Source organism: Dermacentor silvarum, chromosome 6 (genome assembly GCF_013339745.2).
Source record: "Dermacentor silvarum isolate Dsil-2018 chromosome 6, BIME_Dsil_1.4, whole genome shotgun sequence".
NCBI classification, from domain to species: Eukaryota; Metazoa; Arthropoda; class Arachnida; order Ixodida; family Ixodidae; genus Dermacentor; species Dermacentor silvarum.
In genome coordinates, this window is record NC_051159.1 from 167,198,928 (window position 1) to 167,271,016 (window position 72,089).

The 72,089-nt window shown below is 45.1% G+C and overlaps 2 protein-coding genes across 2 annotated transcripts; one reads left to right on the forward strand and one right to left on the reverse strand.

Moving 5' to 3' along the window:
• The first annotated feature begins 13,443 nt into the window (after positions 1 to 13,443).
• LOC119457029 (uncharacterized) lies at positions 13,444 to 15,432 on the forward strand. The gene is made up of 2 exons (XM_037718853.2): positions 13,444 to 13,724; positions 15,280 to 15,432. Exons 1-2 carry the CDS (start codon positions 13,479 to 13,481, stop codon positions 15,418 to 15,420), a joined length of 387 nt encoding a protein of 128 aa, XP_037574781.1. The 5' UTR covers positions 13,444 to 13,478; the 3' UTR covers positions 15,421 to 15,432.
• An 8,002-nt stretch (positions 15,433 to 23,434) lies between these two features.
• LOC119457030 (zinc finger protein 90) lies at positions 23,435 to 49,687 on the reverse strand. The gene is made up of 5 exons (XM_049669184.1): positions 49,547 to 49,687; positions 27,207 to 27,378; positions 25,773 to 25,841; positions 24,163 to 24,334; positions 23,435 to 23,750 (listed from the first exon to the last, which is right to left on the reverse strand). Exons 1-5 carry the CDS (start codon positions 49,685 to 49,687, stop codon positions 23,435 to 23,437), a joined length of 870 nt encoding a protein of 289 aa, XP_049525141.1.
• Between the last annotated feature and the right edge of the window lie 22,402 nt (positions 49,688 to 72,089).

Here is a 72,089-nt window from a genome sequence, read left to right on the forward strand (position 1 = left end):
CAAGTGACCACGTTCACTTCATGTGTCTGACACATTAAAAATCTCTTGCACTGATCATTCTGAGCTGTAAATGTGAAATGCCTGCTGTTTTCAGCTACAAATAGTGCATATATATATGCACCACTAAGAGCTGATGTGACAAAAAATTGTGTACACCTGAGTGTTATATTGCTTTTCGTGCAGTGCTATGGTGCATTTCATGGTGTCTCAGTTAATACAGTTACGACTTTACAGATTTCTTCACATGTTTGCAGCTAAAAACCACAGAGAAATCCTCAGGAAACTACTTGTATTATGACTGAGTGGTCACAACACGAGTATTTGTGTGGTGTCCTTCCTGTTCAATTATGTGGTTTTGTACTATATATGTCAAATGTCACACCAGCAAAGCTGAGCATTCACCCTTACATTTCGAACGCTTTTTTGAATGCTAGGCAGTTATGCTGATAAGCATATTCTACCAGCAAATCTGCACCACCTTAATTTAAGCGCGATGGAGAGGGTTGTTTGTGCATAGCCAAACTGTTCTGGCGTGCCTGCAGGAATACAGCAGTGGTGGCACCGTATAGTTCAGGCGTAACAGTGAACAACTAGTAAAGAAATCGACTGATGCTAAGCTGACCCATATTAGGAGCATTATATTACATAAACCACATGCAAAGTTGCTTTCAGTGTACTGAAAAACCACAGCTTTGATTTGTCAAGTTATTTTACTGCAAACACACAGCGCTGTAATAAATTCTGTATAATGGTGAGCAATGCAGCAAGGAATGAAAGATTACTTGTGATGTGCGGATTTGAATAGTACATGTGAATGCATACCCAATTCACCAGTATTGTTTTCTTCTGGAACAATTTTATGTTTGATACAGAGGCTGAGTCACTATGGCCTCCTGACTGCAAATTTCAGTGATCTCTTTCACGGTGCTCATGGGGGTACCATTCATTTTGCTACTTGAATAGTGAATAGATAGATAATGGAGCACACCAATCTTGCAGGTTTACGCCGAACACCTCGCGCATTATTCACAAAGATGAGCCAAATGAACTATTCGTTGGTTTTTCAAGAAAATAAAAAAATGGCAATAAATGTTTCTTCACTTTTGTGCGGGCCTGTATTCCGCTATATGAGCCTTCATTTCATTGTCATGTGCATGTTGAAGCAGCTACTAATTAAAAAAGACAAAAACAAAACCACTTACTACATCAACCTTTTCACACCACGAGCGATCACTGAGCTCACTGTGAAGCTAAGTCACTTAATAATCTTGGTTTGCTGTCAAACAAAATACAGGTAGTGGCCAGCTGTTTGTTATGGTATCTATTTTTTCCTTTTCCTAAAATCTGGCTGTGCATCAGCTAGCTAGGTTGTTGCTACATAAACGCATAGACAACGTGTAGCCCATGGCCAACTCAGTAAAATAACCTGAGTAGAGCTTACAATAGTTCACACATCATGTGCATCCTGTGTGAACTTACTTTTCATATATAGAATGACTGAAATAGAACACGCATGTATGATGCTGACAGTATCAAATGGTCTCAAGTCTATCATCTTTGTTTGCTGCCATGGCTGAGAGAGGGAGTATGCCTATTATTGTAGTGCTTAATTTTTGTTGAGTTTGGTAATGTGTTTTACATTGTGTAAATGCTGAATTAGGTATAATTGCAGTATAATAGGTAATGAAAATGCGGATGAGCTAGCCCGCAAAGAACATGATCACATAAAATTTATAACGTATTTTTCACTAAAAGTGAGGCTTCAGCTATGGCGAAGCGATATGTACTCAATGAACGGCGAGACGATGGTCTTCAACTTCAGGCAATTGCAAGATTTTGTTCAACATAACACAGAACTCCAATCAAGGCTACCATAATGTCTACCACGGTATCTGGAGACGCTGTTTCACCGGCGTCGACTGAATGTTGCATACATGAACACTCTTCTTTTTCGCAATGGCCAGAGCACAAATCCATATTGTGACAACTGTGGCACTGTGCAATCTCTAGAGCACATCTCTAGAGCACAGCTTATAGAGAAGAGTGACATCGTTATAAAATGAACATGGAAAAGGTCGACCAAGGCCCCTTCACATTGACATGGATGTTGCGTTCCTGGCCTTGCCCATTAAAACAGCACTGAGCCCTGGACTTAGCTTTAATGTATTGAAGTTTGCTGTCTAAACTAAGACTCGCGCACATCGTCTCATCGAGACTGTGATATTACTTTCTTTTGCATTCGCCGTCTACCTTCATCACCTCGAACACTTACTCTACTTCTGATAACATGACACGAGCTGCATTTTTTAAAACTTTTCTTCTGCTTACCCTTTTCTAGGGCCTTACTTCCCCTTCGTCCATTTCGTTGCAGAGTAGCATGCAGGCGAAAATATGCTTGCTGAATACTCTGCATTTTCAATAAAGAGCTTTCTCTCTCTCTAAGTAGTAAAGGGGCAACAAAGAATGTAATTATTTGATTTCACTCGAAATAAGTTGTCTTATCAGCAACATAAATTATTGTTTGCTTTCAAATAAATATTCCGCTTGAAAACATTTCATGAGTATGTGTCTGCAGAAGGTGACCACTATACGTACAGACTGCTTTTATGCCAGTCATAATGAATTGTAGACTTGCTGCTTAACCTTCAATTCCTTGCTGCGTCAAGTTAAGCACTTATGCACAACCTTTTTACACACGGTGAGAACTTCATTCATCAGTGAGCACAACTTCTAAGGTTTTATTTTGTTTGGAAAGTTTACAAGCAGCAAGTATTCAATTTATAAGAGCCACGTTTAATGCCGCACCTCGTCTTTGGTGGTTTTATATATGCAAAAAAAAGGAAAATGCATTTTATGCATCCAAGTGCTTTAAGCACATTCTTAAAATTGGCAGAGTGAAAAAAACAAAAAAATGCCAGGCCTGCGCAGCACACGCAGCACAGTCACAGCGTAAGCTAGACGACCATTTCGGCAGTACTATAGTAATTTGAGTGAATGAGTCGGGAACGCGCTTGGGACGCCGTCGCGCGTGCAAGCCGACGCGTTCCATCGCCGATGGCTCGCGCCGTTCGGCCCAGCCAAGCAAGCGCTTGCGTGGCTCAGTGTAATGACGATTGGCTTGTGGTTTATTTCGCCCCAGGATTCCTTAGCCGAGGTGCTGATGTAACTTAATAAAAATTTAGGCCCTTCTATAAATGGGAGCATGATGCCATGCTGGCGTCAGCTACACCTTTTCACACTGAACTACTACGTACTGAGAGAACAAGCCGGCACTGCATTAAAAAAAAAGCTTGCGTGGCTCAGTGGTAGAGTATCCGCCTCCAACGCAGCGGGCCTGGATTCGATCCCGGCGGAGAGCGGGTACTTTTTTTCGCATGCGATAGCGGCTACGGGGCGGCGGCGGTGGCATCATCGCGGTCCGAAACGGCTATTGGAATGAGCCCATAACAGCTTACGCTGTAAAAGCATGAACAAGCAAATGCAAGCATATCAGCAAGGTGTACTCGGAACCTCACACTCGTGCTGAATATTCAAGTAAGGAGGGAGCTGTCTTGTCGACCTACGCAGCTGTATTCCGCGATAGTTGTGCGTGTGTTCCGTGTTCTTGCAAATTGTCACTAGCACTACAGAAACGGCGCTACCGCACCGAACACGGGGATTTCGGCCGAATCGCTCGGCAATACTAGACAGTTTTAGTTACACGTACGTGGAGACTTCACGTACGCAAACGTGAACAGTCTACGTACCTTACGTGCACGTCATCTGAAACGTTTTTAACTACACGTACGCGACGCACCACGTAGCTACATCTATCGGGAAATATGAACACTGCGGTAGCCAATTCAATTCAAGATGAGTATTTCAGCCAAGCCAGTGATGTGCATTGATGCGTACCGGTCATCGTCTCCGGAATACCCAGAAGTGTGTTGGGCAAGCGTTATCTGCTGTCATCGTTGACATGGAATGAAATAGATGACCAGTCATCCTGTCGCCGTGTTTCCATGCAAGCCATCTGCGCGTGCTCAGCACGCTATCGCTTGTTCGCAATCTCGCGAAACCCCCGCGCGTATCTGTCTACGTGCGCAAGAAACGCACGCAAAAAATCGAATCTCACGTACGTCCGTGAGACCAGCGCGCGGCCGCTACGTTCTGCGCATGCGCACTACTTACACGTAGAAGCTCTACGTACGCAAAGCCTCTACGTGCGTGTAACTAAAACTGTCTACTATCGCGTTACGTACGTAGAACGCGGCACGTTGAATGATTCGAGAGGTTTTGCTCAACCAGGCAACGCGCACTGGGGTGAACGTCTTAGAATACGTCCCATGTTGCGACATGAGGCGATTGCAATACATTTTTAAAAGGTGGCGCAGATAGGATGATTGTGCTGTGTTTCGAACGAGGATGACTGCGCCAATGCAACACACGCGGCTGCAGAACAGAACGTGACAACCTATAGTGTCGCATTTTCACCGTGACGCGGAAACTCGATCAAAGTTGCATCTGCAAAAATTTTTCAGTGTCATTTGCTGTCAAAGGTACTTGCCAACCTTGAACACTTTGCTCCGCCGAATCGTTGCCAGCTGCCAACAGACCGCGTCGTCCAATCGGAGTGCGCATGCAATCCGCTCGTGCGGATGCAGCGTACACCGACTTTTTCGACAGGATCCGCCTTTTGGCCTTCCGCCCCGGTCCGCATGAGGGCGGAGGCGTGCGGAGCGGACGGGTGGATTGAGGGAGTATAGACCCTTAGGCGTTCGCGCCGGACGTCACATTCGTTACAAGAAGTTGATCGTGGAGCCCGGCATAAAACACTTTCGTGTTTAAAAAATGGTGATGATAAGCATTGTTGAGGCTGCAAAAAGTAGGGAAATCGAATACTTCTTCTAGTATGCATCACATGTATTGCCTAAAGGGTGGACGAAGTGCACAGCCTTTGATTATACATCTAATCGGATTGCTTCTAGATCGCGCTCCTACTTTTTAGGTGGCTGTCTCAGTGAATGATACTGTCCCCGCCTTGTCTCTCCCATATTTGCAGGTGATGCATGACGCCATAAGCAATTATTCCAAGAAACTACTCTTTTTTGGAGCCTACATACACACTACGAGTTCAGGGGAGAGACTCGCCCAAGAAGCGCAAAGTATACCGTAAGTGTCTCGGACATAGTCAACATACTTCACTGTTAATTGCAGTGTCTACACTCATAAGTGTCATGACACTTTCACTGATGACATAGATTCTGTAGCGCCTTCGCTGGCAGTGGTATAAGAAAACTTATTGCCGCGTGTTCCTCGACGCCGTGTCCCTTGCCGTGTCCTCCATGAAAGTATGCGTTCGTTTAGTGTACTCAGTTATAGAGGCTGTGGTGTATCCAAGCTCATATGAGCTATAACAATTATTTGAGTTAGGCCGCACAAAGCGAACAGAAATTTAAACCAAGGAACGCACAGGATAATCAACATTTCTTATCTGTATGAATAATGAGGAATTAGGAACTATTTGCGATAAACTAATATTGGCAAGAAAGGCAAGACGAAATAAAAGGCGTAGAAAGGATATCTCTGCCGCTGGTCGAAACCGTGCGCACAACCTTGGTTCTCGCGTGTGACTCTAAATAAGATTCTAATCAAATAAGGTACGGATGGGGTTGTCCCTCCACGAACATTCTTGTCCATTTATTCATCACTTAGCCCAAGAAGTTCAGAGTTACCTATGTACGTGTTTTGTGTAACAAGCTGTAAAGCGCAAATTTTAGAAGAACGGTACAACGTTCTTTATGTATATTGGCCGCCTATTGTCTGTTGGCCTCCTTATTGTTACACTTGTGATAAGTATGGGTCATACATACATACATACATACATACATACATACATACATACATACATACATACATACATACATACATACATACATACATACATACATACATACATACATACATACATACATACATACATACATACATACATACATACATACATACATACATACATACATACATACATACATACATACATACATACATACATACATACATACATACATACATACATACATACATACATACTACATACATACATACATACATACATACATACATACATACATACATACATACATACATACATACATACATACATACATACATACATACATACATACATACATACATACATACATACATATACTTGTGCTACAACATATGGGTCGGTTGTCGCGTGTGCGCCAAGGGTTCTGAACTTGGGTTCGAGGCGGAATAGGAGGCGACGCGGGAGTTGGCACTGCTTGAGGTCGTACTGTCGCAGGAAATGCGAATGTCGGCGGTGCAGGTCGCGCTGCGACTGCGGCATAGGTCAGAAGTGCCACCACGTTAGGACAGGGTTGAGCCAAAGGTAGCGAGTCGGCAAGTTCCTCGCGAATGGCTCTCATAATGGGAGCAGCCAGAGATGTGTCAGGCTGTAGGGGTCGATCGCTGAGAGGCAGCATAGACAGTTGGCGTGCCACCTCCTCACGAATAAAATCCTTAATCTGAATGGAGAACGAGGATTCTGGCGAGGAGTTGGAGGGAAGCGTGAGGCACGAGAGAGAGAGTTGCCAGGTGTAACAGCGCTGCACGCAAGGACCCTTTGTCGACGCAGCTCATCGAAGTTCTGGCAAAGAGTGACGACAGATGCGACAGATGAAGGGTTTCGCGCGAGAAGCATTTGAAATGCGTCGTCCTCGATGCCCTTGAGGATGTGCTTCACCTTGTCCTCTTCACTCTCGGTAGAATCGACGCGGGCGCAAATATCCACGACATCCTCTATTTAGCTGGTGTACGACTCGCCGGGCTGTTGAGCGCGCTGGCGTAGACGCTGTTCAGCACGGAGCTTTCGTAAGGCTGGGTGGCCGAAGACTTCCGTGAATGCTGTCTTGAAAGCGGACCAGGTTTGGAGTTCCCGCTCATGATTGTGGAACCAGAGGCTCGCAACGTCAGCAAGATAGAAGATGACGGAACGTAACTTCGTCGGGTCATCCCACTTGTTGTGATCACTGACGCGCTCATAGGTAGAGAGCCAATCTTCCACGTCAGTCTCACCGGCTCCGCTAAAGACAGGAGGGTCGCGCTGCCGCTGGACGGCGCCGCAAGTGATGGGAGCGGCGGAAGCTGCAGGCGGATTGTCGGTAGGCTCGAGCATGGTAGCGGCTGAAGCAGTCGGCAACGTTCGGCTGCGAAGTTCCAGGGTGAGGTCGGGGATTGCAACACCTTCCACCAAATGTGATATGGCAATTTATTAGACAATGATGTCTCACGCAATCGAGGCAGTCCACGAACGCTGATGGCGCGCACAGCGACAGACGCAAGAGCACTTCTTCCTCTTCTTCACTACACACACTTAAGTGTTTCTGCAGGAGGGTTAAACGAACGTCTTGTGCTATGTTATGGGTTTGTTTGCAACGAGTAAGACTATCTGTGGGCTATTTCTGCGTCATTTTGCTACCGTATGCTCTTGGCGCAGCTGCTGTCACTTAAGGTGCGATTTCCTTAAGCAGCAACCGCTGTCATTGCTACCAAAACAATTTTTTTTTGTTTCGTATAACGTCTCCGCCAGTTCTGTCTGATGTGTTATCTACATCCGTAGCGTTCCTTTCCGGAAACCAGAGGGTACACAAGTTAGAGTATAAAACAAACCTATATGGTTCTACAGTGAAACATTTTGCCGCTTGGGAGCCAGCAGCGCAGAAGAGTAACGCAAGACGCAGATTCTCTGTTGGCGAGTGTGATAGCTCTTGAATTTAATCCGTCGAAGCACCTCCCGCAAAAGAAGCTTTCAGTGTTCGTTGTTCTTAGAGCGTGGCAACTTCGGAAAACGAAGGTCAGGAAGTCAGCTCTCGCTTCCTTTTCTTTTCAGCAACCTTGGCCTCGTCATCTTGCAGACGCACATCACGCCTACCATAGGCATCCATTCGACGAAATGCAAGGTGCATCTGATTGGGTACAAGACAGGTCGGGGTCACCGGGACTTGCCCACCTACGTGAGTCCTCTTAACCTGTGCACTTATGTTAACCGGAATGTTGCTTTAAAACTGAGCAGAGCATTTCAGCGAATTCCTGAGGCATCTTAGTATAATCGCTTGTATGACCGCAGCGATGACCTCGAGCTAGCGCATTCGCTTTGTATATGGTAGTTACTGGGTTTGAATCCTGGTTCCGCCGGAAACCCTCCGGTTTTTCTAATGGGTAGAGATGCCCCCCGACCTCGTGCTCGGCTACTTGTGGCGGTTCTCATCTCGAAAGGGCCACCTATTAAATGTATAGCCCTCCTCCCTAGGCGCACCTTGTCCAATCATGGACGGAATTGCTGTAAGGCACCCATGGTGGCTCTGGGATCAATACTAGAGCTGCAGCCGGGTACCCATACCTGCAAAATGAATGGAAGCGTGCTTCCGGCCAGGTTCTCAGCCATTAGGAGACCTCAACGTTTGGAAAAGGCTTTATGTGCACCAACCCGAGGGGCGTTCCCACCTAATAGGTGCTTTGGAAAGCTACATGGGAAACTTCCGCCATGGGAGCAGAACAGAGGAGTTGATTTGCTCATTCTTGAGGTGTGCACATGTTCGCGCCAGGTGAACCTGCCAGCAAAAAAAAAAAAAAAGTTTACATGTCTGGGCAACGCGATTCCTCCTATGGTAAACGGTAAACGGTCCTGATTCCTCTGTCAGTCTATCCCATCGCACAGCGATGGGACAGACTGAGGCACACACAACGCTATGCTAGCGCCGTTCCGCTCCGTAATTGGTGTTGTAGTGGTCATTGTCCCATTCTTACCGCGTCGTGGGTTGACGTCGCACTCATGCCGCCATCGGCGTTGTGTCGTTGGCCGTCATCGTTTTCGCTGTAGTCCTCTTGACATCTTTGTGTCGGCAACCACAGCGGATTTGTTGGGGCAGTTTTTGAGGTGACATAACTCTGAGGCATTCTGGTTGTAATAGAGAAAGTGAGAGAGAGAGACCAATTTTTCTTTTTCATGTCCGAGCAGTTCTGGAAAGAGACGCACTACAACATGGCGGCAATCTTTTGTAATCGCCATTAAACAATTGTAATCGCCATTAAACAATTAAATTACAAAAGATGCCTACAAATTATATTTTCTAATCTTGCAGTGGGTTGTTTTGCCTCCCTGCAATGAATCTGCACAATTTATCAAAATTACGATGCCTGATATTAGGGAGGGGGCGGGGGGCCGGCAGCATAAACTGCAGGCTGTACCCTGACGTTTCTGTGCGTGAGCACATGTTAGTGCTTTTTTTATCTTCACAAAAAACTTGGTGCCTTTGAACCTGTATATTTATGTGCTGCGGACTAATAAAGGAAACTAAATCATCCTCAAAACAGTACCGTAACCGTCCAGTAGTTAAAATGTGGTGCTCGCTTTACCTAAGCATGACTTTCTTTACGGTTACACGAGATGTAATGGGAACCATTCCAGCTTGCTTTTTACTTGTGTTGTCCCCATAAAATCCCTTCTGAGTTCTTGGTCATTATAATCTTGTTCTTAGTGTTCAGAAACGTTGTCTTCATTTGTAGAATATGTTTTTTTTCTATCATAGTGCATTTTCTCCTACAAATAAACTTCTGTTCCTTTGAGTGGGAATCTGCGTTTTTCTGTTTTTAGAGCGATAGCTCTACTACTCCAGGTACCAACCCAGAAAACACCTGGTTCCGTAAATCTGACCTGCAAGCTCCGTCAAGGTCAAACTGGGACTTAGGCTGCCTAATGAGTTTTGGACTCGCGCGCGCCTCGTAGCAACAGCAAACAATTAATATAATAATAAAAAAAATCATAGTCCTCCCATAGTGTGAAGATGGAAGCCAACGAAGCTGTGACTATGGTGGGTCTGCTATAGTGAATATTGCTATAGTGAATTTATATATTATCATTATTCAGTTTACTGAGCGTCTTCGGCATGTTCGTCAAAGAGCAAGGACTCCGGCTTCTTGTTCTCGTCCGGCGCGATGGCCAAGTAGTGCGTTTGCTGAGCCAAGTGCGCCCCATCGTCATAGACTAGCGTATGAGCCACAGCGTTTATAGCCGCGGCACACTGCAAGACATCGTCAGGATCTTGACGTCAGGATCTTGACGTCAGGATCATGAAAGATGTGCTTAAACGAGCGTCTGTCCCATAGCAAGTATAAAGGACAACTGCTGATAACAGCGCTAGCGCGATCTCTACGTCACGAGACAAATAGGCACAGTGATTAGTGGCACGTGCCGCCGCCGAGTGTCGCGACACTTGTGAAAGAGGCATTGGCGGTGGCGAGGGGTATAACAATGGGCCATCCATCTTCGTTTTGACACTTGTGCTAAGGTACAACGAGCGGGAAACCACCACGCACATGGAGCCTAAATTGTTGTACACGCCGGTCCGTTGACGGACGCGATCTCGTGGAACCTTGCCCTTAACAGCTTCGCTGTAAAAAAGGTCCTAGGTCCTTCATATTTTGATGTAAGAGGGCTTATATTGCCCCTGGAAAATGTCTTTCCAGCAATGCAGTTGTGTTTAAAAGTGAAGCCAACTTTACGGGAATTGGCGTAAGCTCTTGGTCTTTGTAAGCTGGCTTTCCCACATTATGTATTGCAGTGAAGCCTACTCAAAGAAAACTGCGATGCGAACGGGGCCTGATAGCGTTATCGCGTTCCACTCTTAAAGGCGAAGCTTAAAGGGGCCCTGAACCACCCCTCGGGCTTGGTGAAATAACATAATCCGCGGGTAGCATACGCTGCTGTGAACATCTCAGCCAAGTTTTGCTGTCGTACGCGGTGCGTGGAGCTCGCAAGCGGAGCGCGAAGTTACCTTTCTCTCAAACGCGCTCTTTTTAAAAGAGGCCACGATCCTTACTCTCTTCTGTGTGCTTTATTACGTAATAAAGCACATTCCAATACGCGGCTGCTATTGGTCGCTGCGGTCGGTTACACCGCGGCCGCCGCGGGGTGCCGCCACGAGTCCACTGGATAAGCGCACAGCGGCTGGCTGAGGACAACCGCATTTGGCTTACGTTGAGCGTGTCGTAGGCACCGGAAGTCGTGGCGTCTACGTTCACATGCAAAAGGAAATTTTAACTGCGCGCCACATTTCGAAGGCGGAGCCTTATAGCCCTGCCCCATTCCCCCGTAGCCTTCGCAGTGCAAGGCATTGAAGAAGGAAGGGGGAGCACAGCGGAGGCCGTGTTTGATTGCCAATAACTCCGCTTCTGCTGAATGCATTGAAGTACTTTTTGCATCAAAGTATTTCTGAAATAGTCTATTTTCACCTCAAATGTCTTTCTCCACTTCGATAAGAAGTGGTTCAGGACCCCTTTTAGCTTCGTCTTTTTTCCAGTTTCACAGACTCTTCAATTTCGTACCAGCCAACCTGTTAACAAGCAAAATTCATAAAATTCCAGTGGGCGTAACCCTGGAAAGGAGCGGAGGGGAGATCGGCCAGGCGATTCGCAAACGTTGTTTTAACAGCGAAGCTCATTAAGCTGGATGTAATCCAGTGGTGTACGCAGAGAAACTCCTACGCCTGGCGATGACGTCACGGGCGTCACCTAGCAACGGAGCGCCACCTCAGCGCCCCAGCTGCGCCGCCGAGGCCGCCGCCCGCTCCGATTCTACTCAAAGAAAAAAAAAGAAAAAAAAGGCAGCTTTAGGGAGCCTACATACAAGCGCTTGCATGTAGGCTCCCTAGGCAGCTTCACACTATAGTGGTGCGAAGTCTGAGCAAACAGCCAAGCTGGTGGCCTTTCCCAAGCACCGCCACCTAAAGCCTACAAAAGTCAACCTAATAGAAAGGCCAAGTTAAAGCTAGCAGAGAACCAAGTTAAGCTAATGAAAAGCCAAGTTAAAACTAGGGACGGGGCAGCAGCTTCGCTGTTTGCTCAGACTTCGCACCACTAGTTTGAAGCTGCCCCCCTTTTAACGCGACAGCTGCGACAGCGTTAAGGGCCCCGTGTCGCAGAAATTCCGGCGTCGGCAACTGGCATGCGTTGCGGGTGGCGAAGAAAATCATCCCCAACCACCCCGACCGCGCAGGCCCTTCACGTGGTGCAAGGTTTTGGTGAACAAAATTTCTCACAGTGAAATCCGCCAGGAAAATGGTAAAGTACGACTTTACTACTCGGCGTCGGATTCGTCGTCGGACTGTTTACCAATCGGCGTCGGATTGTAATTTGAATGCACGAGAAAACCTAATTCTGCTACGAGGAAACTCAAACACAAACCCGTTTTCCAGCATTTCTACCAGACCTACAGCCGCGCGTTGTGATGCGAACGGGTCCCGATAACGCTATCGCGTTCTACTCTTACAGGCGAAGCTTAAGCGTCCTCCAATTTTTTTTTCCTTGATCACTCACGGTTTGTGGGATACGTACATATTTATTAACGATTATTTACCTTTAGGTCGCGGGATCGAATCCCGGCCACGGCGGCCGCATTTCGATGGGGGCGAAATGGTGCCGCAGCTAAAAGCTAGCGTCCCCTTAAGCGGGAGATGGTGCAATTATAATGTAGGGCGCTGTTATAAAATAGGAATGACGTTATGGCGCGTGTCATTGGTGGAAGTAATTTAGTGCGGCGAGACTGGGCTGATTCACGGTTTACCGATGATTCCCTCCGGAGCTTCGCCCACCATCATTTCGTATAGTTTTTTTCCCTTGATCACTCACGTTTTGTAGGATACGTACATATTTATTAACGATTATTTACCTTTTTAAACGACGTACAAGGAGCAGCAAACTTAATGCAGCAGAGATATTCAAGGGGCACATTGTGGATCTCATTGACCACAGTGACACGGCTCCTGAAAACAGATTTTATTGCATGGCCGTGAGAGTCAGCTTGCTGCCCGATTTCCCAATTTTTCCGGTTTGAACAACTTCTCGAAGCATTACCATTCTGGTGCCCTTTCATGATCACCAATCAGAAGATATGGCCGAAGATAGATGTTTGGAGTACTATATAGAACTGCGGAAGTTCAGCGGGTATTGATATGTATACTGGAGGGTCTTGAGCTGCCACAAAAGGCGCCGTATAGGTACTTTCAACCTTCACACCCTTTCAGCGTGCACTTTTTTTGAAGTATGGCACCGGCCGATTTTTCAACACCTTTGAAGTTTTTTGCGAGCAGAATTTATTTTTCCTAAAAGTTGACGCAGCGTTCGTAAAGCTGTAAAGAAAGTCCGAATTCGTAAACATTACGAAAAATTCTTGGAGAGTTAGCACGTATGCGAGTTTTATAAACACGGTAACCTGTGTTCGTAATTATTTATTCCTGTGAGGAAATTTCCATAGAGTGGTGGTATAATGTTTGTGGGGACAATATGAGCGGGCTGGTCTATTGCCCAAACACAAACCTCCTGAACGCCTCTGCTCACGCGTACTGCTGCTTGCGCAGAACGTGGCCAATTACACGGTCAACAAATTCAGAACTCTGGCCGGCAACTTCAGCATCATGTTCTCCACGTCCATGGGCGTCATGGTGTATGTGGCAAAGGCGAATGCAGTTTATGGTGACAAGAATTCGAGCGGTCAAGCATGCGAGCGGGGCTTCTTGTCCGACCACGACTTCTTGTGCACAGAAATGAACACTGAAGGCACCAACGTCAACACCCAGGAATCAGCACACTACCAGATCTACAACCAGCACAAGAGGTACCACTTCGTTACCTGGGAGGAGATGGATACGATACGGCCCAAGGTGCGTGAACTCGTGTTTATTTAGTTATGAGTCGACAATTACGAAGCCCACTTCAGTGTGCTAACGTTGTCTGTATCCGCGTTATCGAATCTTTTCGGAAAAAACTGTAGCAATGACAGTAGACGCCTAGTGCGGGAGACGAACGCGTTGTTCCACACCAATAGCTACGCCATTGGCGTGGAAATATCGCAGCGCCAGCCCGGTTCTTTGAGTGGGCAAACTTTCAGCGTGACTATGTTAGGAGTTTCCTTTATGTGCTGGCCTTTTCATTATCCGCATTAGCCGATGCTGAGCGCCCGTTTACTGGGTCGTGAAACAGAATGCCATAGAAAAATCTAGAACGATAGCAACGCTTTTTTTTTTGGCTGTGCTTCTTCGTTACCACTCGCAGATCACGAAAATCGTTTTTTGTGCATTCCCACACTTTTCTTTAGGAGTCACAGAGCCAAAATTTTATAATCCCTGATGTTATGATCATAGTTTTATAGCAATAGCAATTATATGGACACTCCAAGCTGATTTCTGCCGTCGGCGTCTGCGTGGCCGTCGCCGTCGCCATGAGGTGTCGTATAAAGTCCGATGGCGATAAAATAGTCGCTGCGCGCCATATGCTGTATGTGCGAGTCGCGCGCTTTCACGGAGAGCAAACGCACGGCGGAGAGCAACCGAGACGTCTTCCGTCGCGCGAAAGCCCACGGGGGATCGGAGGGAGGGAGGGGGGGCGGCGTTGTGCTCCGGCACCAACTGCGTATTTCGCCACTGGGCGCAAGTGAAACTGGCCACTCAATCTCGCGCGCGAAAGGAAAAAAGCGGGAAGGCAGCGCGGGAGGGAGGGGGTGCGGCTTTTACTCTGCCAGCAATTGCGTACTTATGCTCTGCGCGGCCGCGGGTGTCAAAGCACGCCGCATCTTGAAAGCGATCTGGAGAAGGCTCATAGCTTTGTGCGCGGTGTGCTATCGCCGCATAGCTCCCGTTGAAGCGATAGACCACACGAAGGTCAATTCGCTCGCTGCTGTCGCCTCGCTTGCTCACGCCAGCGTTTCGACAGCAAGTGTCCGCGGTCATCGAGTGTGATGTGCTCATGACTGCTTGTGCGCGCGGACACCATGCTTGTTAATTCAGTTAGTAAGCGAATGTTTCCATGTTTATACGGCCAATAAAGCTACTATCCTTACTCCGTATAGCTGTCTCACTAATTTGCTATCGCAATTGATGCTTCGCCTTTCGGGCGAAACTGCGACATTTTAGTGCGTCAGCATTATGAGTGTCAAAGTGTAAAAAAACGTATGTGTAAAGTATGGGAAGCCGGTTGGTGGTATATGCATATATAGTGGAAATGACGGTGGCTTGCCCGGACCACCCTCAGTTGCACTTAGTCCCTCGAAGAGGTAGGACGTACATCGAGTGAGCTCCTGAACACTTTGCAGTGTGGTGAACTTGGTTTAAATCATGGATCTAGGAACTCGAAAAGGTTCGGCGTAATGCAAACGCATTTCTCTCGCATTTATCGCTCAATTGCATCTGATTTTTTTTTTTCGCCTTCTTTCTTCACCAGATCAAGGACTACATCAACAGAACTGATGGGTGGGCCGTATTCCACGCCGACTTAGACGTACGCAGGGTATGCGGTGCCGAAAATAGCATGGATCGTGTGATTGCCTTATACACGGCTGTAAAGACCCGCAGAGTACCATAACCTCGGCACCACAAAGCGTTACAAGTCGTCAGCGACGTCCATGATTGTCCGCCTACCTTTCCGGTAGTGCGCAGCTGCCTTTTGGGATTTGTTATGTGTTTTTTAAACGTTTCATCCTTTACTTTTTTATATGTACGTGTGCTTTCTTCTTACGTCGATGGGGCAGTTTCCAGACAAGACAGCTTTTTAGTATTTAACAAAACTGAAAACTAGAATTTACAATGGTTTTTGCTGAAGTACCGGCGGCGATCTGAATTTCGGCCCCGTAGTGCTCAGTCACCCGAGTATGACTCGCCGGGTCTCTGAGAAGAGACTGGAAGACCGACTTTGTCTTCTTTTTCAGCGTGAGGCGCTACAAATAAATTCTAGAGACTTCTTTCATCAGACGCTGTTACAAAAAGGCAAGAAACAATCCTGGATATTTTGATTATCTAGTCTTATCAAATAAAACAGTTCTTTTGCGGGGAAAATAACCAGTGTAAGTGCGAAAATGGCGCGATCTTGAGAAGGGAGGGGCGCCAATATTTTGCAAATACGTATGTTTAACAACAGCTGCAGTGTATCCTCCTGGAAATGACTTGTCGGTAGTCAGACTCGGAGTATATGATTGTTTGGCTAATTCAATTCTCGGGATTTGCATGCCTAAACCATTACTTCATTATTGAGCACACTGTAAAGGGGACTTCTAGTTCATATTGACCACATGGGGCCGGTTCTTTACTGTGCAAACAGCAGGGGCGTAGCTAGGGGGAGGAGGAGCATGCTGAGAACGTCCCAAACCCTTTCCCCTTTCAAACATTTCTGTGTACCAGGGATACCTGGCATAAAACTTAATTGATTTCATTAATTTATTGATACGGTCATCCCTGTGTTGGGCTGTTACAGGGGTGGATGCATACATTTATTACAATATACACTCAATAATTATGCCGGGGTGAAAATATCGCAAAATAACAAAAAAAAAAGAAAACATAACTATAACTTAACTTGCAGCAAGAGACTTCTGGTAATGGTGGAGTCTCAGAGAACATCAAATTGAAGATATTATCCAGGAATATCTATATATTGGGTGCGCTAACCACAATTTCTGGCAGCAACAGTCATTTCGTACAATCTGAAAAGAATAAACATACTATGGCAGTGGCGGGAACTATGATTAGTCTTAATTACGAAGTAATCCGTTTATTCAATTTTTTTTCTGGTGGTGTTTAAGTTAAAATAAATTCCTTAGTCTTTAATGAGTAGTTCTAGATTATAAAGATAAAAGGTCAGCAAGGTTATACACAACGTTGTGAATAACAGCGGAAGTACTTGTTAAATACAAAGGGGGATGCAAGTCTTTAGTTTTTCATATTAGCTTATTATAAGGGCCCCACACAAGTAGTTCTAGATGAATATAAAGTTCAATAGCCTATTCAAAGGTCAGCAAGAATATGTTATACACACCCTGACATGAGAAAGTTACAGAAGAATAAAATTAGGTTGGAGTGCATACGGCAGGCATTGAATAACAGCGGAAGTACTTGTTAAATATGGGGCAGAAAAGTTAACAAAGGGGATAAGGACCACACAAAGAGCAAGCAAAAATCTTAGGAGTTTAAGAGACAGGAAGAGAATTATCTCTAGTAAGCGGAAGAAATTGGGCGGGCCATTACGTAGGATGGATAATATTAGCAGAATGGATACGAAGAGAAGGCAAGCGCAGTGATTATAAGGGCAAGTTGGAATACCCACACAGGGGTAATTGGAATCGCAGGGAGAGGCCTTTCGCGTATTCTGATGATGATGAATAATAGGCCTAATTAAGTTATATGCTATGCATGTCATCTCTGGTATGGCACATTTCAAGTAACGCCTGAGGGCTTGCTGGCTTGCTCGTTCTGGTACATTCGTTACATGGGAGTTCCAAAAGAAGGTTTCGTGACGAAATTACACCGATGCATACCTAAAATACACCTTCGACAGTATACAGTCGCCAGTAGTATATTGATAACAAAGAAAGTTCTTTTTTTTTTCTAGAGAAGCTCATCAATAATGTTTTGCTAAGGTTGACTTCCATGTGCCAGCCATCCCACCAACTCTTAATTTTTCGCAGATTAGCCTTCAATATGTTCTCGAGATGTAATCTTCTTATACGCTAAACAGTCATCTGCGTATAACGTGACTGGTGTGACGACACCCGCCTTCCACCACCTCTCCCTTCGAAAAAAAAAAAATCGTGAGCCGTTCCACTCCGTGAAGGTGGATGTCCAACGAAGCTGATTAGCGCATGACACAGCTGTGACACAGAATTTTGAACAGAGGTACCAACATATTTATTGTCCTTATTGGTGGTCATCGTGACGATGTTTACGCACACACATTGGCGTATCACCTCTGTAATTAAATATGTCTATCACGTAAGACAATGAATGGCTTATACCCCCTTAAGCAATGGCTCGTACCCCCGTAAACGCGGCCTCCCCATTACGACGACAAAAGAGAACTGAAATGCTACGCTGGAATGATGAGCGGCAACGGAGCCAGCTGAGGAAGAATTCGACGCCGACGAACGCATGAGCAGTGGCACAAGCGCGTTCGCGCGGTTGCGCAGAGGGGCGCCAATCCTTTCCCCTTGGTCGCCTTATCAGGCGCACGATGTCACGCACTACATCATACATATGCCCCTGGTGCGACGACAAACGCCCTGCACTTTTTCACATCGCGTTGGGGTGCGGGGGCAAACCTGAACATTTAAAGACGCCTAACACGTCATTTGAGCGGTGGGAGGTACAGCTGACCGGCGATACCCTGGCGGGACAAGAAGCTCTCGTCCAGCGAGTACGTCGAGCAGCCATGGCCAGTGGAGTCCTGGAACGAGGACACCATCCATTCGTCCTCAAGATCAACGACCTCGATGGTGTAAATAAATGTTTTTAACACGAAAGTGTTTTATGCCGGGGTCCACCAAGACTTCACTGACGTATTTCCGTCACGGAAATACGTCATAGAACATAATACAAAGAAAGAAACCAGAAGAAAAAGTTCCACAAACATGCAAAATCTGGGGATCGAACCCACGACCTCTCGGTCCGCGACCATAGATAGCCGAGCGCTTAACCCATTGCGCCACAAACGCATTTGCAGAGAGCTACACAGACGCGCCTTATATATCTAACACTCCTCCGTGTACCCGCGCTCTTGTTCGGGGCGGTGCCGCCGCCTACGAGCAGAAAAGAGAAGTACTGCATTATAACACTAACGCGCACCGACAGTGAACGCTTCGGTGGTCTCACCACTACGACGCCTCGATGCCAGCATTCGAAGGGACGCTGGCATCAAAAAGCACTACCAACGCCACCTAGGTGGCGTTGGTAGTGGCGTTCACCGTACTCAGCACAGCGGAGCGTGGCCTCCGCAATTAGCTCTGAAAATGTTTCTGAAGTTGATCGCGGAGGCTGCAATTACGACGCGCTGTACGCGCTGATTTGACTCGGTGACGATTCAGTTACGTGCTTTGTCTTGCGCGTTGTATTAGTGTGTCAGTTACGTGCTTCGTCTTTCGCGTTGTGCTAGCGTGTGCAGCGTAGTGCAGCTTCCATATGCACGACGGTTGCTCATGGTCATCGACGTTGGTAGTCGTGATGGAGGAGACGTGCCACCAGGCGTCAGCGTGGGTGCATCAACGCCTAAGGGCGCTTTAGCCACAAAACACCAATAGACATTATATATCAATGTGCAATAAACATTACACTACTTCTGTGAAGACACGTTTCACTTTCGTGTTCTATACCGATTCCTATATAAGAGGGATCAACCACATTTTTTTTTCTCTCTCTCTCTCTCATACAGTCACAGAGACACACTGTTTTAGACACAGGTGGCCGTTGAACCGAGCTCCAACGCGAGAGGCGATATGCGTTTGCTTTTGTTGGTGGCTCTTTCAGTCTTACTTTAAAATGCGGAGAACTTTAAGGGCCCGGGCTCTCGGCGTCTAATGCGTCATGTCGTCACGCTCGGAAAACACAAGCGCAAAACAGGGCCAAAACATGCCAACACCAGCGCAAAACCGGGTAGAAATAAACTAACTAGATTCACAATAACATAAAATGCAGTAATCCTAATTAATTAATCGAATTAACGGAAATTCGTTAAAATCGCTTTTAATACGCCCGGCTGTACCGGCGCAGCGCAAGAGAGGGCGCCACCACCCTACAAGTGGAAGGATTCTGTTTGCCGCGCCGCCGCTCCAGCGCCCAATCAGCGCGCGACATCTGGCAAGAGAGGAGGAGCGCGCCCAGAAAAGCCGTTCCCGCGCTACGGGGTTTTGCTTCGCCCAGCCATGGCGACTCCACCCTATCCTCCTTTCTCCCCCACTTACCCCTTCCCGTTGGCGCTGAGCCGTGCTCCCTCAAGGGCTGCAGAAGATAGCGTCAACATTTCCCCTTTCCACATGAACCACTTACTACTACTACTACTACGGGGCGCTCTCTCGCAGCAAGCACGCTTGGAGTGACAGCGGGCGCTCGCCCGTGAAAGACAGCGCTGACGTAGGGCTGATCAAGCCATGCGCGCCCGAGAAGCTGAAGTTGCTCGCCAGCGCAGGCAAGCTAATCCCAACATCGTGGAGGCCCGAACACAAGCTGCTTGCCAGCTGTCGACACATGTCGACAGCGTCTACACAAGATAAACACAGGATAAAACAAGGGAAACACCGGCGAATCACTGCTGCGCAATTCCCCAGCGTCGACGATGAGTGGAACTGCATTACCTTCGAGTTTACCATTGTATTAGCACCGTTTTTTTTTAGATGCGAAGCAGCTTATGGTCGGGGCTATGTCACTCTCTGCCTCCCTCCATCCATCCATCAGCCTTGCGGCGTCCACACCCCTACTGTGCATGCGCATCCTCCTCACCCTCCTCTCCTCTCCGACGCTCCTCTCCTCTCCGGATTGCGCAACGAATGCCAACAACTGCGGCTCCGCGCGCGATAATGCGAAGCAGCTTAGGTTAGAGGCGCGACGGTAGGCGCCCCGGTAGGGTGCCTCAATGCCCAGCGCCGCCGTCGGCGCTGGCATCGAGGCACCCTACGCCCCGGAGGCACCGGCAACAGTCACCAACCGCGCGCGCGTTCGGTGGGAACGCGGGCAACACGCCGACGGCGTCGACAACAGTTCTGCGCGTAGCTTTATACAGTTTATACAGCTGATAAAACTACCTTGAGTCGACCCCATGACTGCTTCGCATGCTACTCAGGGTTTCCCTACGGGAAGATGGTGTAATTTTTTTTAGCAAAGAGTATTAGGGGAGAGCTTTCCGCGCGGACGCCATAAAATCCCGGATCCTAGCCATACCGAGCTTCGCTGTAATATTCCTGGCTGTGCCACTTGCACCCAGTGTACGGTAGACACGTATGCATTCTGTCCCCATCGGAATGCGGCCGTCGTGGCAGGGATCGAATCCGCAACTTCGTGCTCAGCAACGCATCACCATAGCCATTGCGATGTATTGCTAGGCACCTCACCAAACTTGCTCTTGTCTCTTTACTAGCGCAAATTGGCGTTTCGGTTGTCTCGGAGGGCAGCTGGAACGAACGAAGAGTAACAATGGTCAGAAGTGCGCGCTTTGGCCTTGCTGTGAGGTCCTTACAATTATTTGTTTTGCTTGCTGCTCAGAACTTTACCATTGTATTTCCCCTTCCTGCTATAAATCGATCTGAGATTCAGGACCGCACAAAGAGCGATGGAACAAAAAATCTTCGGCCTAACGCCAAGAGACAGGAAGAGAGTAGTGTGGATCAGAGAACAAACGGGGGTAGACGATATTCTAGTTGACATTAAGCGGAAGAAATGGAGCTGGGCAGGCCATGTAATGCGTAGGATGGATAACCGGTGGACCGTTACAGAATGGATACCAAGAAAAGGGAAGCGCAGTCGAGGACGGCAGAAGACTAGGTGGGATGATGAAGTTAGTAAATTTGCAGGTGCAAGTGGGAATTAGCTAGCGCAAGACAGGGGTAATTGGAGATCACAGGGAGAGGCCTTCGTCCTGCAGTGGAGATTCAGGATATGTGTATATAAATAGGTATATAAATTAAATGACAGCAGTGACTTGGCGAACCTATCGTCGATAAGGCAATGCCTTTCTAATTAATAATGCTTTGATTTGTGGGCGAAACGTTTGATAAGACACTGCTGCAATTGATATATGAAGAGGAATTTAACATTGTTAACGTACTTCACGCACTTTTCGGGGGCTGTCTATGTATGTATGTATCCATATATTTGTATGTTTTTGGCTAACAGGTTTTCCACCTACCTGGTTCACAGGGTAGTTCGCGGTCGAATGGGGAGTGCATTGGGCTGCTGTGCTGAGGTAACAGGGTTCGAAACCAACCGTCCGACTAACTTGGGCTACTGAGTATGTGAAAATATGCGAATCTTTCACGCCGACATGGGTGACTGTAGACGTGAGGCTGGATAGGTAGCGCTGTTCGAACAAACTATTTCACGCCAACTTGCAGCACTGGGTATCTGCCACTCGGCGTGTGCTGGTGTACAATGAGTCTCTTTCATGCAAAACGTGTGCCACTCGGTGTGTGTCGGGAGGTGTGTGTCGTTCTTCAATGAACGGGGGTAGACGATATTCTAGTTGACATTAAGCGGAAGAAATGGAGCTGGGCAGGCCATGTAATGCGTAGGATGGATAACCGGTGGACCATTAGGGTTACAGAATGGATACCAAGAGAAGGGAAGCGCAGTCGAGGACGGCAGAAAGTCAGGTGGGATGATGAGGTTAGGAAATTCGCAGGCGCAAGTTGGAATACGCTAGCGCAAGACAGGGGTAATTGGAGATCGCAGGGAGAGGCCTTCGTCCTGCAGTGGACATAAATATAGGCTGATGATGATGATGATGATGATGATGATGATGATGATGATGATGATGATGATGATGTGTTACAAGGTATATGCCACTCGAAATGTGCCGCTCTACAGTGAAGAAAAAGGTCCCTTATTTCTCTGATGCTGAGCGTTCGCACGCGCCGGTGCGCCATGCATTTCAGAGGCTACGCGCAGGCTTCGCGGTGCCAACGCTAGGAGGCGCCGAGTTTTCTAAGGGAAGCGCGAAAGTACCGCTGCATTGCATGCCTCATATCTCGTTTCGACGGCAGCAATGCGTTGTGTTGACATATTGATTCAATGATAACGCATTATTGCGGAAAGTCGTCGTGAGAAAGGTTATGTCGCAAGTTTTTTAAAGTCCGCATATGCCACGGGGAAAACTGGTGAAACGAAAAACGTAGTATGCAAAAGTCTTCGAATTCGTTCCTCATTCGCCGTCCAATAACCTTAATTCGTGCTTGTGGCCCAATGCATACATAGTGTTATCTCTGCTTGGGATCCAATGCGACCCGCCGCGGTGGCGGCCGCATTTCGTTGGAGGCGAAATGCAAAAACGCTCGTGTGCTTGCGTTGTAGTGCACGTTAAAGAACCCCGGGTGGTCAAAATTAATCCGGAGCCCTCCACAACGGCGTACCTTATAATCAAAACGGGTTTTGGCACGTAAAACCCCAGAAAGAAGAAGAATGCTTTCAATGCGTGCTTTGTCCACTGGCCTCGAAATTTTGTCATATTATTATTGCACCTTTTAATAACGTGCCGTATGGCCTAATGCGTGGGCCAACCGCACGCATTTTGTTACTTTGGTAAGTCTACTATTAAAGCGGAAACGCATGTTCACAAGAATTTTACACGTAGTAGTACCGCAACTGCATTCGTCAAGTTCCAACATGTTCTGACATCTACTAGCAAGCTTTAACAGTAGACTAAACCACGTCTCCGCACATCATTCCACGCATCAGTTAACCTGCAGGAAGCTCCTTTTGGAAACACTGCGGATGCAGTCCTTGGCACGACCAGCCATCCACCGGATCGGATGGTTTCATCACACACGTATTTCGCTCCCCAATCACCTTAATAGCGCTTTGGTTGCACGACGCACAAAAATTTTTCGTGATCCGTGTGATCAGCATGCCTACAGCCGGGAACGCCATTCTCTTGCTGCGTGGCACAGAAGGTGACGCTTGAGGTTGTCTTTCCGGCTGAAGCTCTTGTAGCAGAGCGAGCACGTGTGCGCCTCCATGGCGTTCGAATGCAGTTTTCGGTGGCGTGCGAGGTTGGAGGAAGCGTTGAAGCCGCGGCCGCAGTCTGCGCACACGTAGGGCTTAATTTGGCCGTGAATGTTAATGTGCTGGCCAAGGCTGCTGCTTTGGGAGAAGCCCTTCTGGCAGACATAGCATACGAATGGTTTCTGACCAATGTGGGTCCTCTCGTGGGCAGCAGTGTTGGCACTGGATGAAGAAGATAACAAAAATGTTTAAATGGCGTGGATTGGTTTCACTTGGGCAAAAGTAAAGATGGTAGTCGTCTTACAACTTGTTGCACGTGCACTTATGCTGTGTTTATACGCTAGTTCAAGTTAAATATGTCATGAATGAGTCCAAGTGCACTGACATATAGCCCCGTGCTTAACATAAAATACTGCTCGCATACCTAGAAATAAACATGGCGAGTGTAGCGCTGATACTTTATAAGTGAACCGCTTGAAAGAGACCTACAACTAACAAATATATCTGGTGAAGATACAATACAGATGAAAATGCCGTGCCTTAACGTACATTAAGATATGTTAGCTACGTATTCTCCATCTTGTGGGCACGAGTGTGTGCTCAGACCGAACGTAAAACATGCATGTCATGTTACCCGTACGTGTGATTGGTTGAGTAAGAGCAGTAGCTGCATTTGTGCCTCCCTTGTGGCCTTTGCGCTTTTTGCTGCATTGGGTGTCCCTCCAAGTGCTCCGCAGAGCACGGGTAGGCACCACATGTGTCGCACTTGAATACCGCATGCTTGGATTCCACGAGCTGCTCAGCTCCTTGAACAAAATTGCAAATAGAGCTTCATGTTATTACCGAACTCAAACCGCCTACTTCGCTTTTAACGCGATGACGTTAAGGGCCCCGTGTCGCAGAAAATTCGGCATCGGTGCTGGCGTCCGTGGCCGAGAAAATCATCCCCAACCACGCAGGCCCTCCGAATATATTAGAGAGCTTTGGATTAGGGGGACGCAAGCGTAAGGGCCCCCAGGCGCTAGGGGGCCCCTACGCTTGCGTCCCCCTAATCTAAAGCTCTCTATTAACGCGATGGCGTTAAGAGCCCCGTGTCGCAGAAAATTCAACGTCGGCAACCGGTGTGCGATGCAGGTGGCGGAGAAAATCCCCAACCACCCCGACTGCGCAGGCCCTCCACGTGGTGCAAGATTTTGGTGAACAAAAATTGAATTTCTCACAGTGAAATCCGCCAGGAAAATGGTAAAGTACGACTTACCATTCAACGTCGGATTAGCCGTCGAACTGTTTACCAATCGGCGTCGGATTGTAGTTTGAATGTACGAGAAAACCTAATTCTGCTACGAGGAAACTCAAACACAAACCCCTTTTCCAGCATTTCTACCAGACCTACAGCCGCGCGTTGCGATGCGAACGGGTCCCGATAACGCTATCGCGTTCTGCTCTTAATGACGAAGCTTAAGCGTCCTCCAACCTTTAGGTATATGTATATACCACGCCTTTTTATATGGCGTGCGGTATATGCGGGTTGGGTGAAGACGACGTGGACAACAATGGCTTTTGAGCTGCGAAGAGCAACAACAACAACAGTGAAGGTGCTGTCGCTGCCAATGGACTTCTCTTGCTTTTGCTCTCGCTATATTCCAGTGGTTTAATTTGATCATGTACTGGACACAGTGCCAACTAATGCTAACTCCGAGATTCAATGCCTCCGATCGGTGTGAAAATGTGGCTTTTGAATGGCTTTTTTTAAAAGCTTAGAATCCTATGTAGAAGCAACTCAAAATATTCACCCATGCGTAGTACCCATATTGGAATATGGAAAGAGCTAATATCGACGTTACCTCGCTCCGCCAACGATTTGGAGCATATGTGAGAGATGTATGCTAAACTAAGTTGTTGCAGATTTGACAATAAGGGAAATTAGCTAAAAGACGTGCTACCAAGAGTACCAATTTCCCCTGCTGCCGTTTTATTTTGCGTAATACTAACGCTGATTTATTATCATGATGAGCGTTACTTATTTCTATAGCTAAACTTAACGCTTGCCTTTAACTCCTCCTTGAGATGTATAGTACCTACTACTTCATTATTTAAGTTGCCGCAGTGTTATTATGGGTCACCATCAAATGTGCGGCCCATATCATCTTCCGTATCGGAAGCTGCATATCTTGTAGCGTCTGGTTCACCTTAACAAGAAGAAAGTATTCGTGAATCTGAAGTGAATGCTTACTGTTTACTAACCAGAATGAAGCTGCGACGAATACTGCGCGGATTTTGACTTCAGGAACTGTGGTGTTTGCGGCCTTAAACCTGTAATAAAGTATTATGTACATGCAACTTCACAGTTACTCAATCCTAGTTATTTTTATATCTTTTTTTGTTTATTCGCTACTGTAATTCTGATTATCCATCTCCTTCTTCCCCCTATTTATTATTCTGTTGTTTATATATTTTTATACATTCAACACTGCTTTGTACATTCATTGTAATCTCCAGCATAATATGTAAGTGGTAACAGTCATTGTTGCGAAACACCTTTTCAGAAAATCCGCAAGTACAGTCTTCTTACCCGGCCATGGCGGCCGCATTTCGATGGGGGCGAAATGCGATAACAACCATATACTTAGATTTAGGTGCACGTTAAAGAACCCCAGGTGGTCCAAATTTCCGGAGTCCTCCACTACGCGTGCCTCAAAACCAGATCGTGGTTTTGGCACGTAAAACCCCATAATTTACTTTTAAATTTAATTTTTACGGCGTGCCTCTTAATCAGATCGTGGTCTTGGCATGTAAAACCCCATAATTTTTTAACAGTCATTTTATATCATCGTACAAGCGCGGATTTCAAAATCCGCGCTTGCAAGTCCTTGCAAATCATGCGCCTCATATAGGAGCGTACTGTTTACAATCGAATCCAACTTATACTAAGTGATATGTTTATTTCTGACATACGATTGTCAACAGGCAGAAAACTGATAAAGCAAAAGTGGCGCATCTTTCAAGAACGTTAAAGGGGCCCTGAATCACCCCTGCGCTGCTGTGAGCATCTCAGCCAAGTTTTGCTGTGGTACGCGGTGCATGAAGCTCGCAGGCAAAGCGCAAAGTCACCTTTCTCTCGAACGCTCTCGTTTCAACAGAAGCCGTGATCCTCACTCTTTTCTAGGTGCTTTATTTCGTAATAAAGCACATCCCCATACGCGGCTGCTATTGGTCGCTGCGGTCGGCTACGTAGCATATCGCGGCCGCTGCGGCGTGCCGCCACGAGTCCACTGGCTAAGGGCGCTGCGGCTCGCTGAGGACAACCGCGTTTAAGTTACATCTAGCGCGTCGTAGTCATGAAAATTGGAAGTCATGGCATCTACGTTAACATCCAAAATGAAAGTTGAACTGCGCCCCACGGTGACATTTCGAAGGCGGAGCGTTGTGGTCCCGCCCTACTCCGCCGTAGCCTTAGCAGTGCAAGACAGGAAGGAACGGGAGCACAGCGGAGGCCGTGTTTGATTGCCAATAACTCCGCTTCTGCTGAACGCATTGAAGTACTTTTTGCGGCAAAGTATTTCTGAAATAACGTATTTTCACTTCAAATGTCTTTCTTCACTTCGATAAAAAGTGGTTCAGGGCCCCTCTAATAGCAATGTGCGCACGGTTCATGCCGCGTATTTCAAGCATACTCACCCAGCTTGACCATGATGTCGTAGTTCGCTTTTAGGTTCGCGTAATGAAGCTTCTTGGTAACGGACAGGTCCTGCCACTCTTTGTCGGTGAAGTACTTGCGTATATTTTCTACATTGTTGTCCGTCGACATATCAGGAGCCAGCTGCACCGCAAGCTTCCTTGCCTGCTCCTCCTACACATTCGCAGCGTTGTTGTTGTTGTTGTTGCTGTCCTGAGTGGGTTGTGGCGCATACCCACAGTGGGGGATTGGTCATGAATCGGGTGGTTATGTTCGGTGCATAAAAACAAGGGAATTAACGAATAGAATACTGGAGTTTAGACAGGAAAATTTTGTGAGAGGAAAAGAAAAAAAAACACTAATTAATAATAGGTTAAAAAAGAAATATATGAATAAAAGAAAACTATGGTGGCAAAGGTGACAATAAGTTTATCATGGTAATCGATTTGATTCAATGAGATAATTTTGGATTGCCAAGCAAGCATTTCTGTGGCTGAACCCAATAATGGAGGCTCCAAAAGATAGAATTACTGGTTCCGATAAATCTAGGCCAATATTGCGAAGCGGAATTTCCAGTAGTCTTTTCCTTATTGCAGAAAAACGCCTACAAGACAACAAGAAATGGTGTATTGTCTCCGCTTCGCCACAGAATGAGCATAATGGTGAGGGGACCAGACCAGACCTGTGTAAGTAAAAGTTTAACGTAGGGATACGGCAGCGCAGCCTCGTGATGGCCACTTCAATTTTCCGGCTTTGGCAAAAGTCTCTGTGCCAAGGGTATAGGAGATGTCTGTATTCCAAAGAATTAGTTAGAGCAGAGCCTGACACTGCCTGCATAATGACACTCCTGCGAAATCTAGCAGCAGTGACATGAGCAGTCAAAGGACAATACGGAAAAATTGGTCCGGTTATCGATGCCTTGGCTAGTGAATCTGCTATTTCATTTATAAAAAGTCCTTTATGGCCAGGCACCCAAATTAAACGCAAACTTTTCAAATAAACAGGTATCAATGAATTAAACGTCCTCAATACGCGAGAGTCACAAGAAGCAGTGAGGGATGAGCATAATGACAATGAATCAGTGACTATCATGGCAGACGTAATTGATGGGTCTAATTTGCGTAGAGCCAGCACCACCGCCATAAATTCAGCTAAAAATATGGGTATAAAATCTGGCAACCGAAGAGAAAATGTCCAATCGAGAATAGGGGAAAATATACCAACACCTGATTTTTGCTCACATTGTGAGGCAACTGTCGCAATAACGATGTTTGTTTGCAGGCTCTGCAGATGATCTTGTAATATACCATCTAGAATACTATGTGGAAGTAATTTTGAATTATTAGGAAATATGTCATCGAATTGAATATCAGTGGTAACAGATCTGTCGGGAATTGGAAGTACATCACAGATGCGCACATCCAAAGGGTCAAGTAAATGTTGCGTGAATGTAATTTGGGGAGTATGTGAACGCGGCCAGTTTACACGAAAAAACCAATCAGGGTGGGAAATGAATATTGTTTGAGAGCGTCGCACCGATGATTCGTAAATTCTCAAAAACGTCTGTACTGTCAAAAGATGGAACCTACACGAAAGAGGAGGAACACGGGATTCTAGATAAAGAACAGAATTTGCAACAAATTTAGGAAGCCCTAGGCACAAACGTAATGCTTCCCTTCGTATTCACCTTGCGCAGCGTTGCTTCATCATCATGATCATCATCAGCCTATATTTTATGTCCACTGCAGGACGAAGGCCTCTCCCTGCGATCTCCAATTACCCCTGTCTTGCGTTAGCGTATTCCAACTTGCGTCTGCAAATTTCCTAACTTCATCATCCCATCTGGTTTTCTGCCGACCTCGACTGCGCTTCCCTTCTCTTGGTATCCATTCTGTAACCCTAATGATCCACCGGTTATCCATCCTACGCATTACATGGCCTGCCCAGCTCCATTTCTTCCGCTTAATGTCAACTAGAATATCGGCTATCCCCGTTTGTTCTCTGATCCACACTGCTCTCTTCCTGTCTCTTAACGTTAGTCCTAAGATTTTTCGTTCCATCGCTCTTTGTGCGGTCCTTAACTTGTTCTCGAGCTTCTTTGTAACCTCCAAGTTTCTGCCCCATATGTTAGCACCGGTAGAATGCAATGCTTGTACACTTTTCTTTTCAACGACAGTGGTAAGCTCCCAGTCAGGATTTGGTAATGCCTGCCGTATGCACTCCAACCCAATTTTATTCTTCTATAAATTTCTTTCTCCTGATCAGGGTATCCTGTGAGTAATTGACCTAGATAAACGTACTCCTTTACAGACTCTAGAGGCTGACTGGCGATCCTGAAATCTTGTTCTCTTGCCAGGCTATTGAACATTATCTTTGTCTTCTGCATATTCATCTTCAACCCAATTCTTACACTTTCTCGATTAAGGTCCTCAATCATTTGTTGTAATTCGTCTCCATTGTTGCTGAATAGGACAATGTCATCTGCAAACCGAAGGTTGCTGAGATATTCGCCGTTGATCCTCACTCCTAAGCCTTCCCAGTCTAACAGCTTGAATACTTCTTCTAAGCATGCAGTGAATAGCATTGGAGAGATTGTGTCTCCTTGCCTGACCCCTTTCTTGATAGGTATCTTTCTACTTTTCTTGTGGAGAACCAAGGTAGCTGTGGAATCCTTGTAGATGTTTGCTAAGATATTCACGTATGCCTCCTGTACTCCTTGATTACGCAATGCCTCTATGACTGCTGGTATCTCTACTGAATCAAACGCCTTTTCATAATCTATGAAAGACATGTAGAGAGGTTGATTGTACTCCGCAGATTTCTCGATTACCTGATTTATGACATGGATATGATCCATCGTAGAATATCCCTTCCTGAAGCCAGCCTGTTCTCTTGGTTGGCTGAAGTCAAGTGTTGTCCTGATTCTATTGGAAATTATCTTGGTGAATATTTTATACAATACTGAAAGCAAGCTAATGGGTCTATAATTCTTCAGTTCTTTAACGTCTCCCTTCTTATGGATTAGTATAATGTTGGCGTTCTTCCAGCTCTCTGGTACACATGAAGTTGTGAGGCATTGCGTATAAAGGGCCGCAAGCTTTTCAAGCATGATATCTCCTCCATCTTTGATTAAATCTACTGTTATTCCATCTTCTCCAGCAGCTTTTCCCCTGGTCATGTCTTTCAAGGCCCTTCTAACTTCAGCGCTAGTTATAGAAGGAGCCTCTGTATCCGGTTCATCACTATTTTGAATGAAAGTAGCTTGGCTGTTTTGGGCACTGTACAGGTCAGTATAGAATTCTTCCGCTGCTTTTACTATGTCATCGAAATTACTGATGATATTACCATGCTTATCTTTCAGTGCATACATCTTGCCTTGTCCTATGCCAAGCTTTCTTCTTACTGATTTAATGCTGCGTCCATATTTTACGGCTTCCTCAATCTTTCCCACGTTATAATTTCGAATATCTCTTACTTTTTTCTTGTTGATTAGTTTTGACAGTTCAGCGAATTCTATCTGATCTCTTGAGTTGGACATTTTCATCTTCTGTCGTTTCTTTATTAGGTCCTTTGTTTCTTGGGAGAGCTTACCTACTGGTTGCCTTGGTGCCCTACCTCCCACTTCAATTGCTGCTTCTGAGATCAACCTAGTTGCGGTTTCATTCATTCCTTCTATGTTGTCTTTATCTTCCTTTTCTAAAGCTACATATTTGTTTGCAAGCACCAGCCTAAATTGGTCTGCTTTTACCCTTACTGCCTCTAGGTTGGCCTGTTTCCTCTTGACTAATTTCACTCTCTCTCTCTTCAAATTGAGAGAAATCCGAGACCTCACTAACCTATGGTCACTGCACTTAACCTTACCTAACACTTCTACATCCCGCACTATGCTTGGATCGGCAGAGAGTATGAAATCTATTTGATTCCTTGTTTCTCCATGCTAAGGCAATCGCAACGCTCCACTGACAATAATTACAGATTCTCAGGCCGCATGCAGGAACTATCAGAGGGGAAAGGTCGGTGCGAAGGCACACCGGATACTCACCGAGATCAGCAGAGAATTCAACGTCAGGTAAACCCAAACAATAACCTGGGCCCCGGGACACGATGGTGCTACTGGGAACCGCTATGCAGATGAGGTGGCTTGAGGTTTCACTAATTACCGAGCTGCCTCTTGCAACATCGTAGAGGACCCGACACCCATCGATCCCTGTTATAAATCAATCTTGCAATACTACAGGGAATTGAGAAGACTCTACCCAGCACCGCACAAGAACCTTTCAGCCGTGGACTCTGCGACATTACGTAGGCTACAAACGAATACCTATACAAACCTCCATAGACTGCATATACACTACCCAACAGCCTACAAAGACATATGCCCGTGGTGTGGGAGCACACCGACGCTCTATCACATCACATGGGAATGCACGGCTCACACAGAAGAGCAAGATGAGAATAACACGAGAGAGAGGTGGGAGGCATTGCTGTCCAGCTCTGCCCTCGGGGACCAGCTCAGGCTGGTCAGGAGGGCAGAAAGGATGGCGTGGGCCAGCGGTGCCTTGGAATAGGGGCCCGACCACGCAAACTGCCCCGTTTTAGGGGCAACGAAGTCTTTTGTGCAAATAAAGTTTTGTTCTTCTTCTTCCTTGTTTCTCCATTAGGGCTTTTCCAGGTCCACTTCCTGTTGCTGCGCTTCCTGAAGAAGGTATTCATTATTCGGAGCCTATTCCTTTCCGCAGCGTTGCTTGCTTGCCTTCAAAAGTGGCTCGTACCCACTATGGGGGATTGGCCAAGAATCGGGTGATTGATAGAAAACAATTATTGGAGTCTAATAAGGATCACTTTTGAAAATTCTTGAATGATGAAAAGAATTTATTCATATAAAATTTAAGAATTTAGGAAGGAAATCGTCCTGATTCAATTATGTACCCCACAACAGCTGCACCAACATCCCTATGACAATGTCCGATAGAAGAGGCACCAAAAGATAGAATATTGGGTATCGTAATATTTAATCCAGCACTGTTAAATTTTTCTTCTAAAACATGTTTTCTTAATGAGGAAAAACGGCGGCATGACAGGAAGAAATGTTCTATTGTTTCGTCTTCATCACAGTATGAGCACAAGGAGGAGGGCGCCAGACCAGATCGATGTAGATAAAAGTTTAATGTAGGAATGCGACATCTGAATTTGGTAAAGAGGACTTCAAGTTTTCTATTATGGCAGAATTTTCTGTTCCAAGGAAATAGGAGGTGTCGATAATCAGTTAGATTTGTTAATGGCAGGTTCCAGGAGTCTTGCATGAATGCCCGTCTCCTGAACCTAGCCGCGGTTATGTAAGCTGATACAGGAAGAACCGGAAGGATTGGACCACTAAGGGCAGCTCTTGCTAAGCTGTCAGCTAATTCATTGATAACTAATCCTTTGTGTCCAGGCACCCATACCAATCTAATTAATTTTAAGTTAGAAGGAATAAGACAGCGTTGCTCAAGTCTTCTTCTTCTTCGCATTATTCTATTCGCTCTGATGCCTCGCAATTTTACCCGATATGTCGCGGATGCTCAGTTCTTGCTTGCTGGCTTGCTTGTTCCTTCAACTGTGGCTAAGTAGTTTTTGCATTCTGTTTCTCAGCCCGAGATAGTGGGTGTTATTCCCACTGCAGCTTTGGCATTCCGTTATGATTGAAGAAATGGTGATGTACCGAGGGTTTGGTACACGATAAACGTTTACCTGGTGGGAAAAATCATTGTGCAATGTCTTGTACTTAATAGCGCATAAAAAGGGGACGAGGCACAGATGGACGACGCGGACACAGCGCTATTATGCGCTATTAAGTACAAGACATGGAATACCAACTCGCCCAATCTTACGCTCTTTCATTGTGCAACTTCTTCACAACACCACCTTTCATAAGCAAACTGTGTTTACGGGTTGTAAGACCTCGTCTCTTTTTTTTTAACAGTTATTGCTGTGAAAGGCTCACTGCCGTATCGTTTAGTCGCCCGCAGGTGTCCATCGCAGGAATCTCTAAGTGCTTTGCTAGTTTATAAAGAAATACAGAAAACAATTCGCGGTGCCCCAATGGACTCAAATGCCGGTCTGGCAGAGCATCGGTCCGAGGTTCTACCTCTCAGTGGCTCTGCCGATGCTACTGAAGGGAGGAATACTGCGCATGGACCGTACAATCATGCCGCTAGATGATATATGATTGGCTGTTGCTATGCTCTGCAGCTTACCTATAGGCAACTCCCGAATCCGTTACTTGTGTTGGCAACAATGTCCAAATAAACAAAGATGGCTACGGCATCTAGGTTCAGAGTGGTTCTCTCGGTTGGTGCTGTGCTCAAGTTTTTCGTTTGTGCGTAGAATCGATGTGTTTCGTCGATACCAAGAGGGTTTTTGCTGCCGATAACCATATTTTGATTGGTCTCAACGATTTCAGCAACGGTACCGGTGCAAAGTGCTGAATAAACAGCCAGTATGTTGCGTGCGCTGGTATGGGGAGGCCGCGTGTATAGCGTACTGCTGAAGAACAGCTCCGCTGGTAGCCAACATTCACACAGTGGAATGTCGGCTATACTTTCAGATGTTCAGATTTGATTCAATTCGAAAACCGCACTTTAGAACGCATGTACTTTCTAATTACAATGCCTCCTGATACGCGCATCCGTCTCTTTTTTTTTTCCGGGAATAACAACATGCATAAACACTATAGCCACCGGAGATGTATTGCAAAGACTAATTGTAACCCGTACAACTTAATCTTCTACAGTTTGTTTAAGAACTCGCTGACTAAAGTCACTGCACGAAGCAGTAAGACGGATGTTGACATGGCGAAGCGTTTTGTCCTTTCAACTTGTGTTTCCGCCTTGTCTTTTTTTTTTTTTTTTCGTGTAGTGCTTTTAGTCAGCGCGTACTTAACAGAAGCGAAAATGCGCCAACTAGTCCCATTTGTTGTTCTAAACCTTCGATTTCATGCACCCACTTCTCTACCACCGTCGCCTCCTAGTGCCGACCAGAAAACTGAAATATCGAGCTGCTTTACTGAGTGCTTCAGAGATGGCGCCATTTCCCCGGTGAAAGCTGCATGCGGGGTATTCGAATAATCTTTTGTAATCAAGGACATGGTAGAGGAAGGGGTTCTATAAGTAATAATTATTGGGTAAGTGTGTTTGAATAACCATTCCTGATTGAATCGAATAAACGTTTTCCAGAAAAATTACCTTCGAATTTCAAATCGAATATGGTGTATTTTCTCATTTCTAAAGAAATTGAAATATCAAGTTTGTGTGCTGTCCGTCTAGTTAAAAATGAGTCTTCTCATTACGAATTTGTAATGTGGATTGAGAGAAGCTGTTCGCTTAAAATTGAACTTGTAAATCAGAAATGGTTACTCTCAGGTATCTGGCGCAATGAGGCAAAAGAGTAAGGAAAGAAGATAACGGCATGTCCGCATATGTGGGGAGAGTGTTGTGTTTTTTTGAAAAGGGAAAGGGGGGGAGGGGGGGCGATGATGTAAGCAACGCACATCATTTTAAAGGCATGCAAACACGGTGAGACGAGCGTAGAGCCACATAATACATTGCTCTACCTCAGTAGAGACATTTCGTATATAGGCTGGCTAAGAGTGAGTCATTCGTATTAATTGGCTGGAAATTGCAATGCAGGAGTTATCCTCCGTGAAATAACCACGGTTTTCGTGCAGCAGAATAATTCGTAACAGTGCTCGCTAGCCTCAGCTCTCCCCAGTCTCAAACCGGTGTTGTTACTTTTTTATTCGCACAGAAACGAATAGTCGACAGTTTGGAATCATGATATCTCAGTTGGAATACGAATTCAATAGAAAAGACCATTCAATTTGTATTGGAAATTTCGAATACTCTCACACTGTCCCAAATTTGAACTATATATAAGGCGAGCACACGCGCTCAAGTTCGGACGGAGTTCCGTAAACGGCGCTTAGCACCTACACTAAAGTGTATCTTGCAGGCACTGCATGTGATGCCACCAATCAAAAGTGAGTGAGTGAGCGAAACAACTTTAATCGGTTCACACTTTGTTTCCCTCTCTCCCTCGCTCTCATTTTTCGAAAATCAGTGTGCACAACGCGAACTATAAAGACTGAGAAGGGGTTGGCACAAGCGTTGGTCCTATTTTTGAGCTGTTGATTGCGCTGTGGCTGAATGGTCTCTGGAAACTTAAAAAAAAAGGTAATTTTAATTTGTGAAACTGAGTTTTGGTATATACAGCCGACTTGCTGCAATGAAGTTCTTGCGGTCCATTGAGGTTTGAGCTGTTATGCGCTTGTAATGCGTAATTTATTTGATTTTTTGAGCGCTCGTGATCCACAATTGATTAATGCGCTTTGGAAGACAATGAATGAAGTCATAAGGAATGGCTACTCGTTGGACGCTTCAGCTTCATTCTTTTTATTCGCATACATTGTGCGAAATGCGTGTAAAGTGGGCAGTGGGCAGGAAACTCCCTCAAGATTGGGGTAAACGATCAAGGGAACCAAGGGGCCTAATTTTGGTTACTCACCACCATATAAAGCCAACATTTAATGAGGCCGGGGAAAGCGCCGAGGAAATAATTTTTTTTCTGAAGCGTAGAAATGGTGACTTAAAGTAATTGAAAGTGGACGAAATAACTTGCCGCCGCGGTAGAAGCCAAACCCTCCATCTTTGTTAAAAAAATTGGTCGCAGCTTCGCAATGCTATAAAATATAAATAAAGTAGTTTTGTTCGCGATCCAAACTTCTCACTGAGCTGAGGGCGAAGCAAAGAATGTATGTAGAAGCTGGATGTCCACGGGCTCTAGCTCGAAACTCAAGCTTGCACTTCTGTGTGTTCTTTGTGTTCTTGTTTTTGCTCAAAACCCCGCACAGCATTTTCACACATGCGAAAATAGGTGCCAAAATACATGTACTCTCGTGTACTACCGAATGCGTACGGTGGAGCCTATATGGCTCACATTGCAACCTGCGCCACCTGCTGGGCATGCTCAGTGCAGGTTGTGGGTGCGGAGGTATGAGGGTACGTATCCTACTGAGATAAAGCTGCCCACTTACAGCTGTCTTGCAGGGACGCTGTAGGAGTTCGTTCCGCACTGAATCGCCGAAGGCCACCTTTGCGGGCAAGCCGTACTTATCTTCTTGTGTTTCTTGTGTTTCTTGTACGTCAACACCTGCAACAATCGTCCTCGCCAAAGATCATCCGATCCAAACATACGTTGCAGTGGATTGGCTCAGGGCGCATATCCGTCATCTTTCCCGCGTCCCCGATCATCACTTGGCGTTTTTGCCTTCGCAGAGACCTCGTTCCACGTTTTCTGAAGTTATCGTCACCAATCCAGATTGCTTTCCATCAGGACACACCCCAGCAGCAAGGCCTTCATTCCCCTTGTGGTGCCTGCAACACCTTAGGTGCGCCTAAGTATTCCTGGCGTAAAGAGAAGGCCAATCACCCAAGAATAGATCTGCAACAGATGACGCTGCTATTAATGAATGAGACCTACTGGGACCGAATACACATCTGTACCGATGGTTAGGTCTCATCTACCAGTTCTTCAGGTGCCGTTGTCATTCCGGCCACGAAAACCACGCTCAAGTTCAAACTGTCACACGTCACAACATCAACGGCGGCAGAGCTTGCTGCCCTGCGTGCTGCTGTACAATACCTCCTGCAAGAGACCCCTCAGAAATGGGTCATATTTTGTGATTCTAAGGCAGCACTTCATAGTCTGCATTTTGGCATTTATCACAGGACTCATAAGCAGCTGGTATATGAGATAAGAGAAGACCACCATCAAGCTATCGCTAAAGGGCATGAAATTATATTTCAGTGGCTACCGGGATATACGAGCATTGCTGGTAATGACCTCGCCGACGAAGCCGCCCGGTCTGCTCATCTGGAAAGCCGACCAGTCCCAATCCCCTTATCCAGGACCGACGCTGCAGAAAAACTTCATATCGTGGCTAAAGCTATGACACACAAATACTGGTCTTCTCTTAACCCGAAGTGCCATCTCCACAAAATTTACCCATCCTTGAAGCTTCAAGTGCCATCAAACATTTCCCGCTCTGAGGCGACAGTCTTGTGCCGCCTCTGGCTCGGGGTGGCAATTTTGTACAAAGGCCTACTCGTTCCGCATTGGAATGGGGGATACGCCCATGTGCGACTCTTGTGGAACCAGAGAAACAATTTAACATGTCTTATGTCTGTCTCCAGTTCGACGTCGAGCGTGAAGCTCTCCGGACAATATTGAACCGGCTGGACTCTCGACCATTTTCGGAAATGAAGATCCTTGGACCATGGCCGTATGCGTCGATGGCACAGAAATCCACGAAAGCCTTGTTGCACTACCTCAAGTCGACAGGTCTTGGCGACCGTCTGTAGACTTCGTGCGAAGCTTCAAATGTGCGCGAAACTGTGCTCTCTCTATTTCCTTCCTCTCTCTTTTCATCCCTATACCCCCTTTCCCCAGTGCAGGGTAGCAAACTGGACGTGCGTCTTGTTAACCTCCCTGCCTTTCCTCTCTTCTATTTCTCTCTCTCTCTCTCTCTTGTGTTTCTTGTGTTCTTGTCTTTCTTTCTCTTTTAACAGTGGAGCTGTTTAAGCCGGCCATAAAGTGTGCCGCCCGCCGCTGCGTTCCCTAGCAACCACCTTGCGCGCTATGCTCGGGCGAGAGAAAGATAAATGAGAGCTTGAGAGAGTGCGCGCGTCACGCGCTATGCTCGGGGGAGAGACAGAGAAAATGAGAGCGAGGGAGAGAGAGAAACAAATTGTAGCAGCAGCAAGGAGGCAACGCGCAGAGGTGCTGCCGACGCCATCCGCGCACCTCCGCTCCCCGCGTTAGCGCCGAACGCTCGCGGTGTCCGTGACTAGGGCACCTCGATGCCACCGGCGCTGGCCATCGAGGCACCCTATCCGTCACTGCAGGTAGGCGCCTCTGGCGGCGGCTCGGCCGAGCTCCCACCAGCTGCGCGCTACTGCGCATGCGCCGTGACATCATCCAGGCGTGTCATCTGCTGCGCGCCTCTCGTACACTGTAGTACATAGCTTTCGCCCCACTTCCCCTACGCGTGCTCGGACTGCAAGTGCTTCCCGAAGCGTTCCCCGATGCCACGAGGAAATGCTTATACTTCATATAACTTAGCATCACTTTGTACAGCCAGGACCAGCTAGGAACCGATCAACTCCGCTGTGTATTTGGCCTTGCGTCGCTAGTGCAAGCTCCCCGCATTTTTTTTTCTTTCTTTCTTTCTGCAATCGTTGGCCCGTTATAATCGGCGCCCTAAACACAGGTCAATGTGCTTCAACTGACACAACACGTGCTCTTAGATATTTTTATGTGTGAAACTAATGAAACAAAATTTGGAAAATTATTTACTCATATTACTTCCACAGGATATACATATATAGACTTCAATGACACGGTCTTCTTTTTCGAGATTACTTGATTACTTGATTTGGTCTTCCTTGTCTTGCAGTTGTAATTTTAGTATGCCCTTATTACCCTGGAGAGAAAGAGAGCAAGCGAGAGAGGAAAGGCAGGGAGATTAGCCAGAAGTGAGTTTCCGGTTTGCTACCCTACACTGGGGTGGGGGATAAAGGGGTTGGAGAGAGTGCAGAGAGAGAGCGAAAAAACACACAAAAAAGACACAGGCATAGGTAACAGAAGAGGCGTACCGATCACAGACGTTCACACAGGCCAGTGGACTTCAGGAAGCGCAGGAGCACTTGCATGGCCTTCTGATGCAATGTCGAGTCGCGTCGATCTTGCAGAATTCTTTCTTCCGATAAAGGCTGGTCGTCCAACTGGTTCAGCATGACGGAAAGCGATTGTCTCTGCACACTGTGTTGTGGGCACTGACTTATTACCCCGGAAAAGGTATATCACTTATGACCTCGGTTTTAGTGAATACGCATTAATTTGAATTGAATGAATCAGTTGCGTAGGCAGATGATTCATCCGTATTTGTCAGTAGTATTTGTCAGCTGTATTCAGCTGTATTTGTCAGTTGTATATCCATTTTTCTTTATACTGCCGAACCAGACGACTTTTCCTAGAAGTTCTGACTATATGCGTCTCGTTTCTTGCCTGCGGGTGAAAACAAGCCTAACGACAAACATAACTGTTTCCAAACGTCAGTTACTTCTTTAGAAATTTGCTTCTTAGAGTGGCTAAACGGGTAAGTTGTCTTCCATGCAGCTGTCTTTATCCTGTACAACAGGAGACCTAGCGTCCGCTCTTCGTGTGTTAATGCTGTATTGAGTTGAGATATCGTTGCCTCCTATGTCTCACGTCATGTTTTCTGTCATGCATATCCTTGTTTGTGAACAAAACAGATTGCTAATAACACAGCTTGGAAATAAACAAAATAAAACAAGACGGCGTATTATTGGAAGACCATAAGACCTAGCTGGACGAAACAACTGGTTCATGCATTGAAATAAATTGCGGAGGGTGGCTAGATTATTTTTAATGCTTGGGCAGCAATCAGGGTTATTAAGCTACTACTGAGAATTCGTAATATCGCGCCATTCGCTGACAGGTTTCCACACTCTCACACTATATAGTATCAGTCGTGAGCTAAACGTGAATTCCAGGGCTTAATGGATAGAATCCCTTCGCGAGCAGCCGTCGTCGTTTTAATGAAGGCTGCGCTGCGCACAGTGGCAGCTGAGTTGACGATGTGCAGCAGCTTCTTATCCGAGTGCCAGAGGCTGTCACTATCGCACTTTCGCATGCTGCCGAATGAAATAGGGTTTAAATAATTAATTGGCAAGGGTGTGAGAAAACATACGTCTTCATAGAAATTCGCCGTGAGTTTGTTGAAGGAAGATGATCAACAGCCACCATCTTGTACTACATTTCTCCTGAACAATGTTAACATATTCCTGTTGCGCCTTTTATACAGTTTCAATACATGTAATCTTGTTTAGGAAAGTAACAGCGTTTTACAAAACGATATACAGTATGACGACGCACACGAGCGCTGACTAACAACCGCAGTGTTTACTCGTACGGAAAATCTACATGTGTGCGAGAATTCCTAAGTTCGTGAGAAAAAGGAAAATCCACAAGCGACTTGCAATACGCGAAATGCCTTTTTTTTAGCAAGTTATAGTTTAGAGTTACACTTGTTTATAACACATGAAAATGTCACCAGTTCGCTATTCCCATTATCTCTTTAGGGTAATGTCTGGGTCAACGTCAGCAATACGCACACACGTGACTAATAAAGGGCTGCTGGATGGTCCGTTTAGCAAGTTTGCGTGCTTGTGCCCAGTACTATCATTGCAACTGTCTATCTGGCAGTTTATTTATTGTCTATTTAGCAGCGGCGACAAGACAAAATAATTGAGCAAGTAATTCCCTTGCCACGTGTAACATAAGAAACGGCATGCTTCTTGTTGCACTGCTTTTCTTTTCCTCCTTCGACGATATTGCTGCAGTGTGCAGCTAAATTATTGGAAGCTCTCAACACAAGCCTCTCACCATTTATAACATCTGGGAAACTTCGTGAACTTGTACGGAACGATTTCTTGCAGCTGTTTAGCCATGTCAGATCGTGGGAAGCAAGGATTCAACGACATTGGCGATAAGAGCTTCAAGGAATCTTGCTTCTAAAAGCCCTTTCACAGTGCTCAACGATTGAAACATGATATTCGGAGCGCCTGGTAGCCGCTGCTTTTTGGGGGGGCACCAAATGCAGCTGCGGCACCAAATGCAGTCGCAATGCGTAACAAAGGCTCTCGCTTGCATGGTATACCACGATGATCACCTCGTTGTCCCCAACGCCCCCGGCTGGTGCCAAAAGCACCGGCAGCCATGCGCTCCGAATATTGCGTTTCAATCGCTGAGCACTGATGTGCTAGTCTGAAGCAAATTCACACCTTTTGGGGGGCGAGAACCTTATCAGTGTTACACTCTAACAAGTTTCTGGTGAACCTTTTTCTGCACGTTTTAATAAGTAAGCAATACAATAGTTTTTCTACAATACGGAGCATTGTAATGGGACCTTTGGATAATAGATAGGATTATTGCAGTATCTAGAAACTCAGTCAGTCATTAAAATAAATTACCGGCAATTAACATGAATTAACAGGCATGCATCTGTATTGTTGCTGACCAACGCTCCTGTATGTGGTCTGCTGTGTGTTCCTCTTTTGAAGAGCTGTTTCTTCATCCAAATATGCATAATCAAATGGCACAAATGAGCATTCAGCCACCGTCTAGGTCATTAGGGGAGAGGGTTGCTAGGTTCACGACCTGTGTTGTGAATGTATAGCTACCGTGACGTAGAAAGCATGGCTTTTACATGGAACCGACCACACTTAACCGAAGGAAGTGCTTTCGCCCGCTGTGCCGTTCTGCCATATACGAAATATGTTTTTTTTTTCCTTCTGTTTAACAAGTATGGATCCTTTTACAGCCACGTGCTGTTAGTGCTAAGAAGGAAATTCGCGTCAATGGGTCAATTTGAGGCTGTGCGACAACCAGGCCGTTATTGTAGCCGGAACGTTTTGCACTGTCTTATCGATTAATGCGGACGCGCTGTGGTACGCATTTCAGTCATGATAACAGCGTGTTCATCCAACACCACCTAGATAGCAAAACGTCTGTTCACTCCGATCCATGACGTCATGCTACCTGGCCCGACTGCCATAAAATATAATGGGGATGCTCCCGAGTAAGCCATGGTCATTCTGACGTCACCACTTTCGTCACGCAAGCCTTGGCAATGGAAATTTCGGGCCAGGTAACATGACGTCCTGGATCTGGAATGAACAGGCCTTGTGACATCTAGGTGGTTTTGGTTCATCACGATGCGTGACATACGTATAGTCGCCGTTGTCGGGCGAAGCGAAGATGGAAATAAGTGGTAATTGTGTCTATATATGGTTTTCAGTTTAAACTTGGCCATGCGCAAAGCAGCCCGTAGCCAGCAGCCCTATCTATTCTATTTATAACGGCGAAAATCCGTAGCAGCTTGTAGCCTGTACATCAGTATCAGCCCATTGCTTCCATTGCAGGCCGTAGCCAGCAGCCGCACCCTTTCGGCGGTGGCTACATTCTTCCCGATATCATGCACTGCACATGCGCCCTTGGCACTAAATGTGATTTTCAACTAAGAGGACCGAAGCAATACTGCCAACACTCGTGCGACGTGCGGCTAGTCTTGTTCGTGAGGCGGACTGTGGAAAATGTGTTTTAAAAGTGGGTGTACTTTTGCAGAGCAAACCGACCGGTAGTGGAGTGCCTTCTAAGCGCGTGAGTATTTTCATGATAGAAAACTACCTGCATCTAAGTAATTTAGATAAAGGACGAACGCGTGCTTTAGGGTGAGTTCAGTAAAGTAATTATTAGAGAAATCTCGGCTTGCCATTCGCTCCTCGTTCCTCGCTCCTCGTTCAACCACGTAATTTTGTTTGTTTGTTGCGGACATTGATAAGGCAGCGGAAAATGCTTTCTATTGAATTCTTGTTTAACAAGCAGCAGCTGAGTCCAAATATATTTTGACGCGGGGTTTCAAGCTATCATAAAAAAGAATGAAATTGGGCTGAAAGGCTTTTAGTCTGGACTAAAACGGCTAGAAACGGATTATCTCTTTTAGATGAGAAATTTGTAGCCGTTGATTTAATATCTGAAGGAGCATTCGGGCCAGGGTTTTAAAATGTTCTCGATAGATACCAATGGACAGTCATTATTCCTTAACACGTGACCAGTTATTGTCTTGTGCTGAAAGAGTACGTTAGTTCAATCAGGGTCGTAAAGCATTAGGATGAGACACGCCTGTCGATTGGTAATCTACAGCATGCAAACCCCTAACCAAGGCATTTGCAAAAGTTTTACGTTAGCGAAGTGCAGAGTATATTTTCTATTCGCACTTTCCATCACCTTTAGGTAGTGCAGCGGAAATTCAGCATGGCGGGGATAGATGTGAGGGGACGGGTAAGGGAAACACACGCATCTCAAGAAGCAGGTGGCTAATGGCGAGTCTTTAGCATCGCTCCCCATATTTTTTTCAGCTTTCTAAAGAAACGCAAAGCGTCAATCACGAGGCTGCATTTAATGTGGGGCACGTTATATATCACGAAAATGACATCATAAGCACCGCAGTCCACGTTCAGTCTCTGTTTGCAAACCACAAGCGTTGTGAAAAGCTCACCGCATACGGTCAAGATTGAGGTTGACGGCAGAACCACTGCCATAAACATCGGTACACTTTTTTATCGTGTTTTCCAATATCTCCTTAATGTCTGAGAGTAGGCACCTAACAGTTACTCGAATGCTGAAAATGGTACCGCTCAGGCGTGAACAGATACAGTGCTGGTAGTCATGCTGCTAACTAAAATAAACGGCACGTGCATTCACGACGAGAGGCGTCTCACTGCGTTACAGCTGTGCAATGCTTTTTTACGAATCCTGAAAATACTAGTAAACACGCCCAATTCCCGACGCATGTTGTTTGTAAGTACGGCTGACAAGACAGTGACAGTGACAAGAACTTTTATTGGATCATGAGAAACTGGCCAGGGGGAGCCGAAGGCTCCCTCAGGTCAAGTCGCCTGTGCTAAAAAACTGTCGCGTCAGCGTTGATTGCTTGAGCCGCACACCATCAGAATTGAAGGGCGCTTAAGCTTCGCCTTTAAGAGTGGAACGCGATAGCCTTCAAAGATCCCTGGCTGCTTATCAGGCTTTTTTTCTCGTTTGTTCAAATTACAATCCGACTATGTTTGTAGGGTGTAGTTAAGTCGTACTTTACCATTTTTCTGACGGATTTTACTTTGAGGACGTTCTGGCGGGCTAGTTGGTTCATAGCGTTTAGCCGTTTTTAAAACTGCGCAAGAAAATACACGAGGACACACGAAAGAAACACACACGACACCACGAGCGCAGTGGGAGAAATTCAATTTGAGAAATTCAATTTTTGTTCACTAACCCCTTGCGCCACGCGGAGGGCCTGTGTGGTCGGGGTGGTTCGGAATGAATTTCTTCGCCATGGATGCCACGGACGCCGAAGCTTACGCCAAAGCCAGGGCCGGTATTTTGTAGCGATGCCTTTCCGATGCTAATGCCTTTTCGCGCTTTAGCGCTTGGTCAGTGGTCAGAGCGACGGTCCGCTCACGTTATCAACGGGATCAGCCGGCCGTGAGCGGCGGATGATAAGACTAGTATAGAATAAAGCATAACGCATCGCTACAAAATACTGGCCCAGATAACCTCGTAAGGCACCGTTCATGACGTGCCATCGTGGCGCAGTATTCAAGTAAATTTCTTTCGAACGAACTCAGTGTGCTGATGCCTATATTATTAGTTTGTCATGATCGAACTTATCAGATGGCAATCTATGCCATATTTTGCCCAGATGATGCCATTAATGTCGTGATGTAAGTGTTTGACGTAAGCATTGATTTGTACTCGAGGATGCAACACAAAGCATAGACTGACACTTGTGTGTGACAGCCCAGCATGGTGCATTTCACCATTGAAGGTCACTATTGAAGGTATTGGAGACCGTCTGCAGTATGTGATAAACCTTGTTAATGGTAATGACAACAATTTCTTGAATTGCGGACGCTGTGGACGCCTATTGTATACTTTATAATGGCAGTCTTTCAGGACGCAGCGAGAATCAGTGAACTCGTTAGATCGTTGAGCTATCGGAAAGGCGCTCTGCAGTTGATAATCGTGTTAGTAATCCATCACTATCATTCCGGCTACGGGGCCCATAAACATTTATTAGATCCTGGACCTATGGACAACATATACATTACGAGGACGAATGGTTATTGGTCTCAAATGATTTCTGGAAGAAAGTGGTATGGTTGGAAATTCTTTATTGCAATTTCTATTCCCTTCTGGGCCCATAACCATTAGTACTGCTGTGATCTGAAGTGATGTTTTGTGTACCTAGTGTTTGACAAATTTGGTGTCATTCTGGGCTGTCTTATATGACATCTGTTGTGGTTTTCATTTATTGTAGATGAGCTGACTTTTCATTCCATAATGTGTTGTGAGTTGCCCTCTACATTTATGTGAGATCTGTCCTTTATGTTAAAATTTCTTCTGATGTCATTTGTGTCGGTGAACTGTTTCAGTCCATTTACGTCACTTGACTGTCTGACTTTTTGTTGTTACTTTGCTTTTGTTAACTGGCTTGTTAAGTCATATTTAATATATACGTGTTGCATGAGAAAAGGAGTAGGCGGTACCGCCTGAAGGCGCCAAGTTAACCTAATATTTAGGTATTAAAGAAAGAAAAAAGAGAGATACGGCGTTGTTTGATACCAGTGTCTTAGCAATTGAGTAAATTGCGCTCTCGCAACTGCTTCGATAAGCTTGGTATGTTTCCTTCGCTTATATATATATATATATATATATATATATATATATATATAGTAACTGGATTTTTCAATGGGCCAAGCGTATTTAGGAAAATCAGAAGCACAACTTCGCGGTTATCTTAGGTTTATTATTTTCCCAACAGTTTCGGTCGGTGGACCGACCTTTATCAAGGGATACAGGAAAATCTTGCAACAGTCTTTTTATATCTTCAGGTAGAGAAAGAAGGCGCCAAAAAAAGGTGAGAAAGGAGAGATAGAGAGATATATGACAAAGGTGAACATGCAAAAAAAAAAAAAAAAAAAAAAAAAAAAAAAAAAAAAAAAAAGATGGAGAGTTAAAGGGAAGACCCCAAGACCTGGTCGTGCCAGACAAAGCAAGGTCAAGGTCACTGTTAAGCGTGTTTCACATGCACAATTGACGGACACGCCTGTTATGTTAAGTTGAACATGCAAAAAAAAAAAAAAAAAAAAAAAAAAAAAAAAAAGGGGGGGGGGGGGGGAGGGAGGGAGAGTTAAAGGAAAGACACCAAGACCTGGTCGTGCCAGACAAAGCAAAGGTCAAGGTCGCTGTTAAGCGTGTTTCACATGCACAATTGACGGACACGCCTGTCATGTTTAAAAAAAAGAGAGAGAGAGAGAGAGTTAAAGGAAAGACACCAAGACCTGGTCGTGCCAGACGAAGCTTAGGGCAAGGTAGCTGTTCAGCTGTTAAGCGTCTTACACATGCACAATTGGCGGACACGCCTGTCATGTTAAGTTGAGCATGCAAAAAAAAAAAAAAAAAAAAAAAAAAAAAAAAAAAAAAAAAAAAAGAGGGGGAGTTAAAGGAAAGAGAGTTAAGGAAAGACACCAAGACCTGGTCGTGCCAGACAAAGTAGAGGTCGAAAGACGAGAAACACGAAAGCAGAAGAAATAACCTGCGAATGTAGTAACAGCGTGGCGAAATCAGCATGAAATTGAAAAGCAAGGGCAAAACACGAGAAACAGGAAATAAGAAGCAGCCTGCAAATATGACAGTAACAGCGTGGCGAAATCAGCATGAAGTTGAAATTGAAAAGCAAGGGCAAAACACGAGAAACACGAAACAAGAAGAAATAACCTGCAAATATAATAGTAACAGCGTGCCAAAATAAGCATGAAATTAAAAAGCAAGGCACAATAATGTGGGTGGTTCGGTCCGCTCCCCCACTGTGGTAGTGGGCATTCTTTCGACATCACACACGTGTTCGGCTTGCCTATGCGGGGATTAAGTTCTGATTTTAGCTAATTTAACTTATGGACAAAGAAACGAGAGGTTTCCCATGTGTTCATTTATGCCGTGCGTGATTGTTCTAAATTTGTGGATAAAATATGACTCTCTTTGTTCCCGTTCACGAGAAGAGCGGAAGCCTGACTGGAGAAGAGTGACACGTATTTTATCAAATGAATGCTCAGGCAGACTGATATGCTTTGAGAATGGGAGATGTGGTAGTGCGCGGGTGTGAGCTCTGTGGTTGTTTAGACGGAGTCTGAACGCGGTTCCAGTCTGGCCTATATACTGTTGGTCGCAGACTTCACAATGGAGCATGTAGATCACATTGCTGCTGTCACAATTTAGAGGTTCCTTAATTTTGAATGCGAAATCAGAGGAAGTAGCCTTAGCAAGACAGGTTGAAGTCATGTGCTTACAGACCTTGCAGCGGGGTTTACCACAAGGTCTGCAGCCTGATTCTATGTTTTGAACCGTGGTTGTCCTAGCTCTGACGAGGATATCTCTTAGATTTCTTCCCCGGCGATAGACAACTCGGGGTGGCTCTGTGAAAATTGAAGACAAACGTGTGCTCTGCTGAATGATATTAAAGTGTTTGGCTAGGATGTTGTTCACGTGCGGTAATGTAGATGAGTAGGTGAGGATAAGGTTGGTTTGGTTTTTCGGATGGCGGGGCTTTGAGCCAGTCAAAATTTCATTTCTGTCTAAGGCTTGTGCTCGGCTTATAGCATCATCAACAATACGTTCCGGGTAGTGCTTCGCCACCAGGGCCGTTCTGAGTTCCTTTGCATGACATTGGAAGTCTTTCTCGTCAGAGCAGATGCGGCGGTATCGGTGGGCCTGTGAATACGGGATGGCTTTCTTGCAATGTTGTGGATGGCTACTTTTGAAATGAAGATATTGGTGGCGGTCTGTTGGCTTTTTATATAAGGTTGTGAATATGCGATTATCTTTAATTTGTACCGTGACATCAAGAAAGTTTACAGCTGATTTAGAATAGCTGTAAGTGAAAGCGATTGACGGATGAACTGAATTAAAATCTGCTACAAATTTAAGGAGACTTTCTTCGTCGTGGTGCCAAATAAAGAATATGTCGTCTAAGAACCTTTTGTAGATGAGCGGCTTCAAAGGTCTGGCCGCAAGAAAAGGTTCTTCAAGTGATGCCATAAAAATATTCGCATAATTAGGAGCCATCTTCGTGCCCATTGCCGTTCCGCTTATCTGGAGGAAGTGTTTCTCGTCAAATTCAAAGTTATTGTATCCTAGTACTAACCGCAGTAGCGTTGACAGCGTGTCCTCGTCTAGACTTACAGGCGTGTTTGCGTTCATGTAAGCGTTGACTGTCGCGCCAATGCCCTCTGCTTGTGGTATGTTTGTGTATAGGGATACTACATCCATTGTCACCAGGAAGCTTTCTTCGGGGATCTCTAGTCCAGTTATTGTGCGAAGAAATTGGTTGGTGTCCTGAATGTAAGATGGAATGGTCGGGACTATGTCCTTAATTATGAAGTCTAAGGCACTTGAAATTCTTTCTGTTACCGTGCCGTTGCTTGAGACAATAGGGCGACCGGGGTGGTTAGTTTTGTGGATTTTGGGTAGCAAATAAAAACGACCAGGGGCTGGCTGAATCGGCAGCATTGCTTTAAGCATATCTCTAGATATTTTCCCCTCCTTGTGCAGTGAATTTAATTCGCGGCATATTTCTGATTCGAACAATTTAGTGGGGTCCTCTGTGAGTTCCGTATAGAATTCCTTATTTTCTAATTGTCGATATCCTTCTTTCAGGTAGTCGACCTTATCCAATATTACTATTGCGCCACCCTTATCCGCAGGTTTAATTACAACATCTGATCGACGGCTCAGCGAGTCCAACGATTTGCGCTCTTCGTACGACAAGTTTTGTCGAAAGGGTTTCACTTTTGAGCATGCTCTCATGATATCTTTTTGGACGGCGGATATATACATTTCCAAATATCTGTCCCTCTGATCTGGTGGCGACCAATTTGTTCCTGATGCTCCGGGGAATGCTGTTCGGCTGGGTTTATCATGAAAATATTCCCGCAAGCGAAGATTTCTGGCAAAATTATCCAAATCCTGATAAAACTGAAACTCATTAAATTTACCGCTTGCCGGACAGAATGTAAGGCCTTTAGCAAGAAGACTAATTTCGGAGGCCGTTAACCGGGCAGATGAAAGGTTAACTACCGTTGTTTCTACGCCATTGTTAATACTTGTGGTGGTCGCAGGGACGTTCGCGCTGATGGAAATCGTCTGAGGTATGCCATCCCGCTCTAACTTCCGACGCTTACGCTCTTTTGTCTCCCCTATTTTCCTATTTTCATACTCAACTAGGTCGTTTCCCTCTATTTCGCTGAGATCTGATTTGCATTTCAGTGAGTGTTCAGCTTGTTCAAGTTCGTGAGATTTGCGTTCACTGTGGTCAATAATTATTTTCATGAGATTAAGCGACGCCTTCATGGAGTGTTTTGTCCCACTGTGCCCGCTCATACTGATCTAGTGTTGTCATTGCCGGATTTAGCTTTAGACACAAGCCTTTTGGTACCAAATTAGAAGCTGCATATGACTTAAGCGTCGTGCTGTGAAGATTGTACTTTACGCGTTTCTCAATCGTTTTCCTGATTTGCTGAAATGCACGTGACCGTGGTTTAGGGGAGCGGACCGTACCTGAACCCTGAAATTGTCAGTTCTGCCGTGGCTGCGTCGGTCGCCGAGTGACGTCCGCAAAGCTGCGCAGGTTGTAGGCCATCTGAGGCGGTCCTGGAGGGGTGGTGGACTTCTGGGCCTGGGGTGGTGGCGTGCGCGACGAGTCGGCATTTGTGGCACGCTGTGGAGTGCCGGAGCTCGCGGTGGTCGCCATGCCGGCTGGCGGTAGAGTCTGCTGGCGTGGATGCCAGCGGCTTGTCTTGGTGGTCAGCAGGCGTGCTGGTGGTGGTCAGCAGGCGTGCGTGGTGGTCAGCAGGCCTGCTGACCACCAAGACAAGCCGCTGGCATCCACGCCAGCAGACTCTACCGCCAGCCGGCATGGCGACCACCGCGAGCTCCGGCACTCCACAGCGTGCCACAAATGCCGACTCGTCGCGCACGCCACCACCCCAGGCCCAGAAGTCCACCACCCCTCCAGGACCGCCTCAGATGGCCTACAACCTGCGCAGCTTTGCGGACGTCACTCGGCGACCGACGCAGCCACGGCAGAACTGACAATTTCAGGGTTCAGGTACGGTCCGCTCCCCTAAACCACGGTCACGTGCATTTCAGCAAATCAGGAAAACGATTGAGAAACGCGTAAAGTACAATCTTCACAGCACGACGCTTAAGTCATATGCAGCTTCTAATTTGGTACCAAAAGGCTTGTGTCTAAAGCTAAATCCGGCAATGACAACACTAGATCGGCATGAGCGGGCACAGTGGGACAAAACACTCCATGAAGCGTCGCTTAATCTCATGAAAATAATTATTGACCACAGTGAACGCAAATCTCACGAACTTGAACAAGCTGAACACTCACTGAAATGCAAATCAGATCTCAGCGAAATAGAGGGAAACGACCTAGTTGAGTATGAAAATAGGAAAATAGGGGAGACAAAAGAGCGTAAGCGTCGGAAGTTAGAGCGGGAATGGCATACCTCAGACGATTTCCATCAGCGCGAACGTCCCTGCGACCACCACAAGTAATAACAGGCGTAGAAACAACGGTAGTTAACCTTTCATCTGCCCGGTTAACGGCCTCCGAAATTAGTCTTCTTGCTAAAGGCCTTACATTCTGTCCGGCAAGCGGTAAATTTAATGAGTTTCAGTTTTATCAGGATTTGGATAATTTTGCCAGAAATCTTCGCTTGCGGGAATATTTTCATGATAAACCCAGCCGAACAGCATTCCCCGGAGCATCAGGAACAAATTGGTCACCACCAGATCAGAGGGACAGATATTTGGAAATGTATATATCCGCCGTCCAAAAAGATATCATGAGAGCATGCTCAAAAGTGAAACCCTTTCGACAAAACTTGTCGTACGAAGAGCGCAAATCGTTGGACTCACTGAGCCGTCGATCAGATGTTGTAATTAAACCTGCGGATAAGGGTGGCGCAATAGTAATATTGGATAAGGTCGACTACCTGAAAGAAGGATATCGACAATTAGAAAATAAGGAATTCTATACGGAACTCACAGAGGACCCCACTAAATTGTTCGAATCAGAAATATGCCGCGAATTAAATTCACTGCACAAGGAGGGGAAAATATCTAAGATATGCTTAAAGCAATGCTGCCGATTCAGCCAGCCCCTGGTCGTTTTTATTTGCTACCCAAAATCCACAAAACTAACCACCCCGGTCGCCCTATTGTCTCAAGCAACGGCACGGTAACAGAAAGAATTTCAAGTGCCTTAGACTTCATAATTAAGGACATAGTCCCGACCATTCCATCTTACATTCAGGACACCAACCAATTTCTTCGCACAATAACTGGACTAGAGATCCCCGAAGAAAGCTTCCTGGTGACAATGGATGTAATATCCCTATACACAAACATACCACAAGCAGAGGGCATTGGCGCGACAGTCAACGCTTACATGAACGCAAACACGCCTGTAAGTCTAGACGAGGACACGCTGTCAACGCTACTGCGGTTAGTACTAGGATACAATAACTTTGAATTTGACGAGAAACACTTCCTCCAGATAAGCGGAACGGCAATGGGCACGAAGATGGCTCCTAATTATGCGAATATTTTTATGGCATCACTTGAAGAACCTTTTCTTGCGGCCAGACCTTTGAAGCCGCTCATCTACAAAAGGTTCTTAGACGACATATTCTTTATTTGGCACCACGACGAAGAAAGTCTCCTTAAATTTGTAGCAGATTTTAATTCAGTTCATCCGTCAATCGCTTTCACTTACAGCTATTCTAAATCAGCTGTAAACTTTCTTGATGTCACGGTACAAATTAAAGATAATCGCATATTCACAACCTTATATAAAAAGCCAACAGACCGCCACCAATATCTTCATTTCAAAAGTAGCCATCCACAACATTGCAAGAAAGCCATCCCGTATTCACAGGCCCACCGATACCGCCGCATCTGCTCTGACGAGAAAGACTTCCAATGTCATGCAAAGGAACTCAGAACGGCCCTGGTGGCGAAGCACTACCCGGAACGTATTGTTGATGATGCTATAAGCCGAGCACAAGCCTTAGACAGAAATGAAATTTTGACTGGCTCAAAGCCCCGCCATCCGAAAAACCAAACCAACCTTATCCTCACCTACTCATCTACATTACCGCACGTGAACAACATCCTAGCCAAACACTTTAATATCATTCAGCAGAGCACACGTTTGTCTTCAATTTTCACAGAGCCACCCCGAGTTGTCTATCGCCGGGGAAGAAATCTAAGAGATATCCTCGTCAGAGCTAGGACAACCACGGTTCAAAACATAGAATCAGGCTGCAGACCTTGTGGTAAACCCCGCTGCAAGGTCTGTAAGCACATGACTTCAACCTGTCTTGCTAAGGCTACTTCCTCTGATTTCGCATTCAAAATTAAGGAACCTCTAAATTGTGACAGCAGCAATGTGATCTACATGCTCCATTGTGAAGTCTGCGACCAACAGTATATAGGCCAGACTGGAACCGCGTTCAGACTCCGTCTAAACAACCACAGAGCTCACACCCGCGCACTACCACATCTCCCATTCTCAAAGCATATCAGTCTGCCTGAGCATTCATTTGATAAAATACGTGTCACTCTTCTCCAGTCAGGCTTCCGCTCTTCTCGTGAACGGGAACAAAGAGAGTCATATTTTATCCACAAATTTAGAACAATCACGCACGGCATAAATGAACACATGGGAAACCTCTCGTTTCTTTGTCCATAAGTTAAATTAGCTAAAATCAGAACTTAATCCCCGCATAGGCAAGCCGAACACGTGTGTGATGTCGAAAGAATGCCCACTACCACAGTGGGGGAGCGGACCGAACCACCCACATTATTGTGCCTTGCTTTTTAATTTCATGCTTATTTTGCCACGCTGTTACTATTATATTTGCAGGTTATTTCTTCTTGTTTCGTGTTTCTCGTGTTTTGCCCTTGCTTTTCAATTTCAACTTCATGCTGATTTCGCCACGCTGTTACTGTCATATTTGCAGGCTGCTTCTTCTTATTTCCTGTTTCTCGTGTTTTGCCCTTGCTTTTCAATTTCATGCTGATTTCGCCACGCTGTTACTACATTCGCAGGTTATTTCTTCTGCTTTCGTGTTTCTCGTCTTTCGACCTCTACTTTGTCTGGCACGACCAGGTCTTGGTGTCTTTCCTTAACTCTCTTTCCTTTAACTCCCCCTCTTTTTTTTTTTTTTTTTTTTTTTTGCATGCTCAACTTAACATGACAGGCGTGTCCGCCAATTGTGCATGTGTAAGACGCTTAACAGCTGAACAGCTACCTTGCCCTAAGCTTCGTCTGGCACGACCAGGTCTTGGTGTCTTTCCTTTAACTCTCTCTCTCTCTCTCTTTTTTTTAAACATGACAGGCGTGTCCGTCAATTGTGCATGTGAAACACGCTTAACAGCGACCTTGACCTTTGCTTTGTCTGGCACGACCAGGTCTTGGTGTCTTTCCTTTAACTCTCCCTCCCTCCCCCCCCCCTTTTTTTTTTTTTTTTTTTTTTTTTTTTTTTTTTTTTGCATGTTCAACTTAACATAACAGGCGTGTCCGTCAATTGTGCATGTGAAACACGCTTAACAGCGACCTTGACCTTTGCTTTGTCTGGCACGACCAGGTCTTGGGGTCTTCCCTTTAACTCTCCATCTTTTTTTTTTTTTTTTTTTTTTTTTTTTTTTTTTTTTTTTTGCATGTTCACCTTTGTCATATATCTCTCTATCTCTCCTTTCTCACCTTTTTTTGGCGCCTTCTTTCTCTACCTGAAGATATAAAAAGACTGTTGCAAGATTTTCCTGTATCCCTTGATAAAGGTCGGTCCACCGACCGAAACTGTTGGGAAAATAATAAACCTAAGATAACCGCGAAGTTGTGCTTCTGATTTTCCTATATATATATATATATATATATATAGTCGCTTACATCTCATTTCAGTTGCGGAAATTAAGCTTTAGGGATACTTAGTACTGCTTGTTTACAACATATTCCGGCACTGTTTGTCTTGTTTTCAATTTTTTCCCGAGCATGTGAATGCTTCGTCATTTCTTTTCCTTTTTTTTTTGCCTCCTGATTGGTGTCACATGCGATTTGCTCTGTAGTATATTATGCGCTTTATGCCTATCTGCATGTGTAGATCTGGTTATGATTGCTATTATGTTATGTTCGGCTAAAGCACTGCCTCTTATTCATGTATTGTATTTCGTATTTTGTGTTTATTTACCCGCCCTGTAACAACCCTTGGGTCAACAGTACTTATATATATATGTGAATTCTTTAGAGTAAAAGTAATTAATTATTTAAAGAAAGCCTGGGGTTATATACCTGAGAAAACCATGATATGACTATGAAGTAAGCCTTAGTGGGTGACTCTGGATAAGTTTTGACCACCTGGGGTTCTTTAAAGTACACCTGAATTAAGGTACGCGAGCGTTTTGTGCATTTTGTCCAAATCAAAATGCGAACCCGATACCTTGACTTCAGCAGGACTAAGCCAAAGACACTGCTACCTTGGCAGGTCACAGTGCGGGAGTCATTTTAAGGAAGCTTCGCTTTAAAAATGTCCGTGTCAAGGCGCCTCTGGTAAAGTCTAATCGCTAAGGCGTTCCAAGAACGGCTAAAATACATTATTTCTTTTCTGGTTACGCTAATAGACGTTGGACTTTGTTTACGGACTTCATGCGCAAACGTTTGTTGTATAATATGTTGTGTGATGCAACATTATGGTCCATTTTTTGTGCGCTTCCGGACATAACATTTTACAAATGTGCGAGAAATATCTTTTAGCGGCACTGTTGCGCAATTCCCCCCATTTCAATATATTCTCCTCATCGACGAATGCCTGCCAAAGTACTGAACTTCTAATTTGTACGCCCATAGTGGTTCTATCACTGAATCAAAGCGATGTTTACCTCTGCGTGATGAGACGACCACTAAGCGACCGAACTCCACTCACGTCCTTCTATGACAGCACATGCGCTATATCTCAAAGAGTAATGAGTGTGAGTTCAAACGACCAACTGACCTACACGCTATTTTGAAGTACGCGCGCGTGCGCATGCCATACGCACACAAAACAGGAACTCTTTATTGACGGACTAATTATTGTTAAAAAGAAAAGAAGGGTTGTTTTGACCCATGCGTATACGATGGTCTCAAATCGCTTGCTCATTGGCCGCCCTGCTATATGTGGACGAACGACGCGACAGATTTCATCGCCCTACATTTACCCAACGTAGCCGTTGCTCTATAGACCTTTGTTTATTCGGCCCCATCCACGTTGTGGCAGCACTTTGTTCAGAGATAGAATTTGTTTTACAACCCGCCGATGCATTTTTTTTTCTCTGAATCGTCTATCGTACGTACGAATGGCATCATGACTGTATTCTACATTGACCCTGCGTCTCTACGTATAAACAGATCCTCTCGGATAAAAATGTACGCGTATAGCTACTACGCGATGTTAAAGTCCTTTTCGTTTGGAGCGAATGGCTAGCGTCGCGCTGCTTTCTTCAAGGAGGAGAAACGAAAGACGGTCTATTGTGCATTCGACGGCGCAGCGTCGGCAGAAAGGCTTCGCTGAGCGCAGCACGGAAGCGCGTTGGGGATAAAATGGGAGAAGGGACGCGTGGGTGGCGCACTACAGGCGCCAGTGCGTCGGGCCGTGGCAGCCTGGCGTGCGGCCAACTGGTTCGCGAACCGAATGAGGACGAAAACTACGAAGGCCCTTGAACTGAATAGGGGAGGCTCGGGACACATCGCAGCATGTCGTATATACCCGCGTAAAGGTCGCACTTGCGTAATGCCCCAGGGCCAGCTCCGGGGACAGCTTTACGATTAAAGATTTATGTATTGAACGTGTATATGCGACATTATTGATTGTAGATGTCGCCGCAAGTGTCATCAAATGCGGTGGAGCGAATAACTCCGTGCCTTTTTCGCTGGCTTTGCGAGCCTGCGACCCTACAGCTGCAGCTCTGAGGACAAAGAGAGCGTGAGTTAACTTTATTTTACAAGGCTCTTTGTTAGAGTGTTCGTAGCTGGTGAAACGTCATGTGTTGCTTTGAGGGTTACAAACATGGCACATGTCTGTTACACAGTGAAAGGGGCTTGAAATTTTCAAGCGTTGAGTTTCTGCTTTGCCGATACATCTTTTCTAGCGTTTAGTGCAGAAACTTCAGAAACAATGGACAGAAGACGATACCCACAAACGCTTCTGTGTGTTTGGTCTTCTGTCCGTGGTTTCTGAGGTTTCTGTCCTAACCACAGGAAGATATTGCTTAAAAGTTGTTAAGTGAGGTCACATTTTCAGCGAGCAAGAACATGTTAGAGGCTATTTATTTTATAGTCCCTGAAACTGGCTCTCAGCTCTTGCAGTGCCAGAGCTTGGATTCAGTATTTGTGGCCCATAATATGGACAGAGCACTTCTATACTTAACTCTTTCGCCATATATCACTGTTCTTGGCCTCTCTCAGTTAACAGACGTAATAACTAAATGGAAAGATAAGGATTTGCTTCCAACAATACTTTAAGAAACGTTTGACATCTTTCCATTTGTATTGATTATACTCCTTAACTTTATCCTTAGCCTTTAATGACCAGCCATGAAAACAAACGGAAGTGGCGTGATTACACCAAACGTGACTATGTGGTAAGATGGAAGAAAAACGAAAGAAAGCAATGCAGTACTTATTATATCTGGCACGAGCAGGTTAGAAAGACTGCGAGGACAAGCTTAACTTCTTGCATGAAACAAACAGTATTGGGCTTTGACGAATTGAATTCACTGAGCGCCGTGAGCATTACTTGTCGCTCCCGTGTCGTAGCCGCCAAAGTACCGTGGAGTTATTTAATTTCTATATTGTATGTACCACGTATTTCTTTTACGTTGTAGTATTACTGGGAAAACGTTGCTTGACAAGTATTTTTTTTTTTATGTTCTGGTGCTTGTGTGAGAAGGTTGTTTCACATGTAATCTTGAACCCTGTATGTTGTATGTTAGTAGCCGATGCCTTATTTGTGCGTCAACGTCTCCTTATATCAATAAAAAATTGATGTCGCCCACAGACAGGCTTGCTAGCGTCCACAACAACCCCAATTTGCTAAGAGCGAGTTACACAATATGTATGGAACTACGGCGAATGCCTTTGGAAATCTATAGACAAGATGGCAGGCATTCTCCGCAACTTGCTCACTTTACAGCACCAGGCTTGCTGACAGCTAACCTATAACTCGAAGACAGAAGCTCTGCAGAGGGAGGGAAGTATAGCGAGTTCAAAACCTATAAGCTCCCCGAGTATACGAGATTATTTTATTAATCAGGCCACAGTGCACACGCTTGTCAGTACGCAAAACACCTTGCATAAAGTTGGGGAAAAACGGGTAAGGCGGGAGATGGAAGATCAAGAGGATGAGCGAAGCGAGATCAAAAGAGAGATGGAAGAAAGGGGAAAGGCAGGGAGGTTAACCAGATGGGAAGATCCGGTTTGCTACCCTACGTTGAGGAGAGGAGAGAGGGAGGTAAAGCGACAGGAAAGTAGAGATAGAGAAGGAAAGGAGCACACACAATCACTGTCGGTCACTGTCACCGCATACTGTCACCGCACAGCACAGTAGCACTTGCATCACTATAAACATCAGTTCAGGCTACAGCCGCTTGTCGAAGTCTGTTGCCCTTAAATACTGCAACAGTGCCCTCGTCGCCCTCCGCTGCGATGGCTTGTGATGTCGGCATTCTAAAATAAGTTCCTCTGTTAGAGGTCTTTGGTCAAAGCGCGCTATCGCGATTGCAAGCCGTCGTCTCTGTAAATTGTAGCGAGGACAGTCACAGAGAAGGTGTTGAAGAGTCTCCTCACTACCACAGTCATCACACGAGGCGTCGTCGGCCCCTCTGATTACGAATGCAGAAGACTTAGTAAAGGCCACTCCTAGCCATATTCGACAATGCAGGATCAAGATGAAAGGAGCCAAGGTGAGAACAAGGTTAAAGCAGGCTCCTACTGTCACCTTGTTCTCGCTTTGTTCTTTGTCTATAGTCAGCGTTCTGAGCATCGAGCGATTTACTCAAGCACAATTATTCAGATTGTGGAATGACAAGTTTGTTGTAAACAAGAGACCTGCATCAATTTCGAAACGTCAATACGCGTCTTTAGACGTTATTCGGTGACCTATATTTTTATATAATGAGCTCTCCCAATTGCTGTATGTTAAAATTCAGCTGCCTAAACCGCAGGAGGACGCAGCTTTTGCATGGTGGGTCGGTGAATTTGATTCCTGCTATAGCATACACGCAAATGTTTGAGAACGCCAGATGATTCCTTCTGGACTATATTTATTGAATGGCAGGCAGAAGTAAGGAAACCGTGCCGAAACAATGGACCGACATTTATGCAAACATCGTCAAAGCACGAGACGCGGTAGTTAAAAAGCAATGAAGAGGCGAAAATTAAGAATAACAAGCGCAAGTAACATCGCAGTATAGAAACGAGAACCGACATTTCTCCGCTTTATAACTGCTACGAACGCGTGCTAGAACCATGAAGATTTCTTGAATGTCACGCGCAGGTCGGTGCGTCGACAAACATTTCAGAGCGGGCCTTCTACTTTTGATAGCATTTTCACCGGGACAAGAAATCACTTCTCCTACTGGTTGCTCCCTTTTACTTCTTGTTTTGCCATCAAATTTCTTGTTTGTGAAATTTCACATGCAATACGTCATTTTCGCGTTTCATAGCAAGTCTTAGTTTTGCGCTCGGGCCTGGCATTAGGCAAAGAAACGAGCGATTCTCGCGACTAATAGCACGCATTCGTGAGTGGGAAAAGCATTTCTACAATGCCACGGCATTTGTCGCGTTCCCAGCGGGGATGTATTTGACAAGCGGCTTGTTTACGCCGGGTCGAACGTGTAGCCGTCAGCTGCACTTAAAATTTGAAGAAAAAAATTTCACCAGCTCCCTGGTCTGGCGCCCTTGCCTCGCCATGCGTATGGCTTAGCTCCTACGTAAGCCTTCTGGTATATCTTTCTGCACGCGCAGTTCACAAACCATACTACGCTGTCGAGCGTGTAACCAGCGAACTCGATCAATTCAAGCGAACGCTTTATCTGCGCAGACTCGACCAAGAAGCCTCGAGGCTATCGTTGGGGCTGCTATTCGCTTGCGTTGTAAAGTGCAGAGGATGACGATGAATGGCCACATTGTGAAATGCGTGGCGTCTCGGTTACTTTCAAAGCGGCTACTGGAGCCGAATTGTGATCTTTGGTATCACAGCTAACTGAACGCAGGGTTATTCCTCGCAATGGACGCGTTTATGAGACTTTCACAATCCTTCGCCGGGAAATGTCCATCCTGTAATGACAAATGAAAAGTAAATATTTAAAAGAGGCTGCACTAGACGTCAGCGAATAACGTATGGACGAGATGACTTAGCGATTGCCCCACCCTTCGATGATCAAATAAAGTTTAATGTCGAGTTTCAAAAAGGATTACAATCTTTTACAGCGTCAAAAACATTCGCAGAATTACAAGGCTGATACATTTAATACGAGTTGACACTAAGTGACATTGTTTCCTCTAAGTAATGGCAGTTCTTCAGAAACGCGTCCACTCAAAACAATAAAAATTTAAATAAAGATAACGCATTTTCGTCTCAAAGCTGGTCTGAGTAACGAAACGTGAGCAGGAAAACCCAAGATTTTAAGTGCTCACAGGACGTCTAAATACATGTTTGCCCGCTGTGTTCGCTCACTGATTTCAGCATTTATGCTGCTAAGCGAGATCACAGGTTCGAATCCCGGCAGCGGCTGGCGTGTTCTGATGGGAGCACAACGCCAAAACGCTTGTGTGCTGAGCGTTGGGTGCATGTTAAACAAAAGCACGCGATGAAACATATTCCGGCGCTTCTCACTAACGACATTTCTTTGTCTCAAGCTGAAAATCAATCAATCAATTATTAAATTATTGATCTATGTGTAATAAATAAATTTTTATCATATCTTATAAACAATGTATCAGTCACCTAACCAATATTTTCAGTCAGCGCTGTGGACGCTATGTATTTTTTAACGTATCCCGGGCTTTGTGTTTACGCAATGGATTTTAATTAAAAGACCAGACGAATAGCAGCGCACGAGGCCAAGCAAAGCGGTGTGCGCGTCGGCGAGCCGTCTGACACGTTGTGAAAACGTGATTTCGGTTTTTATAATACATCTATATTGACACAATCATAGCGGAACTCATGTGAGTGCTGCACAAGAATGCGCTGTCCTCTTGCGTATTTATCTCAGTGAAATGTTCTGTTTTTTTCGAGTATGAGATTACACCATACTCTCAGCCTACTTGCAGCTAGAAATATCCGTAATAAAGTGGCACTGAATAATTCATAGTTTCGCAGCACTATATAATGATCGTTTTTCTTTACCTGCGACATTGTGTTATTCCAGTTAATGGGATCGAAGTAATTGCGAAAACTGCGTTCCTGCAGCATTGCTGAAAAATCCTGTTGAGTAAGTTTGTAAGGTTTACGAAATATTTCTGGCGAGCTTTCTGCGAGTTTAAATCTTCGGCAAGATGTCGAAAAATCCGCGAGAACTTACGAGAAAGCATACTCTCAGAAGAGTCTCTTCCAAGCTGGCAGAAATCACGGTTCTTTACGCGTGTGGTATTGAGCACCTAATCGGGTTTAAAATCAAGTGTGCTGCAGCTTTCCAGCTTACCAATTAAGCAAGTACGTGCTGGAGTCACATTATATGAACTTGTATTTGAATTTTATAAAAAGACACATTTCTTCCCATGAGATTGACGCTGTGCGTTGATCTAGTAGGAATTCTACGTTTCTCCTTTCAAATTTCTGGCTTGAAAGAAGCGATAAATGTATTATATGCCAAGCACACCACGGTTCGATTCAATTTATAACGATGGTGAGACACGGACATCGCCTCATTAACTGACTCGGCAAAATGCTTCATGGACAATCTCTTAGTATGCGTAAGTATTAACGTCCTAACCTTTATAAACCCTTGTATAATCAGCTTCTCGGGGATATGCACACATTGAAAAGCGAAATTACTGTGAGGTAATGTTTTTTTAAAGAAGGGTTACAGGCTAGGGTGTGTGCAAAGCTACTGTTCGTATTGAAATCGGTGTTGCAAACAAAAACGGACGCGATCGTATAATATATACGTCACACTGATTACGCTTTGTTTCACCCAACATGTCTCGCAGTTTTTCTGTCAGAAAAAGCGAAGATGAACTATATATTGCGGGCGCAGGTTATTTTGAAATTTATTCCACTTGCTTATGTACAAGTGTCGAGGATAAAGAAGCGACTGTTCTGACTATATCTAAAGAAAAAAAGAAAAGCATTACCCTCAATTTCATATCACCAATATGTAAGGCATTGAATGGAAGAAGTAACAAATAGTTTCAAGCATATAGTAAGTACAATATTATTTCGATATGTTGCATGTGAAATCAAGCCTGTAGTAATAAAAAAAATTTCAAGGTGACTGATCAGTTCACAATATACCAAGAACATGAACCGGTCACTTGGAAATAGCAGCAACCAAGGCCCTACGTCAAGTAGCTGTTATCTTGCTTACAAAAGCTTCTATCAGAAGGTCATTGACTTTCATGAAGTGACCTGTTTGTTACGTCTGTTCACTAAGGCAGAAGTGGAAGATGCGACTCCTCGGCGTTTAGCAGCACACGCATATGCGGCCTGGCATGAAATTGAAACGCCAACCTCGCCGTATACGTTACGCGGTTTGCTCTGGTAAGGCGGTCACGTCCGGGTGCCGTCTTGAACGCCTTTGCGGCCATATAGAAACGCGAGGCGCGCTGGCGCCATCACTTTGCCATCTCTCGAGGCCAAAATGAGAAAACGCGGGAACATGCGTTTAGTCTAGAACAACTTGGGCGGAGACAGTGGATGCAAGGAGGAAAAGGTCAACTGGCTGACTCTGGAAAGTTACTGAAGGATATCGTCAGTTCGCTTCCTTACTCAACCGTATATTTAACCTTGTAATGAGCAGCACAAGCTTTCCGTTCTCCGCTGTGTTCTGAAATTTGAAAACGAGATGTTAGTATTCGACATTTATTAACAGGAATATTAACAGGAGTGCATGCCAAGGCTTTTATTTTTGTCATCAGTATGCGGCAAATAGTAATATTGAGTTAGATCATCGAGATTAGTGTTCCGGTGCACAACGGCTAATCAGTTTCGGGACCATTATTATTGTAATACACGTCAATGACGTAACTGATTGCGCTCAGAATGCAGTTGCGGCTCTTTGCCAATGATTTGGTGATTTACACTTATGTGCGCAAAACCAATGAACAGTTTCGACTGACTTCGATTCTCGGGTACCGCAGTATAGTGCGGAATCCTCACAATTTGCGCCTGATAGAAAACTGGGAAAAACACGCATAACAAAGCATTGCCACTAATTCAGCTTAATATTCAGAACAATTAAAAAAAATGAGTGTGAGCTCCTTTACAAAACAAGTGGTCCTGTTTAAACCATTTCTTCCCGGCGTCGTGTCGCTCTCACGAAGTTCCGGTTAGTTTAAAAACAGACGTAACTATATAAAGACGCATGTTTATATGCAGCCGTCTCACCATCACTTGCACAAGATGCCACGACAAAGGCATTAAGCTTCATTATGGCGCAACATATCCAAGTTCAGAATTTTTCCCCCGTGGGGTATCGAAATAAGAAATGCGTTGCCCAAGACATCGTTTAAAAAAGGAGTGAAAATGACTTTATTACTAAACACTATGACCAATTGGTTGTACAGCCTCATACAGGGTGTCCCAACTATCGTGTACCAAGATTTAAAGATACGCAAATGCGACAAAGCTGGACAGAACCAAGGTAATGCTGTCTGCCGTCGCTTCGAGATACTCAAATTATTTTTTACATTCCGCCTAATTACACAATTAGTCTTAAATAATTATTCAACTTCATAAATATTTTAATTAGATTAAAAGTGTCAATGAGAAAATCATAGAGAAACATGAAAAACTCCCTATACAGCTTGCTGTTGCTCAATACGTGCCACATAAGAGTGATTTTCTGAGCGTGAAAGAAGCCCGCGAATACACGCAAAGTGCCTCGAGTGGCCAGTCGCGCGGCAATTTTGGGCTTCTTTCACACTCCGAAAAACATTATTATGTAGCACGTATTGAGCAACAGAACGCTGTAGCGCGAGTTTTTCATGTAGTTCTACAATTTTATTATTTACACTTTTAATCTAATTATAATATATGAGAGGTTGAATAATTAATTACGACTAATAATGTAATTAGACGGAAGGCGAGAAAGTATGAGTATGTCTAAGCGACTGTAAAAACGTTACCTATGTTGTGTCCAGCTACGTGGCATTTTCATATTTTTAAATCTCGGTGCATGATAGTTGGGACACCCTGTATATTGACCCTGGCGCATTAAGGAATAATAAGTTAAATAGAAAGAAATAACTAAAGTGGAAGCGTACCTCTATTCATGATGAGTATCTCGCCGCGTCTATTTCTGAGGTTTGGTGCTACTGTATGCTCTTTCTCTGTCTCTCGCTTCAAACACAAAAACATGTTGTTCCTCTATAGTATATACTCTATCATGATCCACTTCTGTCAGGGTATGTGAAAAAAGCGAGAGTATTGTTCAATAATATAAAAGAATTAAATCAGTGTTTTCGTCATTGCGTTATGGCGCAGAGACTTCACGCTGAGGATTTGTATTGATTTTTTTTAGTTGCTAGCGCTACTTATCAGATGTCATACCAAGGCATGGCTGCACGAGGTTTCACAACATTGTCCTGTGTTGAAATTCATCGAATTGCGCATACTACAGCGTAGGGCGTTTTAATAGCGCCCTGCCGTTTTCCCTGCTTATGGACCGCTGATAGAAGAGACATTGTGCAATGAAAACGATCGATTTTTACCCAACTTTGCCAGTGCATCACTTTTTGCCTCATTTGTTCTGTAGAAATCGTGCGAGACACACTTCACGCTCCTGTTATATTGGAGTTAACGATTGCCCACAGTGGTTGCACAGGTGCAGAGCGTTTGTCTAGCTTGAGGCGTTCTCATCAATTCTATGTGCCGCTGAGAAATCGACGAAATGGCTATAAAATCGAACAGCTTACCCTAAGCGGTGAAATATTTTTTCTACGGTATATTTACTGTAAGAGTCGTGATATGATGTGTGATGGAGCAATCGTGTGTATCTCCCCACGTTATAGTACGGAGAAGCAGGCGCTGTGTACGTACTAGGGATACGTGACAGACGGCCACTGTCAGAACAAAAGAACGTTGGAACTGTGGTCACTACGAACGGAGGCGTTAAAGGCAGCTATAGAGTGCTAGTTCACTTCCTGTAGTCTACATTCCTGTGAGACAGACTGTTACAGTGACGTGTGAAGCCTCAGAATTTTGTGCCCCGATACTCGTTTCTCTTCCCATCTTTTTCCCTTTGTACTTCTTTAGATATCTTGTGCCTTTCCTCTGAGGCAGGTAGCGAAGATGACTTTTTTTCTCGTTAACCTCCCCACCTTTTTCTCTATGTCGCTGTCACTGCCCGAGCAAGTCACTCTGTCCCCTTGGCCAAAGGTTTTGGAAGAAGAGTACGGGCCTTTATTCAGATACTGCGTGCGCGAACAGAACATATATTTTTCGCATACGTTCTGACTAACCCTAAAATGAAACAACACTACTTTTTTGCATTATTATCCAACTAATAATCGCCTCTTTATATGTGCACTAAAATATGGACCAGAAATATGGCCCATTTTTTTAATATTCCCCTTTTTTTGAAGTTGAGAAATATTTCCTTCATCTGGATTGCTATATGCAGATGAAAACGTGCTGAAATGCAAGCAGCTGCTTATCTGGGTCGATAGTATTAAGAAAAAGGTAGCAGTTATATCCAGCCCGCAGGCCATTTATGGGAAAGGTGAGTCATGTGAATTTACGTAGTTGTACGTCTTATGGCGTAACACAGAAATGCCGCTTTCAAGGCGCAGAACTGCAGATGAGCTAAGTCACATCTGCTCTGAATTGGGCCATGGCTCAGGAGAGCGTTTGCCTGATGACGGACATAAACAGTTTCCTTGTGGTGGCTTTACTTCGGTTTCTCTTGCTTCGCATTCTTTGAGAAGTTTTTGTGCAACTATGTCGATGCCACATTCTGCTCAGGTGACGAGGCACGTATGTACATGTACAAAGCTGGATTTATTTTTTCAAACCTTTTCTTGTGTTATTTTTGGATGTGAGCGTCCACAAAGGTGTGCCCAGACATTCCACAAACAAAAATCAAAAGCTCCTGGGTAAAAGACGTGCTTTGCTTTACGACTGGGCATGGGTGCGATCATGGTCTCCTCAAGAGATCTGTGCTTGGGGTTGGAGTTGAAAAACCAAAACAGTAGTAATATGTGTTTTAGTGCATATTTTGCCGTATTTAGCTGTGTCCGGGGATTTATTCCTAACTCCGTCAATGCAGGGTTACCTACCTTGATAAGACAACATTAAAAACAAAGACAACCCTGTCGACGCCCAGACAACTCGACGATGTTGTGCGTGTTGACACGCACGCGCACGCACATGCGCACACTCGCGCACATGCACACGCACACAGACGCACACGCGCTCAACACATACATACATACATACATACATACATACATACATACATACATACATACATATATATATATATATATATATATATATATATATATATATATATATATATATATATATATATGCGTGTAATCGCAACTATATAAGGCCAGCAGGCAATGAAGCCAAGGAAAGCATAGGGGTCATTATCTGTGGTTGAAATTGAAATGCAGAAAATTATGCAGGAAAAGGGGAAATGAAAATGGACGGAGAGATAACTTGCCGCCAGTGGCAGCCGAACCCACATCCTCGACATTACGCGTTCGTTGCGCTATCAATTGTGCTACAGCGACGGCCATCAATCCTTTCACTAACTTGGGTATTTATCTGTGCTAGATCTATCCTTGGGAGTGTTAGCCAGCGCCGCTCAATCATAGTGGGCGGATGGGGAGCACCCTTCTTTGCCCTAAGGCGTCAAGTAACGCGTGAACTTAGGAGAGCAGCCACGTGGTTAAAACTCCCTCGTAATCTACCTAATGGCATCAAGGCTGCCAGATACGAGACCCTCGCTATGAATGAACGAGGACAAGCGAAACAGAGGAGCTCAATTTTTGTTAATCACTGCTATATAAAGCCAGCAGGCAATGAAGCCAAGGAAATAGTAGGGGTAATTAGCGGTGGTGGAAATTGAATTGCGGAAAATAATGAAGAAAACGGGATACGAAATTGGGCGAAAAGGTAACTTCTCACTGGGATCGAAGCGCAGGTTGTCCCACCAGCGACAAGTTATCTTTTCGTACGTCCACTTTAATTTTTCCCAGTTTCTTCAGTTTCTTTCTGAATTTCAGTTATATATATAGCGAAAAGTCGTTCCCCTCAGACGGGGGAAAGAATGACCGACGTAATATTGAAAGCAATGTAAAGAGCGTAACGTGCGTATTATGTAAATGGGGATGAGGGGCGTATACTAAAAGCGATAAGACGTGGCGCACCTTTCGCTGGAAGCGGTACCACATGTCACTGCTGAAGGTAACAACATTATTCGCTCAATGTGATGAGGGCTTCGAATCATTCCCAGTTGGCCCTCGTCCGTGTATGCATGCTATTTCTCTGTATGTCATTGCTATTGCCTTTGAGGTGTGCAGTTGTCTCGGCTGTCCTGCCCCTTATTATGCTTTTTTTTTTAGTTTTTCACACAGCCGTCCTTAGTTGTCAATTTACGAACTTGATCTTTCATAGTAGACGAGTCTCACTTTAACGGTTTTCATTTACTTTTACTGATTCAGCGCATATTACATTACTTTATCAGCATTTTGTTACTGTGCTTTTACGTAACCGAAGGCGAACATTATTTCAGAAATGTTATTGCTTATTGTATATATGTTAGAAAGAGTTCGTATCCTCAGGCGACACCGAATATTCGTTTAACTTTCTTTCCATGTTACGCCGATCAGCATTTAGTTAAACATCAAAAATCAAATACCAAGTGCACTTGAACAGTTATTTGTCTTTGAGTGCTTCATGATTGAGAAATGCAGTTCGCAACTTCATTTAGTCGTTTGTTTTCAGATTCTCTAATTCGTATCTTCACTCTTATTGAGATTTCTCTTTCTGGGGAAAGCCTCAAAAATTGTAGCGAAAGACGATCGAAAAGGAGAAAAGCAAAAGTGGCTAAGCGGCGAATCATTGCGACGATAAATACATCGTCACTTCTGCGCGTTCAACGTCCGAATTTGTGAATTGGAGCTTAAACTAGAAAAATAAAGGCTTACTTGTTGAGCTTACGTATATGCTATTCTTTGAATACTGTCGAGGCGTCAGAGTGGCCGGCAGGGGCAGAGTAAGTGCTCTTGTGGTGCATTTATGGAAAATAGGATGACACCGATAAAATGGCGAAACAAAGTAGGGAATCGATCTAATGGCGAAGGGTAAGCTGATCAGTAAAACAGTAGTAAGTAAAGAAAGGTCCTCGATGAATTAAATAAATGAATGAATGAATTCAATAAACGAAGCAATCTATCAATGAATTATTGAATCAATCAATCAATCTATCAATCAAATGCCGAGTGCGCTTGCTAGTGCGTAATTGAGCTTCACCGTTTTAACAAAGAAAACAATGACGGGTAGCTGATATTCTATCTGTCAATAAGAGGCAAAGGTGGGATTTGTCAGGTTGGGTGATTGGCGTAGAGCTGACAACCGGTGGCTCGCTATGGAGCAACAGGATGAGTGCAATATGAGTGGATACGCAATAGGATTAGGTATAGCATTTAGCGTGCGAAATTTCGCACACAGAGTGGAGTCGGCTTCAGCAAAAAAAACAACTCGTGAACGGAGGCCTTTGTCCGGCAGTGGCAATAATCATAATTGTCATCCCGACCGTAAGTGATGATGATGGTGGATATGGTCAGTGCGCATTAACAATGAGCGTCGTAAATTTAACCGTGTGTAGGCAAAGTTTTGCATCCACCGACCGCGGTAGCCCAGCGGCTATGGAGTTGCGCGGCTGAGCTCAAGGTCGCGGCTTCGATCATGGCACTCTCATGGCAGAGAAATTCAAAAAGCGCGCGTTTACTTAAATTCAGGTGCACGTTAGCGAATCACAGGTTGTCAAAATTAATCCGGAGTCCTCGACTACAGCAAGCCTCATAATCAGATTGTGGCTTGGCCTTTGGCACGTAAAGCCCCATAATTTGATGTATTTTTTAAGCTTTACATCCCTCGAAAGTATCATTGTTCGAAAGCATGCACAGGCGCGTGCATTATCAATGTCGTCAATTCGTCTACATCAGAAGTTTTTGTTGAATATCGGGCAACTGTTTGCAGCTGCGCACCGAGTGCGCACCGAGTGTTGATATTAAGCATGTGCAGTGCCACTGTCGCCGCTATGAACTTGGGACAGAGTGGAGATGTCGGGTTTGTTGGTTGTTCATCCTTTTTGTAGAGCGGCAAGGAACAGGGACACGAGAGTGCACAAAAGAATACGCGTGTGCGTTCTTTTGTGCCTTCTCGTGTCCTTGTTCCCTGTCTGTGCTATAACTCACTTGGGACAGAAGTGGGGATGCAACCTGAACCACAGAAGTCCAGTTGTTGTGCTTACGCCGGCGCGGACTTGGACAATCCTTTAACTTTCGTCATCTGAGCTTTGTTATCTGTTTGTTTATTCCTGGTTTATACTTCTTTAATAACTTTTGCGTGCTTGCTTAATTTCTTGCCCCCTTCATGGTATTTCAAACACACAATCTGAGGCAGCGAACCCTGCATGCGTATAGTAGGGATAATATATTCAGCTTTCCTTTACCTTTTCTCTCTGCGCAATTAGGTTCTGTAGACTGCAGCGCAGACAGAGTGCCTATTTTGGAAGTTTATGTGGTGCAAACTGAAAATATTCACGCCTTGCAGGGTGGAACGGAAAAAGCTGTAGAGTGAAAGAAATGGAAGAAAGGGCCACGTGATAAAAAAAACTTGTCAGTGTCCATTGCTGATTCAATTTCCTCCAAAAGATACAAAACGATGAAAGGACGTCTGCGCTATAGAGTGAATAAAACTCTCTACGTGAGTAGAATGTTTCTTGGGTGGTAGGTATTAAGTTTATATACCTGGTGTTTTCATGAACCGAGAATACAAACTGCCTTGCTTGTCTTGGGGCACCTTTAGAGTGTATTCATTTTTATTTTAGCTCGCATGAGCAAGGGTTTCTTCTTTGCAAACCTTGTATGTAGTATGCCAATAGCGTCGCTTTCGGTCGTATGTCCATTTTCTTTGTCAATACAGCAGGCTGCCATTCCGTCTCCGAACACGATGCGAAAGTGGCTTGAGGTGCGTGTAATATTTACAGCTTTTTGTTACCGACATCGTGACCGCAATGCCCTTTGTAGGTTTCGCTTTCAGCGCAATACCCTTTCCATATCCTCTGATCAATGGATGCCACTGTCTAGAGTTCGGTTTGAGGAATGATTGAAATGTAAATTCACTGTGGCATCAGCCTTTGCCCACATAGTACCATTGTATCAACTCCATCTCCATTTTTTTACCTTTTTATGTGTGACTGTTCGTGCAGTTCTTCTTTGCTGAGGTTCGTGTCTTGACTTGCAATACATATAGCCAAGCTGATATTCTAGATGCCATGACCTGCGAGTCACAAGTTCGTGTGGCACATACGCGATCATATCTCGTTTTATGTGGCTAGCTTGGTTCATTTAGCAGGGTATTACCCTAAGAAGAAAATTCTAATCAGCACAGGAAGAAAACCTATAGATGGTTTATAAATCTTTTGCCTACTGAACCTACGCCTCCAACTTCGATTTATCTTTATGTCAACAGTTCCCATTTCAATCAGTAAATAAATAAATAAATAAATAAATAAATAAATAAATAAATAAATAAATAAATAAATAAATAAATAAATAAATAAATAAATAAATAAATAAATAAATAAATAAATAAATCGGTTGGTCGGTCGGTCGACCCGTACTCATTATCCAATGCAAGTGTAAATGCATCAGCTTACTCCAAATTCGGCGAAATGTTTCTTCATAGCCCTGACGACATTTCAAAACGAACATGTCCTTATATACATGTGTGGGTGTCCTGAAAGTGACAGTAGCGTGGAAATGGTGGCCTTAATTTTTTTAAGTTTTACTTGTGGCCGTGCAGTGATTACTACAGGAGAGGCTGAAAATGTCCACCACCGGTTGGAAGACATCATGGATCACGCCGCGTCTTCACACGACGCTGCATATTGCTAAACACTCTGGGGAAGGTTGCTAAGGTTAAATGTGATGAACAAGGGCTGTCTGTAGCTCCTGGTGTGTGCGAGCATTGTTCTCCTATACACCCGTCCTTTGAGTGCACCTTACAGCGTTATCAGACGAACTATAGGTCTTATCAAGAACTATCATATCGCACGTGAAAATGCTGTCACTCACAATTGTCATCATATTTCTGTTTATCTTGTGACGGCACAGTTATGGTTTGGACACCCAGAACTACTCCGTCACTGTGCAAAGTTTCAAGCTAGCTCTTGCCATTTTCTCAAAGCGATCGTTTACACATTTAGCAAGCACTCTAGAACGCACCGAATTTATAAATGTTTACTATACCTACACAAATTTTAACTTGCCAACTTTTATGGTTTCCAACTAGCTACAGATACCTTTCTCAAAATTCAGAAATTTGGATCGTGATATGCTCTTTCGTTATTTTGCAAGATAAGTTAGCCAAATACTTACTACGTGTACTGATTGTTTACATTACACACATGTTGCCCGGTCTAGAACCTGTAACGCGGCATACTGGATGGTCAAGGCAACATGAAATAAAATCTTAACAGCTAACATTGTAAAACCTAGGACTAGCTGTGCTTAAAGTGGCATATCAATGCGCTTGATTAGAACTTCGTCTGGCACGCCCCTGTCGGTGTAAGAAAGTAAAGGGCGCCCTCACATGAAATTCAAAAATGAATTTCTTGTACATTTTCTGTTTGTGTTTGAATTCTCATCCTACTTCCTTTGCACAGAGTAAAAGTCGTCGTTGTGTCACCTGAAAGGCGAAGCATCAATTACGATAGCAAATTTGTAGAGAGCTACACGGAGTAATGATAGTAGCTTTATCAGCTGTATAAACTAGGACATGCAGCAGCACCGGCAACACGCAGAACTGTTGTCGACGCCGTCGGCGTTTTGCCCGCGTTCGCACAAAATGCGTGCGGCGTTGGTGACTGTTGCCGGAGCCTCTGATATAAATAGGCACTTGGTGCCGCAGCTAAACGTCGTATAGTTTCTTTTATTGCGATAGCAATTATATGGACACTCCAAAGCAGATTTCTGCCGTCGGCGACGCCGTCGCCGTCGCCGTCGCCGTCGCCGTGAGGTTCCGTATGACGTCAATGGAGATGAAATCGTCGCCGCGCGCCGCCGAACGCTGTATGTGCGAGTGAAAGGGCGCGAGGGACGCGCGCTTTCACGGGGAATGAACGCACGGCGGAGAACAAACTGCGCGTTCTGTGCCGTGCTCCCTTAAGGGCTGCAGAAGTAGGCGTCTCTTTCCTCCTTTACAATCACCATATATGAAGAGCAAACGCGCCTTCTTCTGACGCACGAAAGGCCGGGGGGGGGGGGGGGGGGGGGGGGAAGGGAGGCGACGTTTAGCTGCGGCACCAAGTGCCTATTTATATCAGAGGCTCCGGCAACAGTCACCAACGCCGCACGCATTTTGTGCGAACGCGGGCAAAACGCCGACCGCGTCGACAACAGTTCTGCGTGTTGCCGGTGCTGCTGCATGTCCAAGTTTATACAGCTTATAAAGCTACTATCATTACTCCGTATAGCTCTCTACAAATTTGCTATCGCAATTGATGCTTCGCCTTTCAGGTGAAACTGCGACAACATTTTTTGTGTACATGTATTTCTTTCACGGGTGTCAACCCGTTAATAATTCACGCAGCATCGCCTTCCATTGATAGCGAGCATTACTCGCAAAAGGAAAAAGAAAAGA

What these genes read in the sequence shown, in the direction of transcription:
- LOC119457029 (XM_037718853.2), top strand. Translation starts at nt 13,479, where the DNA reads ATGTTCTCCACGTCCATGGGCGTCATGGTGTATGTGGCAAAGGCGAAT. An exon ending in TGGATACGATACGGCCCAAG is followed by an intron (nt 13,725 to 15,279) that starts GTGCGTGAACTC and finishes TTTCTTCACCAG; the next exon opens with ATCAAGGACTACATCAACAG.
- LOC119457030 (XM_049669184.1), bottom strand. Translation starts at nt 49,687, where the DNA reads ATGGCGACCACCGCGAGCTCCGGCACTCCACAGCGTGCCACAAATGCC. An exon ending in CGACATCATGGTCAAGCTGG is followed by an intron (nt 25,842 to 27,206) that starts GTGAGTATGCTT and finishes ACTTTATTACAG; the next exon opens with GTTTAAGGCCGCAAACACCA. An exon ending in TTCGTCGCAGCTTCATTCTG is followed by an intron (nt 24,335 to 25,772) that starts GTTAGTAAACAG and finishes ATTTTGTTCAAG; the next exon opens with GAGCTGAGCAGCTCGTGGAA.